Here is a 72,089-nt window from a genome sequence, read left to right on the forward strand (position 1 = left end):
AAGCGGGATCACACCACCGTCCTTACTAAACAATTTATCAATATGTGAGCGGGATACAACCACCATCTTCACTGCAGGCAAGATAAAACCACCATCCCAGCACAACGGTTTACGCACTGAACAAGCGGGATTATACCACCATCCTTGCCAAGCCAGAAACCCTCATCCTATTTTCAGTAATATCCATAATTAATCAGGCTCAAATTCTTATTTCATTAATCATTCTTGACCCACTTACTTTCAAATAATAAACGTATTAAAGAACCACTTTTTTTCAAATCAATTTCCTTTCTCAACAAAGTTACTTTTTGCAACATCTTTCCAAAACTCCCAAATGACATCAAAACCATGCCAAATTCAAAATCTCTTCTGAACAACTCAAAATCATTCATTTTTAAACCATTCGCTCAATTACTTTAAAAAAAAGTTATTAATTAAAATTCACGGCAAGGTCTCAAGACTTTAGGAGAAAAACAACTGAACTCATTTCCATAAATTCAATAAAGATTCTTAAAAGTCATTGTTTCCTTAATTTGAGTTATTCAATGAAGTTTCTAAACCAAATCAAAACCAAATCATGTGAATTCCAAACCAAGTTAAAATCCAAACCAATCTCATTTTCATTCTTAGAAACCAATTCTTTCAACCTTTTCCAAAAAATCACAAAACGACATTATTCCATCAAAGTCCGTTTTCCTGTAAATTCATTAATGCTCCTCTGAACGAATTCCTTAAGTCTAACTCAAAACATAAACTCTTTTTATAGATGAAATCAACCTTAAGACAATACTTTTCTTAAGTGATTTAAAATTGTAAGGTAATTCTTTTTCTGAATAAATTGAACTCAAGACATGTTTTTCTCAATTAAATTAAATTCAAAAGATACTATTTTCTTAATAAATCAAATAATACAATTTCTCAAATTCAAACTTTCTAAATAACATTTCAAACAAAGTTTCAAATTTTATAGAAAATTCGGTAACACCTCTGGTGCACGAAATTGTGATGTCCAGGCTCGAACAATCCCTGGCAACGTGAGCAACTTGGTACGCGTAATCGTGATTACACTTTAATTATGTAAAATTCATGGCTCTTTCTTTCCCTGGCAATGGCGCCAAGAACATGGTGCCAATACCATGGTTCACAACTTCGATACAACTAACCAGCAAGTGCACTGGGTCGTCCAAGTAATACCTTACGTGAGTAAGGGTCGAATCCCACGGAGATTGTTGGTATGAAGCAAGCTATGGTCACCTTGCAAATCTCAGTCAGGCAGATATAAATTGATAATGATGTTTTCGAATAATAAATAATAGAATAGGGATAGAGGTTCTTATGTAATTCATTGGTAGGAATTTCAGATAGGCGAATGGAGATGCTTTTCGTTCCTCTGAACCTCTGCTTTCCTGCTATCTTCATCCAATCATTCTTACTCCTTTCCATGGCTGGCTTTATGCAAGGGCATCACCATTGTCAGTGGCTACATCCCCTCCTCTCAGTGAAAAATATGCTCACATGCTCTGTCATAGCACGGCTAATCATCTGTCGGTTCTCGATCATGCTGGAATAGGATTCACCCTCCTTTTGCGTCTGTCACTAACGCCCAGCACTCGCGAGTTTGAAGCTCGTCACAGTCATCCAATCATTGAATCCTACTCGAAATACCACAGACAAGGTTTAGACTTTCCGGATTCTCTTGAATGCCGCCATCATTCTAGCTTACGCCACGAAGATTCTGGTTAGGAGATCTAAGAGATATTCATTCTAGCTTATTTCATGTAGAACGGAGGTGTTTGTCAGGCACGTGTTCATAGGGGAGAATGGTGATGAGCGTCACACATAATCATCACCTTCATCACGTTCTTGGGTGCGAATGGATATCTTAGAAGCGAAATAAGATGAATTGAATAGAAAACAGTAGTACTTTGCATTAATCTTTGAGGAACAGCAGAGCTCCACACCTTAATCTATGGAGTGTAGAAACTCTACCATTAAAATTACATAAGTGAAAGGTCCAGGCATGGCCGAGATGGCCAGCCCCCTAAAACATGATCTAAGATAGCATAACTGATCAAAGATCAAAAGCTGATCAAAAGATACCTAATACAATAGTAAAAGGTCCTATTTATAATAAACTAGCTACTAGGGTTTACATGAGTAAGTAATTGATGCATAAATCCACTTCCTGGGCCCACTTGGTGTGTGTTTGGGCTGAGCTTGAGTGTTGCACGTGTAGAGGTCTTTCTTGGAGTTGAACGCCAGCTTTTGTGCCAGTTTGGGCGTTCAACTCTGGTTTTGGCTCCTTTTCTGGCGGTGGACGCCAGATTTGGGTAGAAAGCTGGCGTTGAACGCCAGTTTACGTCATCTATTCTTGGCCAAAGTATAGACTATTATATATTGCTGGAAATCCCTGGATGTCTAATTTCCAACACAATTGGAAGCGCGCCATTTTGAGTGCTGTAGCTCCAAAAAATCCACTTTGAGTGCAGGGAGGTCAGAATCCAACAGCATCAGCAGTCCTTCTTCAACCTCTGAATCTGATTTTTGCTCAAGTCCCTTAATTTCAGCCAGAAAATACCTGAAATCACAGAAAAACACACAAACTCATAGTAAAGTCTAGAAATTTGAATTTAACATAAAAACTAATGAAAACATCCCTAAAAGTAACTAGATCCTACTAAAAACATACTAAAAACAATGTCAAAAAGCGTATAAATTATCCGCTCATCACAACACCAAACTTAAATTGTTGCTTGTCCCCAAGCAACTAAAAATCAAATAGGATAAAAAGAAGAGAATATACTATAAATTCCAAACTATCAATGAAACATAGCTCCAATCAAATGAGCGGGACTTGTAGCTTTTTGCCTCTTGAATAGTTTTGGCATCTCACTTTATCCATTGAGGTTCAGAATGATTGGCATCTATAGGAACTCAGAGTTCAGATAGTGTTATTGATACTCCTAGTTCAGTATAATGATTCTTGAACACAGCTTCTTTATGAGTCTTGGCTGTGGCCCTAAGCACTTTGTTTTCCAGTATTACCACCGGATACATAAATGCCACAGACACATAATTGGGTGAACATTTTCAGATTGTGACTCAGCTTTGCTAAAGTCCCCAATTAGAGGTGTCCAGGGTTCTTAAGCACACTCTTTTTTTTTTTTTTGCTTTGGACCTTGACTTTAACCGCTCAGTCTCAAGTTTTCACTTGACACCTACACGCCACAAGCACATGGTTAGGGACAGCTTGGTTTAGCCGCTTAGACCAGGATTTTATTCCTTTAGGCCCTCCTATCCACTGATGCTCAAAGCCTTAGGATCCTTTTTATTGCCCTTGCCTTTTGGTTTTAAGGGTTACTGGCTTTTTGCTCTTGCCTCTTGGTTTTAAGAGCTTTGGCTTTTTCTGCTTGCTTTTTCTTTTTCTTTTTATTTTTTTTTTTGCCTAATTTTTTTCTGCAAGCTTTGTTCTTTGCTGCTTTTTCTTGCTTCAAGAATCATTTTTATGATTTTTCAGATTATCAAATAACATGTCTCCTAGTCATCATTCTTTCAAGAGCCAACATATTTAACATTCTTAAACAACAACTTCAAAAGACATATGCACTGTTCAAGCATACATTCAGAAAACAAGAAGCATTGTCACCACATCAATATAATTAAACTAAGTTCAAGGATAAATTCGAAACTCATGTACTTCTTGTTCTTTTGAATTAAAACATTTTTTCATTTAAGAGAGGTGATGGATTCATAGGACATTCATAACTTTAAGACATAGTTACTAACTACTAATGATCATGTAATGAAGACACAAACATAGATAAGCACATAACATAGAAAACAAAAAGCAGAGAAAGTAAGAACAAGGAATGAATCCACCTTAGTGATGGTGGCGTTTCCTTCTTGAGGAACCAATGATGTCCTTGAGCTCTTCTATGTCTCTTCCTTGTCTTTGTTGCTCCTCCCTCATTGCTTTTTGATCTTCTCTTATTTCATGAAGGATGATGGAGTGCTCTTGATGTTCCACCCTTAGTTGTCCCATATTGGAACTTAATTCTCCTAGGGAGGTGTTGATTTGCTCCCAATAGTTTTGTGGAGGAAAGTGCATTTGAGGCATCTCCGGGGTCTCATGGTGATGAGCTTCATACGCCTCTTGAGCTCCATGAATGGGCTCTCTTGCTTGCTCCATCTTTTTCTTAGTGATGGGCTTGTCCTCTTTAATGAGGATATCTTCCTCTATGTCAATCCCAGCCGAATTGCATAGGTGGCAGATGAGGTGAGGAAAGGCTAACCTTGCCATAGTGGAGGACTTATCAGCCACCTTGTAGAGTTCTTGAGGTATAATCTCATGAACTTCCACCTCTTCTCCAATCATGATGCTATGGATCATGATGGCCCGGTCTATAGTAACTTCAGACCGGTTGCTAGTGGGAATGATTGAGCATTGAATGAACTCCAACCATCCTCTAGCTACAGGCTTGAGGTCCAATCTTCTTAGTTGAACCGGCTTGCCTTTGGAGTCAATCTTCCATTGAGCTCCTTCCACGCATATGTCCATAAGAACTTGGTCCAACCTTTGATCAAAGTTGACCCTTCTAGTGTAGGGGCGTTCATCTCCTTGCATCATGGGCAAGTTAAACGCCAACCTCACATTCTCCGGACTAAAATCTAAGTATTTCCCCCGAACCATTGTAACATAGTTCTTTGGATCCGGGTTCCTACTTTGATCATGGTTCTTAGTGATCCATGCATTAGCATAGAACTCTTGAACCATTAGGATGCCGACTTGTTGGATGGGATTTGTTAGAACTTCCCAACCTCTTCTTTGAATTTCATGTCGGATCTCCGGATACTCATTTCTTTTGAGTTTGAAAGGGACCTCGGGGATCACCTTCTTCTTGGCTACAACATCATAGAAGTGGTCTTGATGGGCTTTGGAGATGAACCTTTCCATCTCCCATGATTCGGATGTGGAAGCTTTTGTCTTCCCTTTCCCCTTTCTAGAGGATTCTCCGGTCTTAGGTGCCATCAATGGTAATGGAAAAACAAAAAGCTTATGCTTTTACCACACCAAACTTAGAATATTGCTCGCCCTCGAGCAATAAAAGAAAGAATAAATGAAGAAGAAGAAGAAGAAATATGGAGAGCGAGAGAGAGGGAGATGTGGTTTCGGCCAAGAGGAGTGTAGAGGGGTGTATTGTGTGAATTTGATGAAGAATGGAGGTCTTTATATAGGGAAGGGATGGGGGAAAGGTTTCGGCCATATGGGTGGGTTTGGGTGGGAAATTGGTTTTGAATTTTGAAGGTAGGTGGAGTTTATAAGGTAGGTTTATGGGGAAGAGTGGATGGATGTGAGTGGTGAAGAGGTGATGGGGAAGAGAGTTTGAGGTGATTGGTGAAGGGTTTTTGGGGAAGAGTGTTTATGGGGTTGTGTGAAAGAGAGTGGTAAGAAGAAGTGAGTGGAGGTAGGTGGGGATTCTGTGGGGTCCACAGATCCTGAGGTGTTCAAGGATTTACATCCCTGCACCCATTAGGCATGTAAAAATGCCTTTACACACAACTCTGGGCGTTTAGCGCCAGGTTGGTGGCCATTTTGGGCGTTCAACGCCCATTTGTGTGCCATTTCTGGCGTTGAACACCAGAACCATGCTTGTTCTGGGCGTTCAGCGCCAGGATGCTGCCCATTTTGGGCGTTCAGCGCCAGAACCATGCTCTGTTTTGGCGCTGAACGCCAGACAGATGCTCCTCCAGGGTGTGATTTTTCTTCTGCTGTTTTTGATTCCGTTTTCAATTTTTATATTTATTTTGTGACTCCACATGATCATGAACCTACAAAGACATATAACTAAGAGAAATATAGTTAGATAAATAAAAATTGGGTTGCCTCCCAACAAGCGCTTCTTTAATGTCAATAGCTTGACAGTGGGCTCTCATGGAGCCTCACAGATGTGCAGAGCTTTGTTGAGACTCTCCAACACCAAACTTAGAGTTTGGATATGGGAGTTCAACACCAAACTTAGAGTTTGGTTGTGGCCTCCCAACACCAAACTTAGAGTTTGACTGTGGGGGCTCTAGTTGACTCTGCTTTGAGAGAAGCTTTTCATGCTTCCTCTCCATGGTTGCAGAGGGAGATCCTTGAGTTTTAAACACAAGAGAGTCCTCATTCCATTGAAGGACTAATTCACCTCTGTCAACATCAATCACAGCTCTTGCTGTGGCTAGGAAAGGTCTTCCTAGGATGATGGATTCATCCTCTTCCTTTCCAGTATCCAGGACTATGAAATCAGCAGGGATGTAAAGGCCTTCAACCTTTACTAACACGTCCTCTACTTGTCCATAAGCCTGTTTTCTTGAACTGTCTGCCATCTCTAATGAGATTTTAGCAGCTTGCACCCCATAGATTCCCAGTTTCTCTATTACAGAGAGGGGCATGAGGTTTATTCCTGAACCAAGGTCACATAGAGCCTTAAAGATCATGGTGCCTATGGTACAAGGTATTATGAACTTTCTAGGATCCTGTCTCTTCTGAGGCAATGTCAGTTGATCCAGATCACTTAACAAGGGAGGCTCAACTTCCCAAGTATCAATGCCAAATAATTTGGCATTCAGCTTCATGATTGCACCAAGAAACTTGGCAGTTTGCTCTTCAGTAACATCCTCATTCTCTTCAGAAGAGGAATACTCATCTGAGCTCATGAAGGGCATAAGGAGGTTCAATGGAATCTCTATGGTCTCTAGATGAGCCTCAGAGTCCTTTGGTTCCTCAGAGGGAAGCTCTTTATTGACCACTGGACGTCCCAGGAGGTCTTCCTCCTTGGGATTCACGTCCTCCTCTCCCTCATTGGGTTCGGCCATTTTGCTTATGTCAATGGCCTTCCACTCTCCTTTTGGATTCTCTTCTGTATTGCTTGGGAGAGTACTGGGAGGGATTTCAGTGATCCTTTTACTCAGCTGGCCCACTTGTGCTTCCAAATTTCTAATGGAAGACCTTGTTTCATTCATGAAACTCACAGTGGCCTTGGACAGATCAGAGACTAGATTTGCTAAATTAGAAGCATTTTGTTCAGAGTTCTCTGTCTGTTGCTGAGTGGATGATGGAAAAGGCTTGCTATTGCTAAACCTGTTTCTTCCACCATTATTAAAGCCTTGTTGAGGCTTTTGATCCTTCCATGAGAAATTTGGATGATTTCTCCATGATGAGTTATAGGTGTTTCCATAAGGTTCACCTAAGTAATTTACCTCTGCTATTGCAGGGTTCTCAGGATCATAAGCTTCTTCTGCATAAGAAGCCTCTTGAGTACTGTTGGATGCAGCTTGCATTCCATGCAGACTCTGAGAGATCATATTGACTTGCTGAGTCAATATTTTATTCTGAGCCAATATGGCATTCAGAGTATCAACTTCAAGAACTCCCTTCTTCATAGGCGTCCCATTACTCATAGGATTCCTTTCAGAAGTGTACATGAACTGGTTATTAGCAACCATGTCAATGAGTTCTTGAGCTTCTGCAGGCGTTTTCTTTAGGTGAATGGATCCACCTGCAGAAGTGTCCAGTGACATCTTTGATAGCTCAGATAAACCATCATAGAATATATCCAGGATGGTCCATTCTGAAAGCATGTCAGAAGGACACTTTTTGGTCAACTGTTTGTATCTTTCCCAAGCTTCATAGAGGGATTCACCTTCTTTCTGTCTGAAGGTTTGAACATCAGCTCTAAGCTTGCTCAGCTTTTGAGGAGGAAAGTACTTGGCTAAGAAAGCCGTGACCAGCTTATCCCAAGAGTTCAGGCTGTCTTTGGGTTGAGAATTCAACCATAATCTAGCTCTGTCTCTTACAGCAAAAGGGAAAAGCATGAGCCTGTAGACTTCAGGATCTACTCCATTAGTCTTAACAGTATCACATATCTACAAGAATTCAGTTAAGAACTGAAAAGGATCTTTAGATGGAAGTCCATGAAACTTGCAGTTCTGCTGCATCAGAGAAACTAATTGAGGTTTCAGCTCAAAGTTGTTTGCTCCAATGGCAGGAATGGAGATGCTTCTTCCATGTAAATTGGAATTAGGTGCAGTAAAGTCACCAAGCATCTTTCTTGCATTATTATTATTTTCGGCTGCCATCTCCTCTTCCTGTTCGAAAATTTCTGAAAGGTTATCTCTGGATTGTTGTATTTTAGCTTCTCTTAATTTCCTTTTTAGAGTCCTTTCAGGTTCTGGATCTACTTCCACAAGAATGTTTTTATCCTTGCTCCTGCTCATATGACAAAGAAGAGGGCACAGAAAAATAATAATAATAGAGATCCTTTATACCACAGTATAGGGATCCCTGTGTGAGTAAAAGAAGAGGGGGAGACAAAGAATGTAATATAATGGAAGAAGCACAACTGTGAGGATGGCAGAGATGTGAGATGAGATGTTAGTAGATGAATAAATAAATAGAATAAGATGAGAGAGAAGGAATTTTCGAAAATAGTTTTTGAAAAAGAGTTAGTGATTTTTGAAAATAGTTTTTGAAAAATGTTAGTAATTTTCGAAAATTAAGATTTAAAAATAAAAAATTAAAATAATTAATAAATTAAAAAGAAATTTTGAAAAAAGGGGAAGATATTTTCGAAAATGAGAGAGAGAGAGTTAGTTAGGTAGTTTTGAAAAAGTTAAGAAACAAACAAAAAGTTAGTTAGTTGGTTGAAACAAATTTTGAAAACCAATTTTGAAAAGATAAGAAGTTAGGAAGTTAGAGAAGATATTTTGAAATCAAATTTTTGAAAAAGATAAGAAGATATTTTAGAAAAGATATGATAGAAATTAGTTTTGAAAAGATTTGATTTTTAAAATCACAATTAATGACTTGATTTACAAAAAATCACAAGATATGATTTTAGAACTTAAAGTTTGAATCTTTCTTAACAAGTAAGTAACAAACTTGAAATTTTTGAATCAAAACATTAATTGTTATTGTTATTTTCGAAAATTTTATGTAAAATTAAGAAAAAGATTTTTGAAAAATATTTTTGAAATTTTCGAAAATAACTAAGAAATTTGAAAAAGATTTGATTTTTGAAAAAGATTTTTGAAAAAGATAAGATTTTCAAATTGAAATTTTGATTTGACTCATAAGAAACAACTTGATTTTAAAAATTTTTGAAAAAGTCAACTCAAATTTTCGAATTTGATGAGAGAAAAAGGGGAAGATATTTTTTTGATTTTTGAATTTTTATGATGAGAGAGAGAAAAACACTAAAAAGATGCAATGCATGAAATTTTTAGATCAAAACATGTGATGCATGCAAGAATGCTATGAATGTCAAGATGAACACCAAGAACACTATGAATGTCATGATGAACATCAAGAACATATTTTTGAAAAAATTTTTAATGCAAAGAAAACATGCAAGACACCAAACTTAGAAATTTTTCATGTTTAGACTCTAAGAAACGAAAAATGCACATGTAAAACAAGAAAAGACACAAAACATGAAAACATCAAGATCAAACAAGAAGACTTACCAAGAACAACTTGAAGATCATGAAGAACACTATGAATGCATGATATTTTCGAAAAATGCAAGATGCATATGCAATTGACACCAAACTTATAATATGACTCAAGACTCAAACAAGAAACAGAAAAATATTTTTGATTTTTATGATTTTCTAATTTTTTTGGTTTTTTTTTCGAAAATTATTTAAAAAAGAAAAATAAGGATTCCAAAATTTTTAATATGAATTCCAGGAATCTTGCCATGTTAGTCTAAAGCTTCAGTCCAGGAATTAGACATGGCTCACTAGCCAGCCAAGCTTTCAATGAAAGCTCCAGTCCAAAACACTAGACATGGCCAATGGTCAGCCAAGCTTCAGCAGATATTGATACTTTTCATGTATAAAGCAACTAAGTGTGTGAGAATTTCTTCTTTTGTGATGGTAAGTTGAAATCCCCAGTCCAAAAGATTAGACATGGCTTACAGCCAGCCAGGATTCAACAAATCATCATGAAACACTAGAATTCATTCTTAAAAATTCTGAAGAAAAATATATTTTTGAAAACATTTTTATTTTTTTTTTTTTTTTCGAAAACAGATGAGAAATTTTTGAAATATTTTTGAAAAATTTTTGAAAAGAAAACGAAAAGAAAGTTACCTAATTTGAGCAACAAGATGAACCATCAGTTGTCCAAATTCGAACAATCCCCGGCAACGGCGCCAAAAACTTGGTGCCAATACCATGGTTCACAACTTCGATACAACTAACCAGCAAGTGCACTGGGTCGTCCAAGTAATACCTTACGTGAGTAAGGGTCGAATCCCACGGAGATTGTTGGTATGAAGCAAGCTATGGTCACCTTGCAAATCTCAGTCAGGCAAATATAAATTGATAATGATGTTTTCGAATAATAAATAATAGAATAGGGATAGAGGTACTTATGTAATTCATTGGTAGGAATTTCAGATAGGCGAATGGAGATGCTTTTCGTTCCTCTGAACCTCTGCTTTCCTGCTATCTTCATCCAATCAGTCTTACTCATTTCCATGGCTGGCTTTATGCAAGGGCATCACCGTTGTCAGTGGCTACATCCCCTCCTCTCAGTGAAAAAATGCTCACATGCTCTGTCACAGCACGGCTAATCATCTGTCGGTTCTCGATCATGCTGGAATAGGATTCACCCTCCTTTTGCGTCTGTCACTAACGCCCAGCACTCGCGAGTTTGAAGCTCGTCACAGTCATCCAATCATTGAATCCTACTCGGAATACCACAGACAAGGTTTATACTTTCCGGATTCTCTTGAATTCCGCCATCATTCTAGCTTACGCCACGAAGATTCTGGTTAGGAGATCTAAGAGATATTCATTCTAGCTTATTTCATGTAGAACAAAGGTGTTTGTCAGTCACGTGTTCATAGGGGAGAATGGTGATGAGCGTCACACATAATCATCACCTTCATCACGTTCTTGGGTGCGAATGGATATCTTAGAAGCGAAATAAGATGAATTGAATAGAAAACAGTAGTACTTTGCATTAATCTTTGAGGAACAGCAGAGCTCCACACCTTAATCTATGGAGTGTAGAAACTCTACCGTTAAAATTACATAAGTGAAAGGTCCAGGCATGGCCGAGATGGCCAGCCCCCTAAAACGTGATCTAAGATAGCATAACTGATCAAAGATCAAAAGCTGATCAAAAGATACCTAATACAATAGTAAAAGGTCCTATTTATAATAAACTAGCTACTAGGGTTTACATGAGTAAGTAATTGATGCATAAATCCACTTCCTGGGCCCACTTGGTGTGTGTTTGGGCTGAGCTTGAGTGTTGCACGTGTAGAGGTCCTTCTTGGAGTTGAACGCCAGCTTTTGTGCCAGTTTGGGCGTTCAACTCTGGTTTTGGCTCCTTTTCTGGCGGTGGATGCCAGATTTGGGTAGAAATCTGGCGTTGAACGCCTGTTTACGTCATCTATTCTTGGCCAAAGTATGGACTATTATATATTTCTGGAAAGCCCTGGATGTCTAATTTCCAACGCAATTGGAAGCGCGCCATTTTGAGTTCTGTAGCTCCAGAAACTCCACTTTGAGTGCAGAGAGGTCAGAATCCAACAGCATCAGCAGTCCTTCTTCAACCTCTGAATCTGATTTTTGCTCAAGTCCCTTAATTTCAGCCAGAAAATACCTGAAATCACAGAAAAACACACAAACTCATAGTAAAGTCCAGAAATGTGAATTTAACATAAAAACTAATGAAAACATCCCTAAAAGTAACTAGATCCTACTAAAAACATACTAAAAACAATGTCAAAAAGCGTATAAATTATCCGCTCATCAACCTCCCCTAAAACTTGGACTTTGCCACCCTTTCCTAGTCCTAACCGAACCATTCTGCAACCCTCTTTAATGGGTTCAAAGCCAAATCAATTCAAAATGAGGCTGAATCCAAAAGTGTATACCATTTTCATATTTCCAGAAAACCAACTCAAACTCAAATCAATCTCCAACGGATTAAACTCGATTTCAAAACTTTAGAATAAATATCTTTAAAGAAACACTTCAAAAACATTCCATTTCATAAAACCCAACAACAACCAGTCAAACAAGCATTCATATCCATCAAAAACAACCAAAAAACACATAAGACTTATACAATCACTAAAAGCACAATTCTCACGTCAATATCCATATATAGCAACTCCGAAATATAAAGTTTAGTTTCTAAAAAAGGCCCCTACCTTGATAGGTCGAAATCATAAACCAAATGCGCAAACGGAACTCTTTTCTCTCAGCCTGAAACCAATGGCAACTGAGACCTCAGCCCCCGATCTCATCCGCAGCAACACAGCAACTTAAAAGTCACATGCAACGCTGAGAACACGACCCTATGTTCCCAAAACCTCAGAGTTTATAACCAAACATAACACAATACTAACGCAGGAGTTTTCGAAACATAAACACTTACTCTAATAAGAACGAAACAGCGGTGGCCGCTGAACCGGTTTGGCAGCAGCCCCGACAGCCATCCCAAGCGACAGCGGCGACCAGAACTCCGTCGATTGTAACAAACAAGCAGCGATGAAAAAGCTTCCAGAAACTCAAAAGGAACAAAAACCAAATTAAAACCCTTACCGGCAGTGGCTATTGGTGACAACAGCTTCGTTCACTGGCAACAGGGGCATGCCCGGCGGCCAAAGGCTCCAGCAGCAACGGATCCAGCGGCAACGGGTCCTTCAGCGGCGGCAGAACGCAACAACTCTTCTTCTCTCTCACATTCTAGCTCCTGACGGCGATGCACTCCATGGAGGCATAGCAAACATCAACGGCGACGACGTGGGCTGGAGGTGACAACGCGAACAGTGGCGACGCAGGCTAGAGATGACGCGCGAACGGCAACGACGCCTTCCTCTTCTCCTTGTCGCTCTCCTTCTCCTCCTTTTGTGTGCGACGACGACGCGGTTGTGACGGCTTCTCCTCCCCGCGCGTGTCTGCTCCCTGACGACGGCCAAGGCAATGCAACGGTGCGGCCCACCAGCTCCGGCGCTCCTTCACCCTCGGATCTCCCTCTCTTCCTCCCCCTTTCCTTCTTTCCCTCTTCCTTTCTTTTCTTTTGTGTTTCTTTTCTTTTGTCTGAAACTAATGAGTCATGAGTGTTAAGGTTTAGGGAAGGGGCTGCGGCGCTGAGAGAAGAGTGAAGGTGGATTAGGGTAGAAAATTAGGGTTTGTGTATAAAATTGGGGTTTTCTGGGTTTAATTTGAGTACGATAATTTTAATAAAATTGGAGCATAGAGTATTAATTTGAAAAACTAATTTAATCTCTAAAATTACTTCAAAATATTATTTGTGGTATAAAAATACTAATTGATACTTAATCAATTTCTCTAATTGAAAATACATAGTAATATAATTAATTTTCTTTATCCCTAAAACTTAAAGTATTGAATTATGAAAATATAAAGTATTTAAATTAAGTCATATAAAATTCTCATTATTTAACAACTACTAACTTTATAACTTAAATATAGAGAATAACTCAATAATTATAAAATTAGATAAAATCCTAATTTAAATAGCCAAACTTCATTATTTTTGGATTTCTAAAACTTTAAATTATAAATAGGAAAATAATCCATAATTATAGAGTTTGGATAAAAACCTTAATTTATTTCAAATCCAATTAATCAAAACTGCCTTTAATTATTCTCAATAAAATAGTTTCCGAAATTAAAACTATAATTAAATATATAATTTGAAATTAGTTTAAAATAGGATTTTTTTTTTCAAAAGTTCTGGGTCTTACAGTAAGTAATGCCACTAACCACCGACAGAGAGCAGAGTGACGAATAGATGACGTCGAACGGCGAGATGACGACGAGCGGGGAGAAGATGACAACGAACATACGGCAAGAAGCTCTAACCCTCAACCAGACGACATGCTGAGCTACAAGAGAGTGGCTGAGTTTGAGACAGGGGGAAGGAGGAGGCTGCGGAGGCACCGACAACAACAGACGGTGGTGGCAGAACCCTAATTTTTTGTTAGAACTTAGAACCCTAATTTTTGAACTTTCAAGCTTTGCTTTTCAATTCTGAATGTCACAAAAGGGGGGTGTTGGGGGAAGGGTGGTGAGGGTGATGCGTTTACGCGTTGTTTTCTTCTTTTTAAAAAAAAGGCTCAAAACCACGGCGTTTATAAGAACCAGTCGGTTCTTGGTCATCAGTGACACTCATCCTTCCCTTACTCACCCATGCTCCTTCACTCCTCACCATTCATTCTTCTATATAATTCCCTTCTTGCTTCTTACTGAATTTCATAACAATAACAACACATATTAGTCTAATTCGATTGTACTTATTCTAATTCGATTTTAGTCTCTACTCTATCTTAAATTTTCAGAGCCGTTTCTGCTTCTGATTCCATTGAATTTGAATTCTTTATTTTACTGCAACCATGGTCACTACTGTGGGAACTAATGCTACTGCTGTCCCGATTGTTTTGGGGTGCAATGTTGCTACTATCTTGGTTGAAACTGCTGTGGTATTAGTAGTGGTCCAACCAGCCGTCACGCTTTAATTCCACCTCCGGTTCCTTTTAATTTTGGCTAATTGAGGTAGGGAATTTATTTTTAAAAGTAAAAGTTTTAAATTATAAATGCCAATAAAATCAAATGAGTAACTACAAATAGTTTATGGTTGCTTTGTGTGAATAATTGATGGAATTGAGTTTATTTATAGCTGTAATTGGTGATTGGTTTGACGATTTAACGTTGTAATTGTTGACGGTGACATTATTGAAACTTCATTGGGTAAACCAAAAGTATGAACTTGTGTTACTAATGATAGAATATGTATTTACTTGTTGATGATGCTACTGAATTTTCTATTTTATTGATGCAAAAGTTATGCATATATATATACACTTGTTTTTAAGTGAAAGATATGCCTTAATGATAAAGATGTGCTGCTGTTTGAATAATACGCGTGCACGGGGAGCCAGTGGGGGGTGCTTCCATGATTTCTATTGATGGTACAACACTGAGACGTGAGAGTTGGTGGAGCTACTACTTGGTGCCAGGCCTCTAGTGGCTCAGCAGCAGGGGACGTAGAGGAAGGAGTCTTTCTCGTTGAAGTTGACATGGCTTCGGGACCGAGTCCGACATATGCCCAGCACCGCTGATCTAGAGACACTCCAACAGTATACGAAGTGTTACATCATGTTACTGACTGGGGTTATCTGATGACGGACAAGTCAAACAACCTCGTCTATCTCCGGTGGCTGCCACTACTTGCCAACTTTCAACCGTGTCGTGGTCTGTCTTGGGGTTCGACGGTGCTTGCATGGACATACTATTCGTTGTGCTTTGCAGCACACCGAGGCATGACAAACATAACTGGTTATATTCCGCTATTGATGTCTTGGATATACTAGAGATTTTTGCAGTGGTGTCTACCTGACCGACAGGTTTTCATGTATCCTATGGCAGCGAGGTAACCATCCTTTATGGTTTGCTTGTGTTTCTGAATTTGTAGTTCGTTATGATGTTCTGTAAATTGAATTCATGTTATTCTTGCAACTGTTAACAAATTGATAGGGTTGACACAGCAGAGCAGGGACCAACACGAGCAGAGGGTCCTCCGATGGCGTCTGTCACTAGATCAACCACTATCATCGGCCCTTAGTGCATCCTTGATCACCTAAAATCTATCAGAAATAATCAACAGGCCTTCCTGTGGGGTGACATGTTGTCTCAAATTAGTCAGGAAGAAAGACCATGAGTCCATACTATTAGACTCCACAATTTCAAAAGCAATAGGAAGGATATTGCTATTGTCGTCTTGTGCCACTGCAATAAGCAACACACCACCGTATTTGCCATACAAATACATGCCATCGACAAAAACAAACGGCTTGCAATGCTTGAAAGTCTCAATACAGGACGGGAAGGCCTAGAATACTTTGTCGAGCATGCAACAGTCACAGACCATAAGGTGCCCATCATAGTAAAGTAAGGCCTTGAGCTCACTTATTGTTCCGGGATAACAACTCTGCAGTGCTTGTAGCAGCTTCGACACCTTGTTGTATGACTTCTCCCAGTCCCCGTATGTCTACGTAATTGCCTTTTTCTTTGCCATCCAAACCTTTATATACGAGAGTTTGAAGTGATAGCTTTGCCAAACTACACCCTACAAGACAGGGATGCTGACGGATGGGTTGGACTGTATCAATGGTAGGATGACATTACAGATGAAGCTGCTGTCCAACTGTCCATGGTCTTAGAACATGGTAGGTGCTAAACATGTATGCGCTACACCAACCCTATGAACCTCCCTAACAAAATAAAACATTCATCATTGAAAACAATACCAGATATAGCAATCATAAATTAGTAAATACGTCACAATTAAACTTGACCTCACCAGTATCCAAAGTTCTATCGGAGGGCCACACGGAGACTCCAAGGACATCCAGTTGCAGCTTGGCGGCAATGCACATGGTACTTGAATCGGTCTAATTCGACCACTCGGTACTCAACACTTTTGCGAATGCTGTAATTCTTTAGAACCTGTGATGCAGGCAGAAATTGACCAGTTAAGAAATTAATAAAAGAAATGCGTTGCAAGTACAGTTCTTAACCAGCTAAAATCCGCTTATCAATTTAAAAGGGTTGTCACAAAATTAGAATTAAAAATACTGGGAGTATGAATCCCAGGTCGTCTCCCAACGAGTTGACAAAAGAGTGCAGCTTATTGGTTAGAGGTTTTCCCAGAAATTTTGAGTTTGAGAAGCAGGAAAATAAATGATTATAAAAGTAAGCAGTGGAAATTAACTAGAGAATTTATTTAATTCAATTAAAAGCCTTGACCGGGAGATGATTAATTGGAATTTCTATCCTTGTTGGATTTTCTCAAGTACAATCCTAAAACGTTGTTGATCTACCTGGTCATTCCTTAATGAATAAGGAAAAGTCAAGTAACTAACTAATAAGCTATATCCTCAGGTCTTAATCCTCTCCTTAGGAAGGATTAAAGTTAGAGATTAGAGTTGTCAGTCATCAACTATGCGCGAGGATTAATACTTGAGTATTCCAACTCAAGGTTCTCCTTTTAATCAACTCCCAATCAAGTTGGGGAACTACTCCATTATCATGATTGTAAACTTCACAGAATTAAAAAGGGAATATAAGGAAGACATGATAAACAATAATTAAAAAGCAATTAAAAATAAAATAGGTTCTTATATTAATAAATCCCAAAATGCAACATACTTATCCAAATAGGGTTAATGGCAATAAAATGTAGAAGAGTAAGAAAACAAACTAGAAAAATGAAACTTCCACGGAGGTAATGAGTCTTCTCAGTATCCAAAAACAAAAGCATGAAACTCTAAACTATGAATGCAAAGGAAACCTAGAGGAAGGAGTAGTATTCTCTCTAAGATTCCAAAACTAAACTAAAACTATGCGTAATGAGAATGTTTGAATGTCCCCTCAGTCTCTGCATGTTTCCTGGCACTAATCTGTGTTTCTGGGCCGAAAATTGGCTCAAAACACGGCCCGAAATCGCCCCAGCATTTTCTGAATTTTCTGCAGATCGCACATGTCACGCGTACGCGTCAATCACGCGTGCGCGTCGCTGGCCGAATTTCCTTTCCACGCGTGCGCGTCAGGCACGCGCTCGCGTCGTTGTGCAGATTCGCTTCCACGCGTACACGTCCTTGCTTCCACGCGTACGCGTCAGGCACGCGCACGCGTCGCTGTGATTTTCTCTGTTTCGCGCGCACGCGTGAGCCATGCGTGCGCGTCACTTCTCGCTGGTTGTCTCCTTTATTTCTTGTGCTCCTTCCATTTTTGCAAGCTTCCTCTCCATTCTCTAAGTCATTCCTGCCCTATAAAGCCTGAAACACTTAACACACAGATCACGGCATCGACTGGTATAAAGGAGAAATTAATATACACAAATTAAAGGCTTAGGAAGCAGGTTTTCAATCATAGCATAAAACTAGGAAGAAATTGTAAAACCATGCAAATAGTATGAATAACTGAGTGAAGAGTTTATAAAAACCATTCAAATTAGCACAAGATAAACCACAAAATAGTGGTTTATCAACCTACATTACTGCATCTCTGCTTTTGTAATCGTCTTTCCCAGTGTTGGAAAACAGAGATTTATCATGCATCGTGTCCAGATCTAACGCATGATAGTGACTTGGTACATCTGATAGCACTGGAATCAGGTGGGGGGAGGCAAAACATAGTGCACTGCTGCCTCAGTCGGCGTCTCGGGTACAAACTCCTCATCATCATCATCTTCAGAAGAACCACTATTGTTGCTATCCGCAACGTACTCTTTGTCGGAGTCTTCATCATCCACGTCCATGTCTTCCACTGGACTAGCAACATGAATCGGTGGTGGTGCGAGAGGTGGGTCATCTATCCTGCAGACGGATCCACCGCCACCAACATCACCAACCTCGACAAAAAGCTCCATTACTTGTTCCGCCATGATTCTCCCATGGATGTCAAATATGAGTCGCACATGCTCGTCGTCCTGGAGTCAAAATAGACGAAACTGAAAAATTCCGTTTTCCAATTGTGCTAGTAACCTATACCCAACCCTTTCTATCTCTTTTCTCCCTAAACTACCAAGTTTACTCAATATCAGAGTCTTTAACTCGGACATGGAACTTATTCGTTGAGTGCGCAATAGTAACGGAATATTACACTCAAATATCACCACATTGTCACTGTTTCTCATATGACATTTGGGATACACATAGACAACTATATATCCGCTACTACTGGACATTTTTTCTTATTTTTGGAAGAAAAACGGAAGAGTAGAAGATATGAAATGTATTTGGAGAATGTCAAAGATTGCACATCCTTTTATAATTGTTGAAAATTTGTCTTATTGTATCTTGTTTTCATTGTAAACGTTATAATTTAACATGTATCTCGTTTACACTATAAACGAGATATACACATGTCACTCACACTGTCTAATCTTATTTATACTGTAAACAATATAACACATACTATGTATTTTTATAATTATTTTTAAAATTATTTATTTTAATAAATAAAATATTTTTTTAAATTTATTTAAGTAAAAAATCCGACTTCTATGCACATGTTTGTTAGTCGGAGGAAATTTTGTTTTAATAGAATGAAATTTCAAGTTGATTTTTTTATGATTTTTAAGTCTTAACTTTTGTTGAAAATTGAAGTATTTATCAAGATTCAGAACGTTTAAAAATTTATAAATTTTATTAAAACTTAGTTAGAGTTGAATCAGATATAATAAAATAATGTATTTATATATAAAAAAAATAAGTTTTTTTAAAAAAATAATTTTTTATAATTTATTATTTTAAACTAATTTACTGCTAAACAAATTAAACAGATTTTATTGATTTTTTTTATTGGTTTATTGGCAAACGTTTTTTATTTTAAATCAAACGGCTTTGTAGCTGATTTTCGATTAATAGGGTTGAATTGACAAATTTGATTCGGTTCTCATAATCACAATTTAATAAAAAAAAATTAGATACTAATTAAGATAATATTTAACTATGAAGTATGGACATTTTGCTGAGTTATCGTATCTGCGTGTCGAGTACATTTTGAATACGATACTCATCGACACTTGTCTGGCACGATGTCTGCTGTGTCCAAGTGTGTCTTAATAAAAAATAAAAAATTTTTCTCTGGACGCGTTTGGACATACCTAAATATCATCACGTGTCAGCGTGTTTAATTTTATTCTTATCATGTCTTCTTAAAATAAATTTAGAAATAATATATATTATTATTTGTTAAAAAAATAAATATTCCTTTATATAATTAAAATAAAGCATTAAAAATAATTAAAAATTTTGTATGTTTTAATATCAAGAAGAATATAAAATCTCACTGCAATTTATGTTTTAAAATTCACGTGTCAGCGTGTTCTGTGTCATGTCGTATTCTGTGTCTGTGTCAATTGCATCATAGATATTTAAGAAGAGTTAACTACTAATTCAGCATGAAAAAGATTTAGTCATTGATAAAAAAGTCCCTAAAAGATATTATCGACAAAATAATTTTTGAATGATTTAAAAATGTAACAAGAATAACTAGTAAATATTATATTTTTATAAGTGACAAAAAAATTTTATGTTTAACAAACGACTTATTTATTTGGTTTGAATTTTTGTGATAATATTTAAATAAAAATTTAGAAGATACACAAAAGAAATTGATGTCTAGAATTTTTTTTTAAATAAAGTGGTCATTTACAATAATTTTTTTAAATATTTATTTGATCTAAAATTACCAAAATTTAAAGATGGAAAAATTTTAATTTTAAATAATGTTTGCAAATATTTGTATCTAAATCTAATTTCTAAAATTATTTTAAAAATATATATTTAATATTTAATTTTTTTAATCATAATTTTAAATCCTTTCAAAACTTATTTTTTATTAATATATTTTGAAGTTATTTTTGTTAGCAACGTCAACTTTTTAATATTATTTTAATAATTTCTTCTATTTAATAATTTAAGAAAGATATGATGAAAAATAGAGATCCAACGGTGTAGGAACACCCATGCGCGGAAACACGGAGCCGCTCACACCCAAGACCTTGGAATCTCACCCTCCCATACATACAACACTGTCAACACACCCCCAAAAAGAAGTATGAGTGCATGTGATGACACACAAAAAAAAAAATCAGCAGTGCTCTCAGACACACACTAGACATACACACACTCACGCACTACCTCTCACTAACTTGCACACACTACCCACTAACCCAACCACAGTTAAATCTAACTCAACCACCCCCAAACCTCACTCCTCTTCCTTCTCTTTATTTATATCCCAGCTGCACCTCAATTCGCATTCTCTCATTCCCTCTCTTTCTTTATTTTACCCCTCTCCTCCCTCTGTTTCCCAAACCTCCACCAGTCCACCATCATTCCTTGTAGCCAAAGAAAAAAGAAAGAAACCCATCCTGGTTCCTCGTCTGCCCTCACCCTCCTTTCCTAATTCGTGTTCATGTAAGGGCAATTCGGTAACTTAGCTGTCAACATAGAACCACAAAATTAAAATTAAAATTAAAAAAAGAGAAAGAACCGAAAAAAAAAAAAAGAAACCCGGAGGCATGAGTTGCAACGGTTGCCGAGTTCTCCGAAAGGGTTGCAGCGAGACATGCATGTTGCGCCCTTGCTTGCAGTGGATCGAGACACCCGAGGCCCAAGGCCACGCCACCGTCTTCGTCGCCAAGTTCTTCGGCCGCGCCGGCCTCATGTCTTTCATTTCCAATGTACCGGAGGCCCAAAGACCCGGTAATTATACCACCTTTCTATAAAACACACCATCTTCAAACGCTTCTATCATTTTTATTTGTTGCGTACTTCTCTTGGTAGTCAACTCCATTGAGACTTCTGTATCTGTTATTCAAATTAAAAAAAAAAAAAAGAAACTAACGCTTCTGTGTTTTCTTTTCTCTTATTCAGCTCTGTTTCAGTCACTGCTGTTTGAAGCATGTGGAAGAACCGTGAATCCGGTTAATGGTGCTGTGGGGCTTTTGTGGACAGGGAACTGGCACGTGTGCCAGGCTGCAGTGGAGACGGTGCTCCGCGGAGGCACGTTGAGGCCCTCGCCGGAGTTTATGGGGATGGAATCGGCGGGTCCGGTGGTGGCCACCGACGAAGCATCGGAGGCAGAGGTCACGTGCGGTGACATATGGAAGAAGGTTCGAGATCCAAACCCGAGTTGCAGGTTCACAAGCTCACGGTCTACACGTGTTGCTGCCGGCGCCGCCGGGAAGCGTAAGCGGCTGGAGGAGGTGACGAGGGTCCAGACGGCGGCTGATCTTGATCTTCGTCTGACGCCGATCTTCCTTCAGAAGATCGCCGATTACCGGCGCCGTCCGGGATCGCCGTCGATGACGTCGGAGGAGTCCGTGACGACCACGGCGGAGATTGGAGGAGATCAGTGGGGTCACAGCGGTGAACGGAAAGTTCTCAACCTTTTCATTTGAGAACTCTCTCTCCCTCCCTCTCTTATAAATGATTCATGTTTTTATGAATCAAATTAAAGGAGCAGAGGTCTCTTTTGTGGTTTACTTTTCTTTTGTTTTCTCTCTGTGTTTTGTTTTGGGGAAGAGGGTTTTTGCTGGGTTTGAGAACTCAGCGAGATTTTGCGAGATACCGGCACAGGATTTCTCTCTCTACGGAAAAGAGAAAGATGATGGTTCGTCGGTTATCCTTTCTCCGTTTGTTTTTTTTTTTTTTTTTTATCCTGCCAAAAATGAAACATGTAATCAGTCTTGTGATGACCGTGGAACATGAATTTTTAATAAATATAATTAATATTTTGTTCTTTAAATTGTTACGAACTTGTGTTAGAATTCACTTGTATATTTTTAACTCTTTACGGATGGATCTGCAAGTTGAATGATTATAATGAACCCAATTCATGGAAGAATTTACAGCTTTTTACTTTTCTAGCTTAGAACTTGATATAAATTAACATTATTCATTTTATATAAAAATTCACATGCAGTAGAAGTTGATAATGAATTGATAATTGACAATCAGTAAATAATAATTTAATTAAATTTATTAAATTATTAAACTATTTTTTAATATCAAATTTCACATAAAAATAATTGTTTATTTTATTTTTTACTAGGGTAGCATGTGAGGAAATTCCAATGTTGTAAATTTAAAAATTAATTATTAAAAAGAATTACTATAAAATAAAATATTTTGGCGGTCCATTCAATTTGTGTGTGACGAATTTCTGCTTTAAAATAGAAACAAGATGAAATGATTCGGTGGTAGTTAGGTTTCCTTCATGTAGTTTTGGCCGTGGTCCAATTTCAACTGCATATTTGACTGAAGTACTGAACTAATGGCAAATGAACCACCAATAACATAACATTCAGTGGAATTTTTATATAATAATATACACGGTGGTTCCTCACCGTAGACCTTGCATTCGAAGCAGTTAGGAAGATTGAGCTATTCCAAACCATGTTTGACCGTAAATAAAACCCATATAAATGAAGTAGTACACTAGTACTAGTGGAAAAAGAAGTGAGTTGGAATCTTGGAGTTGAATAACTAAATCAAATTAAAAAAATACTAATATGTTTGAATTTTGACGTCACTGAAGGAGAAAACAAGTTGGTTGGAACTTGGAACACACAACTACACAAGTAGACAACCTTTGTGGGTAAAGTTGTCGAGTTCCCACAATACCAGCAATTTCTCTGAGAATGTGAAATCACTCCAATGTATGCTGGGCGTTAATATTAATGTTGGAAATGGAACGAGGATCTCTGTGGAGACAGCACAGAGATTTTGTTGGATAGTTTGTCCGAGTAAATGAGCATTGGCCATAGTTGCAGTAGTGGTAGGAAGATAGTGACAGATAATTGAGGGAAAAGAAAAGCATTGAAGAAGCTAAAATCGCAAGCGTCTTTTGGAGGATGCTAAGAGGCATGTTATTATGTTACTACAACGATGGAGAAGGAATCATCAAAGGATAGGATTAAATATTTTTTGGACTGTATATAATTTGATTTACCATGGCTAAGCCAAAGACTCAAAGTGTACAGCTATGCGAGCTTCCAGTTTTGTTTCTCTTTTCTTGTGCTGTCCAAATCTTATTATATATTTTATTATAATTTTAGAAAAATAAAAAAACAGTCAAAATTTATTTTATTTATTATTTATTAATTATTATAATAATTAATAAATATTAAATAAAATAAGTTATGATTATTTTTTATTAATTTTTTTATTATCAAATATTTCTGATATTTTATATACACAAATTTTGTAGATCCGTATATTTTCAATTAAGTTTTTGTTTTTAAATATTTACTTGAATTAAAAAATAATTAAAATATACTGAAATATTAAAATTTAAAAGAAAATTATAAATGATAAAAATAAATAAATTTATTGAATTATTTTTATTAATAATTATTTTTTTAATTATTTTAACTGTTTATTTTTGGGAGAATTATGAAAAATAAAAACCGTTAAAAAAAGGCCAAATATGCTAAAATTGTTAATAAAGATCATAATAAATTTTATTTAAAAAGAATATAATGTTATTAGGTCATCCATTTATAATAATTTAGTTTAGCTGAACCTTTTTTATTAATTAATATATGCTAATGGTTCCTTACGATAATTTTTTTTTTTTTACTCTTTTATTCATTTAGTGATGGGTATAAGTAAAAAATAAAATTGTTATAAAGATTTGTTAAATGAATAATTATTTTTAAAAAAATTAAAAATAGAAACTTTACTACTATACAAATAGATAGAGACAAAATATTATATTATATATTTTATAAATAATAAGTTTTTTAGTTAGATATGTTTTAAGGATATATTTTAAAAATATTATAAAAAAGTATTTTACTAAAAATTATTAAAAAATAAACTTTTTATATTAAAAAAGGTTCAGAGAACAATAATTTTTATATATGTTGGCCAACATTTTTAACAAACATTGTATTTATATAATGAATCTCGCTAGCGAGTCGATGGAGTATTTGTATAATGTGTATAATGGGTTATTTATTTGACTCAATATAAATTAAAAAATAAACATCCAAGATAAAATACTACTAATTTTTCAAATACAATACACTCATATTATCCAGAATAACCATCCAAGTACTAGGATAACAAACATCTGATATTCTACTAAATCGAACATCCCTATATTCCCATTATACACATTGTATAGATACTCTATTAGCTTCCTATACTCCCTCTTATATAATAACACTTTATTATACATTTGGACTTTCTTTCTACATCGTTAGTTTGTTAACTAACTATTGGCCAAAAAATAATAAATTATTTAATATTTTAAGACGATTGTTTTATATTTTTAATATATTAAAAATTTAAAAATATTTTTATATTTTGCTCTTAACATGTATTTTAAGACACAAGTTAGTTATATGTATATAACAAATCAACAATGTTAGGAACTAAGAGGGTACTAGCCAAAAAGTTAAATGTTTTTGAATGAATCTAAAATCTCTATGTAAATGGTATTTATACTAGGCATTAGGATGTTTCTTCTACTAAGTATATCAGAATGTTTTTTTTCATACTAAATAGATGTTCTTTTATATATTTTATAAATTTTTTTATATACTAAGAATCGAAATTGTTGGAAATTCCATAATCCTCGCCCCTATTTCTCCAACGTATCATTCAAAATTTTAATTTAGAGTGAAAAATAATTAATATCAAATATTATAAATTAAAAACAAATAAAATTAATTAAATATAATTATAAATTAAGTAAATTATTTACTTTTTAGCTAATCACCTCTTAATTCCATATACTTTTCCATAACAAATACCTAATTCAATCATTAATACTCTTTGGACAAATCGAATTATAAGCAGAACAAAAGACAGCTCGGTGCCTCGGTCTCTAAACATAAAAACCTGCTGGTACCCGGTATACATTTTTTCATATTTTTTTAATTTACGTGTGTATATTCATTTAGTACAATAATTATGTAATTTATTCATTGGGTAAACTCTTATATATTCTAACATAAACATTATTAGAGTTTTACGTACTTTTAAAATCATAATATTAAAATATTCACACCTATTAAAAGAGGAGATTGTTTAATTAATAATGTTTTCAGTATACATGCACAGATGCACTAACCATGTTATGCATTTCTCTCATATTTATTGGTGCGACAACGCTAAGTAGTCGATTTGAAATTTTTTGAAACAAAAATAGAATATTTTAAACATTAAAAACAAATTTAAAACTTGATCTAAGCATTAAATGTAACCAAAAGTTTATATTATTTAATTTGATTTTGATAAATGACAATCATAAAATAATATACACAATAATAATAAAAGCAACATATGAAAACAAGAAATTCAGGTCCAAGGTTGTGAAGAAGTTTACTGATCTATGATTTAAATAATTTCGATTAAGAATTTATATATATATATACTAACAATTATTTAAAATATGAAACATGATAAAATTGGTTTATTAATAACCAAGTAATTCGATTGGTTGAGTAAAAAATTCTAATATTTCATACCATGACTTATATGAATATTATCATCAAAGATATATGAATATTATCATCAAGTTCCCCTTATATGTAAATATATTTCGAGAATATATAGTTCTTTTTAATTTTTCATTTAATTATTTGTAATTATAATTTTTTATTATTTAATATTTTTTCATATATTTTCTTTTAATTTTATTTGAAAAGTATATAATAAAAAAATATACTTAATAAAATAATTAAAGAAAAAATTTAGAAGATGCATGTTCATATTTCTCTCCCATCGATATCTCCTATATAGTTTCTTTGGTTCCTCCTCCAAATCTCACAATAGGGTGAAGCGAGTGGGATCCACTTCATCACCAAAAAGCCAAAGACAGTACAATATTTAGGGAATCTCGGATGGTGATAAATTAATAATAAATAAGCATGAATAATCCAAATAAAAATGCGGAGAAAAGAAAGGGGTGGAAGAAAGAAAAGAAAAGAAAAGAAGAGGCAATTGTGGTTGAGTTGAATGGGAAAGGAGAAACGCAAACGCAAGTGCAAAGGAGAAGATGAGAACTGAGATGATGGCTTTCTCTTTCTTTCTTTCTTTCTTTTGTTTCTGCGATGCTGCGTCTCGCCGCATTTATCGTGGACCCCACGGAACCTTCCCCATTCTGTTGTGTGGGACCCACATACACCTCAGCTTCCACTACTTCCTCAGAGTCTTTGATATTCTCACCTTTGGTTATTAATAAACTTATTAATTATATCCACTACACTACTCTCTCTTTCTTGTTGCCCCTCGTTTTCCTCCTTAGTTGGAATAAAAATGATGAACCTGCGCAATAATAACACTCAAGAGTCAAGACTCATCAGTCATCACCCTTTTTTTTTTTTTTTGCCTTTTTATTTCTGTAAGCAAGAATTCATTAATAAAAGGTTAATTTTTTTTATATGAAAAAGATATTAATACTTTTATTAAAAATGAGATTATTTAGTATAATTAGGGATCTTTGAATTTTGCAGGTGAAAAATTACCATATAAGATGCGTATTGCAGGGTGTATGTTGGACACGTGTCGTCCTTCGTATTAGATACATGTCATCATTATGATGCATATTGTCTGTTGGACACGAGTCAATATTTTAACCAACACACAAGATATATGTTGAACACATTTTTTATACATCTATAATACTATAATACGCTTCAAATATTAATATTCAACTAAAACATTATCTTCATCTCCATATTAAAAATAATTTCCATTAATAAAAGATGTCAAATTATTTAAATAGCATAAATATATTAAATTTAGATAAAAAGTTAGACATATTTTTTAGTTGACTAAAGTATATAAATTTTTATTGTAGAAAATATTTAACCATAAATCATAGATAAATTTTATATTTTTTTAGTTTTCAAATACATAGAAAAATACTGCAATATAATAAAATGTTCTTTGATGTATAAAATGTGTTGATAATATATTAAAAAAATTAAAATTTATCATTCTTGTTTGTCTATCTAATACTTTTAGAGCACTTATCAGCAAATTTCTTTATTTTATTTTCTCCATTTTAGTTACTACTTTTCTTGTTTATTTAAAGGAAATTTTATCATATCTATAATGTTTTGATATTGTTTAGTTATTCTGTTATAGTTTCATCATTTTTTTTAATTTAGTATTTATAATTTAAAATTTTTAATTGAATTCTTAAAAATTTAATGAAATTATAAAGACTAATACAATAATAAAATTATTTAATAGTAGTTAAGAGAATGAGTCTAATAATATTTTAAAAGATATTAATTTGTTTTTTTATTATATTTTATTTCGAATATGATAATTTTTCTAATTATATTTTAAAATATAAATTCAATCCATTACTCCTTTTTACATGTGTATTTTTATTAAAACTGAGAAAGTAATACTTAGTACTGATAAAGGATGACTAAAGTTAAGTGCATGCTTGGAAGGTCACTACTGCTATTAGTAGGAAGCTTCATCCTATTAAATATGAGGGACAACAATTATGTGCATTTTTGAGGATGGTTATTGGTTTTCTAATGAGTTAGAGTTTCATAATGCGTCAATCAATTATGGGTTACTTAAAGAAAATTATGAAACATTTATTTTACATTTGCTATTAAAGGATAGAATTATTTCTAATACAATTTTTTTTATTAATATCATTCTGAACGTTAAAAATCATTTTAAAACTAATTTTTTCACATAAAATATTAATTACATGATGATTTTGTCCCCTAATAAAATATCCTCTTCCTTTCACTAATCACTCCATGGTCATTTGATCATCACCATTACTATTATCACCACTTCTCTCTTTCCACAATGCAATTCAAGCTAAACTTGTGTAGTAGTTGTTGGATTCAAATTTTGACTTTCTTTAAGACGATGTTATTGAAATTGTCACAAAAACTACGATTTCCGATGACGACAACGAAAACGACGAAGTTGACGGGCCTGATGTCCATAAGGGGATGACGATGTTGTCATCTTGGAGACGACAGTTGATGTCATGCAAGACTTTGACAAGCATTTTGAGAGAGAGAGAGAGAGAGAGAGAGAGAGAGAGAGAGAGAGAGAGAGAGAGAGAGAGAGAGAGAGAGAGAGAGAGAGAGAGAGAGAGAGAGAGAGAGAGATGGTTAGTGGGTAGAAGGTGGTGTTTTATTAAGGACAAAATAGTCATAAAATTAACATTTCATGTGAAAAAAAAATTAAAACGATTTTTAATATTAAAAATGATGTTAATAAAAAATATCAAAAATAATTTTAATTTGTCCCAAAATATTAGAAACAAAAAAAAAGTACTTAACTCACTATTAAATTGCAAATAAAAAAATATTATGGTTAAAATCTTTTGATAATTAAATCAAATTAAGTCTTACTATATTTTTTTTAAAAGAATTTATGCACTCTTATTTGTATTGTCATCTTCTGCTTCTTTATTATATATATATATATATATATATATATATATATATTTTCTATATATATTTTTTTAATTTATTTTTCATCTTTTTTTATTTTTTTAATTTGTTGTTTCTTATCCATAAGAAATAAATTATAGAATTTTTTTATGCTAAACATAGATTTTCTTTTAAAGTAAATTCACAAATTTTAAACAATAAACATAAAAAAAGAAATTACAATAAAATCACAATTTATCATAAAATTTATTAGGCTAATTTAATTTAGAGTAAACTACTATTTTTACTCATGAAAGTTTTAAACACTGATAAATCTATTCACAAAAAAGAATTATTGTACCATGAAAGATGGGTTCTGCAAAATTATCCAAACGCTCAAAAATTACCTAAAATTTTTAAATTACCTTTTTCCTAATCCTAATCTCAACACCCCTCTTCCAAATTTCAACCCTCCTTTTATTCTTTTCATGAATTTCACCACCTCCTTCACCAACACTACAACCACAGCCACAACCACCGCCACCAACCGTCAGCCTCATATTTCTCCTTTTTCACTGTCACAATAACAACAACAACAATAATGATGATCATTTGCTTCCTACAACTTTTGCTTCTTGCAACTGCTCCTTTACTCTACGTCTTGCGTTCTTTTCTTCTGCCAACTTCAATGTGAGACGACACACCTCTTTGCGGCTTCTTTCAATCTCGAATTTCATGAAATCAACTCCCTCCCAATCTGAAAGGCATTGGCCTTCACAAACTGGGTAATGGAGGAGTTGCCGACACGATGAAATTGGTCCTAGTCGCTGTAAAAGAATAAGTGTTGGCGCAGGTGATTGTCGAAATTGAATCGCTCATCCCACAGTAAAGTAATTGTTCTCCTGCCTTGAAAACTATGCAATCTTTCTATTTCGTTCTTCTCCTCCCTCTCCATCTCCAAATCCACTATACTCCTTTTCCGGCGAGGAGAAGCACCACTACTCTCCGGCGAAATCTTTTGCTTCTTCTTTTCCACTTCCACGTCCCTATCAGCACCAACTCCGAATAACGCTTTCCTCTTTAGTTTTATCTTTCCAGAAGAAGATACCTCCTCCTCCTCCTCCTCCTCCTCTATTTCTCATTCTTCCTGAATGAATCATCAATAATCAGTTCTAACTAACAACATCAAACGCCATGGCAGATGACTGTGCATTAAACTACAGCACACTATTGCTGCAAACCAAATATGCGAAATCGGAACCGAAAAGAATAGGGACATTGTGGACAGCAGTGGCGCAACTTGGATGGATTGGAGGCCCTCTCGCAATGCTTCTCTTCGCTTTTATAACTTTTTTTTTTTGAAAAACAAAATTTAAATGCTTTTGTGGTTTGATTGCTTGCAGTTGTTTATGATTGTGACAGTAAAAAAGGAGGAAGGTGAGACTGATGGTTGGTAGCAATGGGATTGGTGATGTTACTGAAGGAGGTGGTGAAATTCTTGAAAAAAATAAACAGATGATTAAAATTTAGAAAAAAGGTATTGAAATTAAGGTTAGGAGATAAATAACTTAGATTTTTTAGACAATTTTTCAACGTTTAAATAATTTTATCGTACAAAATTTATTTTTTATAGATATAATTATATTTTTTTCGTAGATAAATTTATCGGCGTTTAAAATTTTTGTAAATAAAAATAATAATTTATTCTTTAATTACAGTTAATTATTACAATTTTTTGTTCATATAACCAGACAACTGACTCTTTTAAATTATAGTACGCATCGTATTTCAAAATCAATTTTAACCTAATTAATTCTGTAAATGTTTTTGCAACTATACACTGATTCATGTAATCGGATAATATGTTTAATTATGTGCGTGCTTAAATAAATGTCTATAGTAAATAGTTTTAAAATTTTATAATATTTAAAAGTTATTTTATTAATTTAAAACGAATATACAATTATACTTGTTCATAAAATAAGCAAAATAATGCCGAAACAAGTAACAATTTCTCATAATAATATGGTCCACTTACTATACAATATTTTAAAGACATCTTGGACCTTTATCCCATAATGGAGAGGATTCTTCCCCCATTCCTTTTGCTTACGTTTCTCTATTATATAATAAATTACTCTGATCTCTAAACTTTATTTGTCTTAGCTTGCAGGGTTGGAATCAGTTAGGAACATTTGTTGCCAGGTTACGCCATTATACACTCGAACAATAATTGTCGCCAGAGAAAAACAAAATCACAATCAAGATGCACGTTATCTTCGGTAACTTTTGGTGATATAAATACGTTAGTATATGTCAATTATTTAAAATTTGAATCCTCTAAGTTTTAAATTTTTATTTTAAAAAATAAAATAAAATTTTTTATTATTAAATATTTTATTTTTTATTTTTTAGTCTCATCTATAAAATAAATTATAATAGATTATATTTTATTTTTTAAAATAAAATTTAAAATTTAAAAAATTCAAATTTAATATTTGTTTATTAAACCATAAATTTAAAAAAATACATTAATACATAAATATATATAAAATACATATATTTAATATTTTTTTAAAATATTAAGATATAAAAATACAATTGCAAGTTCTTATAATTTATTTTTTATTAATTTTTACACAATTAATATTTACATTTTTATTCTTTATCAATTTTTTATACATTTAATTTTTATAATTTTTTATATTTTTATCTCTTATTATTTTTTATAAATTATAAATTTTTTTAATTTTATTGTATCTTATTTAATATTTTATTAAATACAATATATATATATATACACACTAATAATTTATATTTATGTCTTTAATATTTATAGTTTTGTGTCTCTACCTGAAGATAAAAAAACATAAATCAAATGCTATCTTATGTCACCTTTAGAGTATGTAAAATAATTATTATTCCTTTTTAATTGAAAAAGTAGATTTGATAAAATGAAGAGAAGAGGCTGATTTCTATAGAGTTTTAGCAAAACGAAAAAAAAAGTTACATTCACAATTCATATAGACAACTACACTAACAAGTAACATTTATAATATTTTTGTTCTTTTGTTCTTTTGGTTTTTATTTTATCTTTTGTTCCACTTGTTGTGTTGTGTTGAGTTTTTTGTTAAAAAAAGAAAAACAATTATAGCAAACCAAAAGCAACAACATATTATTTTGTGTCTTCGAACAAAAAAGGAGTAAATTAGGTGTGTATATTTATACGTACAAAGATCAATACTGATATAGATAATATAAAATTATAAAATTATATTTAACAAATAAGATATGAATTTAGATGTTATATTTTGAAATATTAAAATAATATATTTTATATTTTTGTAAAAATATAAAAATACTAGTAAAAGACATAATTTATTTTTTTTATTTTTATTTTTTTATAATCATATTATTATATTTTTTTACTAATTTTTGTATGAAAAAAAATGAGAATAAATTAGATTTTTATAATTTATTTGTTTTTATATTTCGATCGATCATTTATGTCTTTTTAAGTATATTGTCTTATTCTATTCTCAAAATTAAATACAGTCTTATATAAATAATTTATTACTCGTCTAAAATAATTATTTATTTAAATTATTATAAGTCTCACATCTCTTAAAAATATAACCTTAAAATAATTTATAAAAAAAATATTATTTACATATTGAGTTCATTTTAAAAATGAAGTTTAGTGTATATACTACATTTTAAGATGAGTTGTTAACATAATATTATTAGCTAGACAGAAAAATATAAGCTTATGGTAATTGAGACCATAAATGGCAACATAATTATTTATTTTTAAATTTAAAAAAATTTTAAGTTTGAACTCCTGGCTGTTATCTTCTAATATGCATAATTTTTTTTAATTTTAAAATACAAATTAAACCCAATAATTTGATCATTTGAAATAAAATCGAGTGGTTTGATTTTTGTGATTTAAAAATGCTTTCTAAGGATAACTAAATCGGATCCAACAATTTGTGATAGTCAAATTTTTTTAAGTTCTAGAAATATAAATTGGACTGTCCGATTTGAGAGTTACAAAAGATTTTTAAATTAAGATGCTAATCGACACCCGATTACATTATTTCATATTTAATTTTAATAAAAAAATAGAAGTCGGACTAGGAAGAGGCAAGTAGTGGCCTTGTCCCCCAATAAATTTTAAATTCGTATACTATTATAATAGACGTATTGTATAGAGTAAAATTTAATAGTGTATTGACAATAAAAAGAGTTGGTATTTTTTATGTATTAGGGTTCAAATCTCTCTACATGAATTTATATTATTTATATTTTTTTATTTGATTTAGATTTTTTTATATTTTTTTAAAGTTAATTTTAACATTCATAATCATATAAAAAATATTTAATATTATTTATAATAATATTCTTTTTCTAATTTTATTTAGTTATTTTTTTATTATTTTTTACCTCTATTATTATATAAAAATACTTTAATATATTTTAAATTCACATAACAAAATTGTTAGTGCAACTAATTTATATTATTTTATGTCATATTTTTTAATGATATAAAATATAAAAATATAACTCACCATCACATAAATACTTAATAAAGTTAATTAATTAACAAAATATTTAAAAATAGATATTTTATATTTTGTTAGATATAAAACCAAAAAAAAATTACGATAAAATTATAAAGACTGAGATAATTCTTTTATTTTTGACAAGTATTTATTAATTTTTTAATTAAAAACTAATTATAATTATATCTATTATCAAATTATATGACATTATATTTGATTATACAAGATTTTAACTTTCGACCCTTACACTTTTAGATTCCTGAATCCGTCCTTGGCATGGCGGGAAATATTCAGCTTAATTATTTTGACAGCTGTAATGAGGTATTTAAGGTACGTGAGATACCTAGTGGAGTGGAGTATACAGTGAATCTACGTCAGCGATGTTGTGATTGTGATGAATTCCAAGTATATTAAATTCTCTGTCACCATGTTTTTACTTGTTGCGCGAATCAGCGCTAGGATTGGCAAGTGTACATTCATAAGATCTACAAGATGGATCAAGTATGAAGGATATATAGAGCTAAGGTTAGACCACTGAAAATTTCATAATATGACCTGTGTATCACGGACCTCAGTTGATACCAAGTCCATTTCTTAAGCGAATGACTAAAGATCGGCCAATGATAACCCGCTTCTTAAATGAAATAGACATGTGATGATGCATGATCCAAGGTGATGTAGGCAATGTTGTGCGGAGGGCTACAAACGTAGTAGATGCTGACAACGTGAGAGTTCAAGTGCAGCAGGTGCTGCTCAAAATTCCTGAGGTCTATGATGTTTATATTTTTTAAATTGTATCCAAGTATTTATCATGTTCTACAACGAGAATATGTGAGATATATTCCATGATGCCAACTTGGAATTAAAATAATTTATCAAACAACATAGCAAACCATTTGTAATATTTAAGAAACTACATCAACAAACAAATTCAAATTGTTATCAAAGTACAACATACAATTACAAATACTTAACCAACACATGGCATTCTAAATACCACTTCTACTTTCTCATGCCAACTTTACGTCTTTGCAAAAATTTTTGCATTTTTTGACGACCTTGTTAAATTGCGAACAAGTGAATCAGCTTGCACTATGACTTAGAGGATCAACTCTAAGATTGTAACATTTGCCTCCATCAGTTGGAGTTGAGGTGCCATTAGTCACTAGAAGAAAGTCATCGAATACGGTCGAATTTAGTGTCGGATTTGTCTAAAAAATCCATCGATAACCTGTTTATCATCGAATTTAGCGGCAGAATAAATGCGATGGTATAAACCTCGTCAGTAAATAATTATCGGCAGAGTTTTAATGTCCAACGCTAATTTCCGTGGGAATTAGCGACGAAATATAGGCGATAAGATAATGAAATATTATGAAAGTTATTATCGGATTAATCCGAATGTAATGTTGGCGCCATTCTGTAAGTATCCACGCCATTTTACTGTCGGATTAACGGAATTGTTTTTGGAGATTTAAAAAAATGGGCTGTTGCCATTGGTAAATTTCGTCAGTAAATTTTGACGGGAATGCCGATGGTAGTAGTTTTTAATTTTTTTACATAATCATTTTCCGTCCATTTATTGTGTACCCTGATAATAGCATAATTGAAAGAGTGCTTTACATAATCCTTTAAACCTAATGTGAAATATCAAACGTACAAAGTAAAAATACAGAATGATGGTAATTGATATATCTGAAATAATGTTAATTATATTACATTCTTCTCAAAATTTGGTAAGGAATTATACATATCATTGAACTATATTTACATTAACCATATTCAGATTCATTATTTTCTTCCTCTGGTTCACCATCCTCTTCCTCTGAGATAGTTTCCTGATCATCGAACTCATCTTCCTTTTCTTCGTCACTATCGACCCCGTCTTCTTGAAGATCATCGTCCTATTGTGGTAGTGCGTCATCATGTATTCCAAGGTCAATGATATCATCATCCGTAACAGCCGAGCTAAGAGTAATTGGCTCACCGGTATCAACCACCATTTTCGAAGGAGTTAGGTCATCAATTTGGTAAGGTTCTTGATCCTCTGTCCTATCATCAGACTCGATGCGGCCTCTTGACTTAGTCCTAACTACAACTACCCAAGTAGACTTACATGAACTCTGATAAGGCAAAGGGTACATACACTTGTCGTGCATTTTGAGGTAGAATAAAGGATCGTAGTGCCTATATTTTCTAGTTACATTAACTTCCATGATATCGTAATCCTTGTGCTTTCGTGTTCCTTGTCGCGAACTTGGATCATGCCATTCACATTTAAAAACGCACACCCTGTACGTAGTGCGACAGAAATATTCTAATTCAATTATATTGTGAAACGCACCAAACCAATCAGAATGACCACCACCTGAAACTCCATAAACCCAAACTCTGGTGTTATACGTTTTCTTTCCAATCGACCACTGTAATGTATGGAACCGATATCCATTAACAATGTACATTGGGTAGCTAATTCCCTTATTCATTGGGCTCCAACTAAGTGTAACTAGTTCCAAATTTGTTAGGTCAGATAGATGTACGCTGACATATTCTCGAAACCAACGTGGAAAGTTGTTCGATGAGGTATCAGGATTTGCCTCTTAGAATAACCTATATGATAGAATAGGATAAAGAAGTCTTGATTAGATTAAGAAGTTATAATGTTACTAATTGCAATATTTACGATGACTTAAAAAACTCACATGAGGTATGGTGAAATCTGGTCACAGTTAAGCAACATATGCAGATGTGCGGCATCGATTTCCTTCTGCTCTAACCAGTAGTCATGCCTGCACCCATTGTAGCTCCTTCTGAAGCAAAGATTGGGCATGTTGTTCCACCCGACGATGATTCTCCCTTCTCATCGTTCCTTGCAATTCTTGTTCTATGTGACTCAACATGAGGTTGAAAATAGAATGAGCAAAATGCAGATATTTTCTTAGCTAGGAATGCTTTGCATATGCTGCCCTCAATCCGAGCCCTGTTATTCACGATGCGCTTAAATGAACTAATCATCCTCTCGAATAGGTACATCCACCAAAATTGGTCTAGCCCACATAGTAGTGCTTCAAACGGTAGGTGCACTGCTAAGTGTTCCATAACGTCAAAAAAGGATGGAGGAAATATCCTCTCTAGCTTACAAAGTATGATGGGAATGTTCTTGTCCATGACTGTGAGATCATTAATGCTAAGTTTGGTAGCACATAACTCTCTAAAGAACTTACTTATTTTTGTGAGAGGTTTTCAGATGTTGGTTGGAAGTTTTCTGAACGCGATCGGAAGCAAAGACTCCATGAATATGTGACAATTATGACTCTTCAACCCAGTAAACCTACCTTATGACACGTTTGTACACCTACTCAAGTTAGAGGCATAACCATAAAAAAATCTCAATCCCCTAATCCACCTACAAATATTTTGCCTATCTTCCTTCATTAGAGCGAACACTGCCTTTGGTTTAGCCCACCTCCCGTTATCAAGTTTTTTTAAGTTTAGATCTGGATGCCTGCAAATGTCCATCAAGTCTAACCGTGCCTTATCGTTATCCTTTGTTTGCTCGTCGTGTGTTACTGTGCGCATGATATTATCGAACACGTTTTTCTCAATATGTATCACATCAAGACAATGTCGAACCAAGTTGTCTCTCCAATAAGGCAACTCCTAAAATATATTCTATTTAGTCCAATTATGCTCCTTGCCACATCTCGGAGGTCTCAAACCTGTCCTATTTTTTACGATCCTTGGAATTCTACTGACATGATGCCAAACTTGCCTACCATTCAAATTTATGGGTGTCTCTTCGTGTTCAGTTGTATTCTTTTTAAATGAGTCCCTATTGTGCCGAAAAGGATGATCAAAGTTGAGAAATCTTTGATGGCAATCAAACCATAAATTTTTATCGCCATTCGACAACGAAAATGCCTTCGTATCCTCCATACAAATAGGGCATGCCATTATGCCCTGAGTGGAGCAACCTGACAACATGCCATATGCAGGAAAATCGTTAATGGTCTACATCAACGCAACCTGTAGTTGAAAGTTTGTCTTCATCGAAATATCATACGTTTCTACACCATCAATCCACAACTCCTTTAACTCATTCCCCAAGAACTACAAGAAGACATCTATTTTGGCCTTTGAATTTTTGGGACTAGGTATGATGCAAGTTAGGAACACATATAGGTCCTTCATGCACATTTTGGGACTCATGTTATACGGTGTCACGACTACAGCCCAACAAGAGTACGCGTTATCGAAATTAGAATTCGGTGCAAACCCGTTAGAGCACAAAGCTAGTCTAACATTTCTCGGCCCCCTCGCAAATGTAGGATGTACTCGATCAAAATGCTTCCAGGATTTTTAGTGTGACGGGTGTGTCATAATTACATCATCCCGCTTATTGTTACTATGCCAGGTCATGTGAGGGGCCGAACTCATCGATGGATACAATCATTTTAGCCTAGGGATCAAAGGCAAGCAGTGCATCCATTTCATCGAAACTCTCTTTAACTCACGTTTACCATTTTGTTCTCTCTCAACTTGGAACCTCGATGATTTACAGAATCTGCATTCAGCTAGGTCTGCATCCCTCTTGTAATACAGCATACACCCGTTCAAACAAGAATCAATTTTTAACGAATTTAGACCCAATTTCAAAAGTAGCTTCTTTGTTTCGTAGTGGTTTGGGGGATGCCAGTGGTCCTGACAGGTACCAGTTCGTTGTAAACGATGGCCCACTTATCAAAAGACTCTTGGGTATGATTTGACTCCGACTTAATAGTCATCATTCTAACACATGCAAACAACTCTGAATGAACGCAACCCTCAAACAATGGTCTCGCAGCACATTCTAACTGATGATAAAATATCTTTGCCTCGGGGTTACGCTCTTGTTCAACCTGTTCCAATTTCTTAACACCTATTGTATCAAACACCATCTCGTTGTATCTCTCTTAGTTACCCTCCCAAGTCATGTCTTCCATGTTTAGTTTTCTTTCCACCCGAATCCTCGTTGATTGATAGCCTGGCCTATTCAAATTTGGGGCAGGCCTATTAACTCCCTGTTGGTCCACTTCTCCATGCTCCATCCACATTCAATATCCATCCTTGAACCCACTACGATAAAGGTGGAGCATTATATCTATGTGTCTTAACCATTTAGTGAGCTGACACTTTTCACACAGACACCTAGATACCCCTTCAAACCTAAACAGTTCCATGATGAACACATGCACAACAAACGCACTAACCCCATCAAAGAATTCAGGTTTTAATTCCCCCATCCACCGTTATCCCTATCATACATCCATCGACGATGACTTGAAATCATATTGAAATACACACCCTAGAATTCAACGAATAAGACAAAATTATTAAATTTTTTACAAAATCCAGTAGAGCATACCCTATAATTAGAATCTTCCACTAAATACAGTTATCATTTTCTACAAGCCAAACAAGTTTTAAAACAAATTACACAAAATTTCGGCAGAACTTTTCCTTAATTTAGAGGCATCCATCAAATAAATATAGCAATTTTTACAGCGAAAATTGCTGCAAGCATAAATTAGAACAAACATAAATTCAATAACACATAAATCCTAACCGTTCTAGTGCGCAACCCCTTATAACTCCACAATTTTCTAGCAAATAAGAATTTTGATAAGGCGCCTCTATGCGACCTTCTTCTACTTTCGTCCTAAAATGCTATCCTAGAAAAAGTAAGTCCAACATAAAACTTAAATAATTGATTATAGTTAGAGATAGAAAATCTACCTGAAACACGGATGCACAAAATACGAAAAAAGCAAAATCCAATTAGTCTCAGAGAAATAACACTCTCCTGATAAAAAAAAACTTATTAAACTCATAACGTAAAACAAATTAATTCAACAACCTACACAAAGTCATCCAATAAAAAGTCAAACACTCTTAATCTCACCCTACTTAACCTACCTTAATTATAATTTCTATTTATGTTAAATTAACATAAGAAATCTTAATCACTAACTTTGTTACCCTATTTTAATAAATAATTTGGTAATAAAATACATAACAAAACCTTACCACAAACCAAACCCTAACCACAAACACCATTACCATAATTTAATCAATAATTTGGTAAACTACCTAACAAAACTCTAAAGTCACTATAAAATCTGAAAATAGTACAAAAACCATACCAAATCCTAATCACAAACTTCATTACACTTTTAATCAATAATTTTATAAATTATTTAACAAAAAACCTAAACTCATAAAAATCTTAATAAAATTAAAACACTACACTAAAGTTACCTTTGATGGTGGTTGCAGGATGCTAAAGGCATGGTGGTACTAGTCGTGACGGCGTTTCCAAACTTTCTGGCGGTAATCGACAGCTCCAATGGGGAGGCAATAGAGGCTCTGGCAAGTGGCAGTGACACCAGCAGCACCTCCTCCGAAGAGAGAACATGAGAAGAGAGAGAGAGAGAAAGAGAGTGAGAGGAGAGAGAGCAAGAGAAAGAGAGAGAGAAAGAGAGAGAGAAGAGAGAGAGAGTGATCTCGAACAACTGAGGGAGGACGGGTTTGTGTTTGAATTTTAAACCAACTTTACCATCGAATTTGGTAAATTGGCTAAACGCAGCGTTTTACCGTCAGTAAAACTCGACGGTAAAACCGCCGGTAAAGTTGGTGCCAGCGAAATCATATTTCGCACCACTAATCACCGTAAGATTCAGAGTCGGAATATAAAATCCGACGGTAAACATTTTGGGAATTCCAAGCTACCTTGTATCTGACGCAAAAACTAACGCTAAATCCAACGGTAATCAACGTCGGTAAATCCAACGGTACTTAGCATTTTTTTTTGTAATGAGTTGCTGTACCTGCACGACCTACATAAAAATTAAATTCAACAAATGCATCAACTAACAAATAAAATACTAAATAATAGTTTACAATACGATTCAATTACTAACAACAGATACATCAACTAACTAACAAACTACAATACAAGTAATATTATACTTTTAAATAAATAGAAAAACATTACCTATACTAGGCCTAGGATTATCACTAGGGTCCCCATCATCACTACCATAATCATGACTATCATCCTCAACATCGTCTTTATCATCATTCTCATCTTCATCATCACGTTCTAGAGTATGCACTAGGTAGTCATCATCATCATTGCCTATCCTCCTGATGCTCTCCTTAATTAGACCCATTATGAAACGATGAAGGTTTTTGCTGTTTACAACCCCTCAACATTCGTCACTCCTGCTCGAATCAATAGATATTCGACCTCTAGAGTTTTTTGATGGAGTGTGGCACTAGAATATCGAATCCAATGACCTTATTCCCAGTGTCAGTGCACTCGGGTGCGCTTGCTCAGGTGGGGAAATGTCGCACTAGTTGCACGATTGTGATTGACCTAGATCCGGAGTCATGAATCCAAGCAGGTGGTATTACGATCTTGGGTCCCCTACCTCAATCTGTTGCACATCCAAATACTATTGATGCAATGGGTATATCTATGTAAAATACGGTGTAGATGGGGTCTAAGGAATATAAAGGGTCGAAGACTACTGAAGATGATCTTGTAATGGTGGTGGCAGTAGGGGTGGTTGCAGCTCCAGCACCAGTGGTTGATCCATCACAACATTGTCGTCTTGATTTTCTACAACACAATTTCAGACAAGTTCAAATGATTGCCATATTTCGTGCAATACAATACATGTAAATATCTAGTTGATATTGCAAAGGAATAGGATGCCCAGCAAGAATTCAATTGTATTAGTTGGTCTATTACATTATCCAAAAAGTGATTGGTAGACCAATCAAAATTTTTAGGATTAGTCAAGACTTCTCCATGTGCACCATCCAGATTCCTTTCTTGATGTGGAACACCTGGATTAAATCGTATTGTCTTCTGAATCTGTTAGATGCATGCTACTTAATACATTAGAATAATAACAACCGTACGGTTGCACTCCACATTACTAAATACTAATGAATGTCCGCTGGAATCACATCCGGCTCAATGCGATCAACACCGTAGGTATCTCAAATGAACTGGACACAATATAAACAATAAAGACTTACTCATGGAAGATTGACAACATTTATCATATATACATATGGAAACAATTATTTTATATAATTTTCTTAGAGCGTACTTGGCCTTCCTACATCTTATTTAACGACCTCCTGAAGTGAGCAACAGAGTAATATTGGTACAGTCGATTAGCACGCTCCTAGTTACACTACCTGATATTTTTTTTTTGTTAGTTAAATTTTTGGCTAAACATTAAAATACAATATGCAATACTTAGTATAGTTGATAATGATTAATACTACCTATTAGCAAGCGGGAAATTTCAGGGGACATTAGGAATCGGAGCAAAATCTGGTAGACAGATCCAAGCCTAGATTAGCAACAACATCAATAGACTGTCGATCTCTTTATAGTCAAAACAGGATGCCTTACATAGCGCTCTGTTTAGGTGCGCTAGCTAATCTCCCTAATCTCAGCGAAATTATAGAGTAATAACAGAAATTTTCAATGCACCGCTACCCCAAACATATCTCCAAATAAGATTGTCCATAATAACAACATGCTGTGGCACTTCAAGTACCTCTCAATGCTAAGTTGATCGTTCAACTGTAATCGATCTTTAAAGTTTCAAAGCTAAGTAAACTTGATGAAATTTTTCTTACAATTCGCCTTCCTAGGTGCAATCCCAAATTGGTGTATGTATTCAACTTCTAGTGCATCATGACTACTCATAGTTACACCGATCACCGAAAGACCATCTATTGAAAGGCCAAAAATTATGGTCACATCTTTCAATGTGACGACGCACTCACCAACTGGAGGATGTAAGATATGTGTGTCTGGGTGGCATTTTTCAACCAGAACTATTACCAACGCATGGTGATATTGGATCACTCCAATTTAAACACCATAATAAAATTAGTGTCACGTATAGACATTCTACAATAAAATTATATTGATCCGATAAAATTTAGTAGACATGCATCAACAATCATCAACCCTACAAATAATTAACATTTGTTAATAAATAAAATCTATTCAATAAAAAGATTTTGACTTAATTGCCATAATATCTATTTTTGTTATTAACAATACCCAAAAGAAAGTTAATTCTAATTCCTCACAATATATACTAACAAATTATATTTATTCAATAAATATACATACATACAAACTAAGATAATTCATTAAGTTATTCATAAACCCTAAATAATTATAATTAACGTGAATTTAATTATTTAAATTATGGACATAATAAGTTTTAATTTCTAAAAAAAAATAATTATTATTCGTAAGCCCTAAATAACAAACTAGTGTTATCATTTACATTTAACCCCAAAAGGATTCGAATTTGTAATTTTTAAAATTATGCATGCATAAACCCTAAATAATTAATTTGTATTCATTTAATTATTATAATTATCAAAATAACTAGTTCTAATATCGAGCAAAGACACTAATAACATTGTAATTAATATTGTAATGAATTATAATATTCTAATTTCTATCCACATCTTCATGGAAAAATAAAAAAATTTCCGCCAAAAACCTTTTTTAACACATTTAACTACTGTGATTACTATATGTAAATATATAACTACCTTATATTATTGCTAATATGTATTGTCTAATATATATATATATACTATTAATATCTTAACTGCTTATATTATAACTACTTATATAACTACTGTGATTACTACTAATATTATTACTAACTCATATCTAAAACATTATCTAAAAGTTACAACAAAGAAAAAATTAACTCTTACTAATACTAATGCATGTACACAGTATGTATCTAATAATTTCATTCAATCAACATAAATATGAGCATAATATTATCACCTTTTTATTATCAAAATATTAAATTTAAATGTTTTTTTATATAATTAAGATGACAGAAATAATAAACAATGTGTTTTTGAAGCTGATCAACATCCTTAATTTTCGAGCACCTGCAAGAGGCTATGTTTGTTTAAAAAAAATAGAAGAAAAAAAAATAAAAAAAAATAAATATTTTTCATTGTTAGTTGAGGAGAAAAATTAAAAAAAAATGACACCAATTTTTTTTAGAATTAAAAAAAAATTGGTAGAACCCACCAATTTTTTTTCTTTCCAACATTGGAAAGAAAATAGAAAAAAAACTAATTTTTTTCTCTACTTCTAATATTACTCTTTTATTTTTTTTAATATATTTTATAATACAAAGGTAAAATGATCTTTTTATAACATTTCTATCCTTAGCTTCTTATTTTCCTTCACTACAAAAAAAAAGGCCTATGGTCACGGTAAAAAACCGTGACCATAGCTAGTAAAAAGGGTGACCATAGATCTATGGTAACGGTTTTAGACCTATGGTCACGGTTTTTTACCGTGGTCTATTCTCTCGTGGCCATAGGTCTATGGTCACGGTTTTTTGATCTATGATCACGGTTTCAATTTTCAAAATCTGACACTTTAGGCCACGTTTTTTTACCGTGACCATAGCCTCTATGGTCACCCCTCCTTGAAACCGTGACCATAGATAAGGCTATGGTTACGGTTTTTACCGTGGCCATAGTCTCTATGGTCACCCTTCCTTAAAACCGTGACCATAGCCCAACCTATGGTCACGGTTTTCACCGTGGCCATAGACTCTATGGTCACCCCACCTAAAACCGTGACCATAGCCTATCTATGGTCACGGTTTTCACCGTGGCCATAGCCTCTATGGTCACCCCACCTAAAACCGTGACCATAGCCCTATCTATGGTCACCGTTTTTCACCGTGGCCATAGTCTCTATGGTCACCCCCTCCTTAAAATCGTGACCATAGCCTATCTATGGTCACCGTTTTTTACCGTGGCCATAGACTCTATGGTCACCCCCTCCTTAAAACCATGACCATAGCCCTATCTATGGTCACCCTCCTTAAAAATGTGACCATAGACCATCTATGGTCACGGTTTTTCACCGTGGCCATAGCCTCTTTGTCCTATCTATGGTCACGGTTTTTTAAAACGGTGACTATAGCCTGTTGTTGTTTATGAGATTCAATTTTTTTAAATTATAATCACATCCCAAAATGATAATAATCACAAAATAAATCTAAAAATAAGAAATTAAAGAAATCTAAATTATAAAAGTTTCATTATAAGATAGCTATGTTTAATCTTTAGTCTAAACAACACAAATCCAAATAGAGTGAAATTTTTCCAATTACATGTACTACCTCAAAAAGTACATAACACATCAAAATATTACATTTACATAACTAATTAAGGTCATTGTAAGACCCATCCCATGTGATATTTGTATGGAACATATTTTCTTCATCACATCATGTTTTCCTGCACGTAAAAGAAATAAACATGTTAAATATCTTGCAAAAATGGTTTTGATGATGCAATACATATGCAGCAAAAGAAGGGAAACATTCATCCACAGTAACACTCAAGAATTATTCACAACCATCATTCACTTCAAACAGCAACTATTGCAAGAATGCAGCAGTAGTGATAGCTTAGACTCAGAAATTCATCAAAGTTATCACTACTGCACAAATAACTCAGAATTTGTTCATTCCAGCAGCAGCCAACACAAGAATAAGGCAGCAATAATACTATGCAGCAGCATCATATAAACCAGTTTAGCACAAAAATAAAACAATGAAGTAGCAACATAGGATCAATAACAGTTTAAACCTAATCAACAGCACCAAGCAAACTAATTTAGCACAGGACAGATCAATGAAACAGCAGCAGGAAACTAAATTAGAACAGGGCAAGTCATTACCAGCACAGGAAAACCAATTTCAGATAGAATAAACATCAGAGTTCAAACCTAAATCCACTACAAAATCAATTGACTACCTAACCACCTAATTCAACTAAGCTAACCTAATCAAACAATAATTAGTTTCTATCAAACAATAATTAGTTTATATCAAACAATAATTAGTTTCTATTATATACTAACTATAATTACAATAATATGACATTATTATTTCTGAACTGAGATTTCAACTTTGGGCAAAGTCATTGCTTCAAGGTACAAATTAAGTAGCAGCAGCCAACACAAGAACAAGGTAGCAATAATACTATGCAGCAGCATCATATAAACCAGTTTAGCACAAAAGTAAATCAATGAAACAACAACATAGGATCAATAACAGTTTAAACCTAATCAACAGCACCAAACAAACTAATTTAGCACAGAACAGATCAATAAACCAGCAACATGAAACTAAATTAGAACAGGGCAAGTCATTACCAGCACAGAAAAATCAATTTCAGATAGAATAAACATCAAAGTTCAAACCTAAATCCACTACAAAATCAATTGACTACCTAACCACCTAATTCAACTAAGCTAACCTAAGCAAACAGCAACCTAATATATCAAGATATTTGTTTCCATTAGGTGCTCTGCTTTATTAAAGCATTACTATGCCACTCTAAGGATTAAGTACATCTCAGTAAAAATCTTGTGATGTGCAGCTACCAATATCTTCTTCAAACCTTCCTGCCCAGTACTCTGAAGAAACAAAAAATGTGTCAAACTTCACCTCAATAAAGTTGATACAAAATTCTCATCATAAGCTTTAAAATTTAAATTGCAATATTAACAAACTTGACTCATTGTTCACTGGTTACATCATACAACAATATAAAAAAATTATATTTATGTCTTTCTTGAAATTTTGGGAAGGGGGGGGGGAATGTTCTTAAAATTGAAACGATAACATTAAAAACTTGTTTCACTAATTAGAATAAAGTATTAAATTAGCAAATTAGAAAACTTAGCTAATTGAAATTATGAGATCAAATGCTCATTAGAATTGAAATTATGAGATCAAATTGAAAAAACTTAGCTAATTGTAAAAACTAAACTAATTAAATTGAAAAGAAAAGAAAGAAACTTACTTGGAATACTCAATGGTATGAATGAGCGCTGACACGAAGAGCTTTGAGGGCTATGCACACCAGCGGGGCTGATGCCCAGCTTCACGGGTTGGAGCAAGACTTCGACGGACGGTGGCCTTCGAAGCTGGTGACCGGCGGCTGGGTTTTGCCTGTAACATACAACAAAAATTCTCAGGCCTCAGCAACCAATAAACTCAGCAACCAATGACAAAATAAATTAAGCTCAGCAACAAAAAAGCTCACCAAACAAATCATGAATAGAATAACAATAAGCTCAGCAAGCAAATAATAACCTAAAAAAAAAAAAATCATGAACAGAAAATCAGAAATAACAACCAAATCACAAATAGAGTAACAATAAGCTCAACAAACAATAAGCTCAGCAAGCAAATAATAACCTGGGAAAAAAAATCATGAAGAGAAAATAAGAAAAAACAAATAAATCTATTCCAGCAAACAATAACCTCAGAAAATCCAGCTACTCAGCAAATGAATTACTAACAAATTACTAACAATAACCTAAGCTAATCCAGCTAATCCAGCTAATCAGAAAATCAACTTCTAAACCCTAAACCAGCAAGCAGACGCCGAGGAAATGGCTGCAAAGTTTGTGAACAAAGTATTACTTACCGGCGGCGAGGAGGAAGGCGAGCAACGGTGATGGTAGAGGAGGCGACACCGGCGAACATAGAGAAGGCGAGCTCGGCGACGACAACGGCGCGGTGGGGCTGTGTTGGTCGAACCCGTCGCTGTGGTGGCTACAGGACGCAGCAGCTGCTCGATTCGTGGTTTCTATGGACTATGGTCCTCAGAGAAGAAGAGAGGAGCGGTGGGGGCTGTGGTGGTCGAACCCATCGCTGCGGTGGCTACAGGACGCAACAGCTGCTCGATTCGTGGCTTCTATGGACTATGGTCCTCAGAGAAGAAGAGAGGAGCGATGGGGGCTGTGGTGGTCGAACCCATCGCGCGGTGGTTACAGGACGCATGCAGCAGCTACTCGATTTGTGGCTCGATTTGAGAAGAAGAGAGGAGTGATGGATTTGTGTGTTTGTGAAGAGAGGAGCGACGACTTCTAGTGGACGTGCATTGAAACGGCTTCTATGATTCTCTTATTTCTTTTAACCCTAACTTAGGAACTTAGAAGATGATGAGGAGGGAATGGGGAAATTTGGGGAGGGAATGGGTAAATTTGGGGGGGGGGGGGACACTCTTTAGATGCACTCACTTTTCCAATTCGATAATAAAATTATAAGACAATACAAACATATCAGTATAAGTTAAAATGATATTGTACAGCTATATACATTTTTTTTATTGGTTTTTCTAAAATTAATCATCACATTATTAATAAGAAAAATCCACAACAAAGATGAAGATTTCATATTTTATATATAGTAACAATATAAGGGAAATGCACACAAACAGACACACACGAAAGTGTTGATTACAAAAAAAAACTTAATTGGCTATCTAATTTTACTTTATGTATGTGAATGGAATTTATTAAAATTTATAAAAATAATAATTACTTAAGAGTTAAGAATGTAACTGCCATGCTATTTAATAAAAATACTTGTATTTATTCAATTTTTGTGATGAATGCTGAATGGTTTGAGTAGTTTTTAAGGTGTGGCAATACAAAAAATTGAACGTCGATGTAATCTTTTTTTTGCACCGTATGTATATACATTAAATTAATTATATTCTTAAAAATGGATTTGCTAAATATAAATTAAATAATAATAATAAAGATAATTTATTTAAATAAAATAATTAGCTTTCATATTTAAGCAAATAGAACATAGATACCTTTAGGTCACTCTCACAAACCGTGACCATAGACCCTTTTAGGTCACCCTTTCAAAAAATCGTGACCATAGACTCTTTTAGGCCACTCACCAAAACCGTGACCATAAACCCCTTTAGGCCACTCCCCAAAACCGTGACCATAGAATCTTTTAGGCCACCCTCAAAACCGTGACCATAGACCACTTTAGGTCACCCCTCAAAACCGTGACCATAGACCCTTTTTGGTCACTGTAAAAAATCGTGACCATAGATCCCTTTAGGTCACCCCCAAAACCGTGACCATAGACCCTTTTAGGTCACCCCAAAACCGTGATCATAGACCACTTTAGGTCACCCCCCAAAACTGTGACCATAGACCCTTTTAGGTCACCCTTTTTTAAAAAACCATGACCATAGACCTTTTTTGGTCACTGTAAAAAACCGTGACCATAGACCCCTTTAGGTCACCCCCAAAACCGTGACCATAGACCCTTTTAGGCCACCTCCAAAACCGTGACCATAGACCACTTTAGGTCACCCCCCAAAACCGTGACCATAGACCCTTTTAGGTCACTATTTTTCGAAAAACCGTGACCATAGACTCCTTTAGGTCACCCCCCAAAACCGTGACCATAGACCCTTTTAGGCCACCCTTTTTTAAAAAACCGTGACCATAGGTACTCTATGGTCACCCTTTTTCTTAAAACCGTGACCATAGCTTTTCTTTTTGTCACGGTAAAAAACCGTGACCATAGACCCTCTATGGTCACGGTTTTTTACCGTGACCAAAAAAACCGTGGCCATAGACCCAAAATGTTGTAGTGCTTCCATCCAAACACGTCTTTAAGAAAATAAAAATTCGCTTAACTTTTTTTCTTTCTTTTCTTTCCTTTCTGTTTTCTTTCTCTCTATTTCTTTCCTTCCAACCAAACATAGCCTGAGATTATGATTTCTCTCAATAATGATGCATAATACACGTTTTTTCAATTTTAAAATTAAAAATGTGGAACTCTCATCTTTGTAAAACTAATTTTAAAAGACAATTTTTTTTTAAAAAAAAGTAAAAATAAAAAAAAAATAACCTATCATTAAGGTCAACATTTTTGTTGACAGAGAAGATTGATGTGAAAAATAAAAATGCTTATGCGACAATTTTACATGGTGTTATGTTAGCTTCTTTTATTAGCAGAAACTAATTATTTGAGTATTGATATTTTTGTAATTTTTTAATTTTTTAAAATTCTTTTTTTATTTTTATCTTTTAAAATTATTTTATTAGTGTATGCATTTTTCTAATACATTTTTAATAGTTTCCTGTTAATAGATTTTATCATGACTAGCAAATTATTGATCAGCAATAATATAATGTTTCATTCACCTGATAGAAAATGTAACGATGTCTCATAATAGTACAAATTAATAAGCGTGGATTCAAGTCTTTTGATTCGTAATAGTCAAGTATGCAGTCTGAGAAAGGACGTATTATGGGTGATAAATAACACGATTGGTAAATATGAAAATAGAATGTATATATGTTAAATCAATCAAGGGGAAAAATGGAAAATTAGAAAATGGACCTTGGACAAAAATGGAATTATGAAAATTAGAGGTGGCCAGGCCAGCAAAATTATTACAAAGGGAGACAAAGGTGTGACGCGGACTTCACCACCTCTCACTCTCAATGAATTTAGGCAGCCACGACAAATTCCAAGCTTCTTGGTGCAGATGCAGCCTCACTATTTGACAAAATAAATACACAATTAAATTAAATTGGAGCTAAAAAATGTTGTATCGCGTCCATCCTTGTTTGTTTTTTTAAGAAGATAACATTTCATTCAAACAAAAAATAATATAATATTTACGGATAATAAAAAAAAATTAGATGCTAATCTAAAAAAAAAACACATTTTTTATGTTGAACCAAAACCTATGAGAGTGAGTCTAATATTCAATTATAAAAAATTTTAAAAGATAAAAATAAGAACATATCTGAGTCTATTTAATTCCAAGATCTACACAGAAAGTTCTTTAATATTGTGAGATTTCTCTTTTTTTCTTTTGAGAGAGTCTGGATTTGCTTTTGATATGAAGATGTTTTCTTGAAGAAAAGATAATCCTCGAATATCTTCTTAGACTTGATAAATTTGTACCACCATACTCAAATTATCCATTAAAAGAGAAACAAAACACCAGATAAACAAGAACTATCTACAAAAAGAGAAGTTAGACACCACAAAAAGAGAGAACCATCGGAGTTATTGAAGCCTAAAGATTTGAAAAAGAAGTAAATCCAGAAAATAGCAAAATTAAAGAAGTAAAGTAAGACAGAAAACAAGACAAAAAAATGAACTATCCTTCGACCCCATTTGAGTTGGAGGTAGAGTACCAAACACCGAAGAAAAAGAGATTTTTGACACCGCCATAACAGGTTTCGTTCTCAATAGTCACCAATGCGAAGGAAATAGGGAGTAATCAGGTTGAGAGCGTTGAACTCATAGATCTTGATGAGGAACGAAGTAAAAAGGTGGGAAGGGAAGGAAATATAGGGGGAAGAAAAAAGAAACAGATAAAGAAAGGGAGGATGTAGAAAGAAAGAGAAAGGGAGAGTAAGTTAACGGTAGGAGAAGAAGATAGAAAGGGAGGAGAGAGGCTCCTCATTGCCTTAACAGGTTGTTAGCGATAGTCACCTTCCAAACTAAATCAAGGTGTTCTAATCACAGAGCAAAACAATGGGGAATGATTTTCTCACTGTTTCTTTACATATGAATTTAGCAAGACCATTTTATGATATACAAAGATGCAACCTATTTGAACAGTCTCTTGACTACCCGAACTTACGATGCAAATGGTTAACCTTTCTCTAAGTCGATCTCGAACTAGGATTCATAAGACAACATGCAAAGACACTTCTATGCCTAAGTTAGTAAAATGTTTGAGTAAGGTGTAAATTCGAGAAAATATAGTTACCTCTGACATTGGTTACCCTTCCTCTTTATATGACTTTCGATGTAGCTGTTATCTCATGACTTAGTGAGCAACGTTTCTTTGTCATGGTCTTCTAATAATATATGTTGAATGAATATTAATGCAAAATTATTGATATCCAAGTTATCACCTTCCATTGTAATTATATTATGCTTTGTCATTTATTACGTCATTAAGTTGCACTACAAGAAAAATATTGAATACCTTTGGATTTACTGACAGATTTAGCAAAGAACGTTACTGGGTGATTTAGCGATGGATTACAAGTGAATATTCATCCCTAAGAAAACATACCACCGGATTCCATAATCTATCCCTAATTTCGACGGTAATAAGGGGCACGAAAATTTATTTTATAAGCGCTAATTTTACCATCAGCAATTTCCGATAGTAATATGAATTAGTGAAACGCGGTATTTTGGACATCGACCAGCACCTTATCGTCGGATTTATCTGCTAGTAAATTCGATGCTAAAATTGAATGAAATTCAAATTCAGAAATCCTTTCCCCTCACATATGTAGCTTCGCCCTCTTCTCTCTCCTTCTCTCTCACCTTGGTTCTCCCTTTCCTGTCCTATGTAACATCATCGTCGCTGCTAGGGGTTCCATCACCGTCGCTTCTGCCTCGTGGGTTGCCGTCATTGTCTTGAGTTCCATCGCTATCGCTGCTGCCTTGGGTTCCATCGCAGGCGTTGCTACCTCGTGGGTCACTATCACTGCTGTCTCCTACTAGTCCTTCTTCCAAGTACCGCATCCCCTATGTTTGTATTCTCCGTTGCAGGTTCTTGAACCAAATTTTCTTTTAATTATATTTATTTTAGTTTTATTTAGTTTAGATTTGATTAGAATTTCAGTTTTAAATCTTGAATCAGTTTTATGGTTGGTTCAATTTAGTTTTCTAAGTTTTATGATTTAGATTGTTAAGATATATTAGATTTAGGGTATTAGGTTTTATGTTGTTGAAAAGTATTTGGAATTGTGAATTGCTTGATTGATTAAAATTGTTTGTTTGGATATTTTGCTAGAAATGTTACGAATTGCTGCTGCTAGTGTACTGTATTTGTTTATTGATATTGAAAAAATACTTGATTGTGCTATTTGATGTGTTTCATGATTTTGCATACCAAGTATTTGTAAAAATGCTTCAAAAAGCTCTTAATAAAAGTTTGGTTCAATTCTTAAAAATCTATTCTTACTTCCACATTATTCTTGTTATTATGCATTGATGATTGAATGTGATGTATTTTTAATTGACCAAAATTTTTAATTGTTGAATGATTGAGGCTTTGTCCAATAGTACATGATTAATAAAGTTGGTCTTATGTAACTTAGTTATGTCAACTTTGTATGTTTAATTGGTTTTGGTTTATATTAAGAATAAATTAATCTTGTAATATTTGTTATAGGAATTACATTGGTGTTTGAACTTGTTCCTTTTACTTTGATTAAACATTGTTCTTGTTTATTTACATTAATTGATCATGCTAGACATATTGAATAGTTGTGATGGTGGAGATTGCTTGAGATATTAATGTTTAATTTGTAAAATTGAGTTTTTAGTGTATATATCATGATATAATACCATATTGGTTTATTTTTTAATAATTGTTTTTGTAAGAATTATGTGTTTGCTGGTATGCTCTTTGTAAACATGACCACAGGTAGAGGTGTCACGAATTGGCCTCGTGGTTAGGGTAGAGGGAGGTGTCTACTGGTTACCCTAAGACTTCTCAGTCGTCGCCCTCTACTACTCATGAGATGTCATAGGCAATGAGTGCACAAAATCAGCCGTTCATCATGGTCCCTAACCCCAACTACGTGGCTCTTTCTGCTGCACCACTCTTGCCACTAGGAAATTGTTTGGCTGCTTCATCAGAGTGGACTCCTCCACCACATCCATTCACTCAGCAGCCCACTATTTCGACAACGACGCCTCTTCCAGTGATAGACATTAAGGTGCCGGAATCCTCTCACAGATCCCAGCCAGATGTCCTTCCACCACCTCCCATCGTACGGATGACGATTTGGCCTGATGCTTTGGCAACGTGAGTACTATTTTATGTCTTTTGAATACAAACTATTTTGATATTCTTATTCAATATATGTGGTTTCTAATATTGATTTTTCCATTTTAATTAGTTAGTTTAATTTAGTTAGATTCAATTTTCTGGTTTGAGTGTATTTAGGTTGTTAAGATAAGTTTGATTTAGGTTAATAGGTTTGAACGGCTAAAAGTGTTTGAGAATTCCTGATTGTTGATGGATATTACTGCTAATTTTGTGTTGTATATGATGATTTGTGAAGTGTTTAAATGGATTGTTGGTGAATAGAGTTTTAGGTGCCTTCTAATTATAGATGAAACTTTACCAAAATTTTTAAAAATTTAAATATAATTGAAGTTTATACATTACTTTAAATTTGATTTAAACTACTAATCTTAAGTTTGCCATTGATAGATTTGCGCAAAATAACAATGCATCTACACAGGAATGTACTAAGGTCATCAAGCTGATGTACGATCACCTATGACTGAGTTACAAGAAGGTCCCTGCCTAGACCAAAGGGCGATGGTTTCAAAAGTAGGCGGTAAAAAATCAACATATTTAATCCTTAGCTAGTTTATATATTCTATTTTGCTTAATTATGTATTTAATTTCGATTAACTAGTGCTAAATGTTCTTTGTGCAGGAAAAATTTATATGGGACAAGAGTCACAATGCCATGATATGAAAGATCTTCGACCATCGGATAGCTAGGCGGCTTCAGTAGATGATGATATGCGTGAGAGGCACGACCATCTCACTATTTGGCTCCGCTCAGACATTAAGAAGACACTATACGTACATTGGAAGACTGATGAGGGATTCAGGTGTCGCCGTCTCACAAACAGAGCTAACAGGGCATCGGCTAGGCCGTCAAAGTATACCGACGGGTCAGTGATTTTAATGAAGACAAAGGTCAGGCTGGTATGTAACTTGTTTCATTTTGTTATTAAGTTCGTTTTGTCTTTGACATTTAATGTCATTATTACTTGATTTAGCATATTGTTTCAACATGTGTAGTCTAAGTTGTTGCATCGTGATGCGACGATGACGAAGACTTTCAAGTGCACTCACACTTGGAAGGAGAACAAGGAGAAATTTGCTGATCGGCGGTCTGCAGATCATCATGAGAGTAAACATCATTTGACATAAAGTTTTCAGTTAACCGTCATCTTAATCATAACATATATCTGTTATGCAGGAGTCCTACACACAGAGACTGGAGGCCACGCCCCAGCAATCCCAGCCTACTTGAGAGGATGGCAGCAATTCCGCTGATGCAGTCGTTGATCCTAACACGTTTTGGCGGGAGACCGCATCTAAGCCTACAAGAATCGTTCTTCGCCAACAACCTCTATATCTCCACATTGAAGGCTTCATCTGCCTCTGCTACCAGTTGCACTGTCAATCCTGAGGACCACGTCGTCGGTTTAAGGGAGCAGGTGCTGAATCTCACATGCGTTTGAGGATAGGTATAACGAGATCCTCGCACACGTGTCAGACACAGATTCCCTCATGCTAGAGTTTAGGCAAGAGCTGGAGCGACTTCAGCGAATAGAGCAGCAGATGGCGGGGTACCAGGACCAGATGTGCGCTAGTGGCAGCGGCGCTGCTGGAGGGACACAAACATCACCTCTTACTACGCCGCCTCAGCAGGACTAGGGGGTTGACAACGACGACGACTAGCATGATATTGTAGTGATTAGGGTGTTGTTCTAGGCTATTTGATTGTATTTTATTTATTTGACTTTTTATTCTATTTGTACACTTGATATTTAATAAAATCGTTATTTGGTTTCTGTTATTTAGAATTTGACTACTAATAGGATACAAAATAAATTTTAAAAAAATAAAAAAATAGAATTTAACTATTAATTGTGTTTAAAAAATAAAAAATTAAAAGAGTTTAGTTACCGTTGAATTTACCGGAGAATAAATTCGACGGTAATTAGGTGAAAAACAAAATAGTGTGGCGCTAACATTACTGGCGGATTGAAAAATCCGGCAATAACTGATTATCGGCAAGGATTATACCGTCGAATTGTGTCCGATGATAAATTTGTCAATAAATTATTTATTGACAGATTATTTTTATTATGCTGTCAATAAATCTAACGATATTAAGTGTTTTTTTTTTTTTTTGTAGTATTGCGTATTTGAGAACATTATATATCAAGCCCAAATTGGATGCTTGGTCTTTGTCCCTAATATAACCAAAAAAAAGTTTCAAATATGCAATTTTAAATGCCAACAAGATATAAGAAATTTAACAACTAAATTTTGAATTTAGTTACTAATTAATAATGTTCTTTCTGCTTGAAATATTTTTATACGACAACCAAGGGCATAAAATGCCTCAATAAAGAACGAATTTTTCATTTTTAATATTTCGTAAATTACAAAAAAGTTGATTTTTTTGGTCACATCTAACAGGTTTTGCAAAATGAGTTTAACCATTTTTATAAGTTTTTTGCTGAAAATTGATTTGTTTCCATGACTGTAGATTTGGTGTTTAACCAAAAAAGGGTGCATTTTGGAGTTTTACGAGTGTGTAGTGATGCGATTTCTGATTTCAACCAAAAAAAAAAAAAAAAACTCACTCAATATTTTCTTGTTTTAATTTATTTAAAAAAAAAAACTCAACGAATAATTTTTTATTTTGTTTTATCTTTATAAGAATAGAAATTTCACTCAAGGATTTTTAATTTTAAATTAAAAAAAATAGAAATAGTTGTGATTTCTGAATTTTATTTAAAAAATCAAAATATCACTTAGCAATTTTTTATTTTAATTTTTTTTAGAAAAAACAAAAATCTCACCAGTGATTTATGATTTTATAATTTGTCCCTCATATTTTGGTAAAACCACAAAAAATCCAATAATTTTTATATTTCACAAAAAGCGTCACATTGTTTTTTCACTTTTTCACACGTAGAGAATTGGGTTTAATTTTATTTTTATGCATTTTTGAAGGATGAAAAAATCTTTTAAAAAAATAAAATTGAGCTGTTGGATAAAAAAATGAATTAAAAACACGAAATTGGCTTTAAAAACATCTTAAAGGCTCATTCTCCTTTGACAAAAAAAATTTAGCATGTAAAGTTAGATAAATTTTCTTAAGGTAAAAAAGAAAGGAATCATGTGTTTGTTAAAATGACCAAAAAGTTCAAGAGAAAAGGGGGTTGAATTATGATTAAACATATTTTTCTGGAAGTACAAACTTCAAAAAACTTATAAAGTCCTTAATCTTGTGAGTAGCATAAGATGTTAGTTAGATTCCAGAAAAACTTTAAATAAAACATGTTAAACAACCTCTGGGATATATAACATTCTTAGAACAGTTTTAAAAGCAGTTGTTGTGATATACACTTTACTAAAAGTAAATAGAATTTGGATCTCTTAAATTTTAAATTCTTATTTTAAAGGATAAAGTATGATTTTTTACTTTTAAATAATTTTTTTATATATATATTTTTTTAATTTTACTTATAAAATAAATAATAAAAATTATATTTTATTTATTAAAATAAAATTTAAAATTTAGAAGATTCAAATCTATGTAAATAAATAAAAGGAGATGAAGTTGAAAGACGTAGAAAAGGTGGTGTACAGGGTTCCACTAAGAATGACTATATGTTTAGTCATCAATTAAGGTAAGAGTTTTATTATCTAAATAAGTGTTTATAATAAAATCAAATTTCTTACGATTTTAAAAATATTTGACTATATTTTAAAAAAATAAGATATAAATCTGTAAATATACTCAATTTAAATTTAGCATAATTATATGACCACACAAGTTCTATTCAAATTTTAATAAATTAAAAATATCCAAATTTATCAACACAATGAGCATAAGCTTACAACTTTTGTTATTTAAATTTTAAAGAAATCCGCAAACTATATTATTTGACAAATAAGATATTATTATGAATAATAATAACTTTTTTTTTTTGTAAGAATAAATTCACTAATTAATAAGCCTAACAATCTCTAACTAATTCAAGCGACAAAATATTTTAAATTTCAACTTTTACCATTTGAGTAATGTGAGGATGAATTAATCCTTAACTTGATCCAATCAAAATTTATGTACCTCAAAAAATCTTTAATTTGATCCAATCAAAACTTATATACCTCAGAATAAATTAACAGATTAATTATTTGTTGATGCACGAACTTTTAATTAAATCCAATACAAAATATATATTTTTTTAATTTTATCTTTTGTAATATCAATTAATGAGTTAATTCACGCCAATTTTTATCGATTAATCTAAATATGATTCATGTCACGTTAAAATTAAATACTAAAAAGATATTTAAGAATGGACTCAAGAAGGATAAGTAGTGGTCTTGACTCTCCCAATAAATTTTAAATTTATATATTATTATAATAGATGCATCATATAAAGTAAAACTTAATAGTATATTGATAATAAAAAAAATTAGTGTTTTTTATGTATTAAAATTTAAATTTCTCTACATACATTTATATTATTTGTATTTTTTATTTGATATAGAATTTTTTTATATATTTTTTTTAAAATTAATTTTAAAATCTATAATTGTATAAAAAATACTTTAATATTATTTATAATAATATTATTCTTTTTCTAATTTTATTTAGTTGTTTTTTTTATTATTTTCTATTAATTTTTATCCTTATTATTATACAAAAATACCTTAATATATTTTAATGTCACATAACAAAAGTGTTATTAGTGCAATTAATTTATATTATTTTATGTCATATTTTTAATAATATAAAATATAAAAATATAACTCACTGTTAGATAAATATTTAATAAAGTAAATTAATTAACAAAATATTTAAAATAGATAGTTTTATATTTTATTAGATGTAAAACTATAAAAAAATTATAAAAAAATTATAAAGACTGCGATAATTTTTTTATTTGATAAGTATTTATTAATTTTTAATTAAAAATTAATTATAATTATATCTATTATAAAATATATGATATTATATTTAATTATACAAGATTTTAATTTTCGACCTCTCTACTCTTAGATTTCTGGATCCGTCCCTGCTCAGAAGTACTCAAATTTAATTCAACTCCAAGATACATTCATATATAGTTTTACCGTTAAAGTTTTATTTTATGTTATTATTATTAGAAACAGACTACTCATAAAAACATAAAACATGAAGCACACTAGTAATATGCAATAGGTTCCTCAAGATTTGCCGATTTAAGCATTCAGATTAGAATAAAAAAAATTTTTAAGTAGGAATCACTTGTTAAACAATAATCAAAATTCTTTGATTATTCAATGAGTTTAAATAGATAGAAAAGACAAAAATTATTGATATTGTTGTGATAAATATGATGTTATGGATGTCCATTCATTATATGGACAATTGATTTTTTCTATAAAAGAATGGAGCTCCCAAGTCAAATTGAACTTAAATGAAGTTTGAAAAAGTCAATATTTTACCTCTATAAATAGCGAGGTCTCAGAGAATTGATGTACAACAATAATCAATAAAATTCTCTCTCTCTCTCTCTTATATTCTTCTCTCTTTCTTTTACATACGATACTACTTATATATATATATATCACTTCTATTATATCAAGATAATTATATTGGTGAAAATTAATACTAGAGTTTTATATTTATATTTTTCTATTTAATATTTATTATATATTCCTTATTTATTTATTTTACAACATGTTATCAGTACGAGACTCTAATCAAATTTTTATTATGTCGAAACTATCTCATCTTGAATTTAATACTCTTGATATATCTGAAAACAACTATTTATCATGGATACTAGATGCTGAAATCTATCTTGATTCAATGGATCTTGGAGATATCATTAAGGCGGAGAATAATACATCCCAGAAGGATAAAGCCAAAGCCATGATTTTTCTTCGTCGTCATCTTGATGAAGGATTGAAAAATGAATATCTCACATTAAAAGATCATGCAGATTTGTGGAAAGATCTTGAAGAAAGGTATAATCATCAAAAGATGGTGATACTTCCTCAAGACTGATATGAATGCACGCATTTGTGTCTACAGGATTTTAAATCCATAAATGAATATAATTCAGTAATGTTTCGAATCACCTCACGAATGAAATTATGTAGAAAAAAGATAATTGATAATGATATGTTAGAGAAAACTTTCTCAACCTTCCATGCCTCGAATGTGCTCCTTGGTGCACGAATTGAGAATCACACTTTTCACAACTCGTACCACTAACCAGCAAGTGCACTGGGTCGTCCAAGTAATACCTTACGTGAGTAAGGGTCGAATCCCACGGAGATTGTTGGTTTGAAGCAATCTATAGTTATCTTGCAATTCTTAGTCAGGAAGTCAATTGTATTTATCAGTTGAATTGCGAATAAACAAGAGAGCATGGGTTAAAGGTTACTTGTTATGCAATAATGGAGAATATGTTGGAGTTTTGGAGATGCTTTGTCTTCTGAATCTCTGCTTTCCTTTGTCCTCTGATTCACGCACGCACGTCCTTCTATGGCAAGCTGTGTGTTAGGGCATCACCGTTGTCAATGGTTACATCCCCTCCTCTTGTGAAAATGGTCCAAATGCTCTGTCATAGCACGGCTAATCATCTGAGGTTCCCGATCATGCTGGAATAGGATTCACCCTCCTTTTGCGTCTGTCACTACGCCCAGCACTCGCGAGTTTGAAGCTCGTCACAGTCATTCAATCCCTGAATCCTACTCGGAATACCACAGACAAGGTTTAGACTTTCTGGATTCTCATGAATGCCGCCATCAGTCTAGCTTATACCACGGAGATTCTGATTAAGGAATCTTAGAGATATTCATTCAATCTGATGTAGAATGGAGGTGATTGTCAGACGCACGTTCATGGATTGAGGAAGGTGATGAGTGTCACTGATCATCACCTTCTCCATAGTTAGGCGCGAATGGATATCTTAGATAGGAACACGCATGTTTGAATGGAAAACAGAAATACTTGCATTAATTCATCGAGACACAGCAGAGCTCCTCACCCCCAACAATGGAGTTTAGAGACTCATGCCGTCAAAGAGTACAAAGTTCAGATCTAAAATGTCATGAGATCCAAAATAAGTTTCTAAAAGTTGTTTAAATACTAAACTAGTAGCCTAGGTTTACAAAAAGTGAGTAGACTATGACAGATGGTGCAGAGATCCACTTCTGGGGCCCACTTGGTGTGTGCTGGGGCTGAGACTTAAACAATTCACGTGCATAAGGCTGTTTTGGGCGTTCAACGCCAGGTTTGGATCCATTTCTGGCATTGAACTCCAACTTTTAATCCTTTTCTGGCGCTGGACGCCAGAATTGGGTAGAGAACTGGCGTTGAATGCCAGTTTACGTCATCTATCCTTGAGCAAAGTATAGACTATTATATATTGATGGAAAGCTCTGGATATCTACTTTCCAACGCAATTGGAAGCGCGCCATTTCGAGTTCTGTAGCTCCAGAAAATCTACTTTGAGTGCATGAAGGTCAGAATCCAACAGCATCAGCAGTCCTTTTTCAGCCTGAATCAGATTTTTGCTCAGCTCCCTCAATTTCAGCCAGAAAAATACCTGAAATTACAGAAAAACACACAACTCATAGTAAAGTCCAGAAATATGAATATTTCCTAAAATCTAATGGAAATAAACTAAAAACTAACTAGAATATACTAAAAACTATATGAAATTAACCCCAAAAAGCGTATAAAATATCCGCTCATCACAACACCAAACTTAAACTGTTGCTTGTCCTCAAGCAACTAGACAAATAAAATAGGAGACTAATAGATTGAGAAGCAATAATATCTCAGAATTTTTGAGTGAAGCTCAGATTCTAATTAGATGAGCGGGACTAGTAGCTTTTTGCTTCCGAACAGTTCTGGCATCTCACTTTATCCATTGAAGCTCAGAGTGATTGGCATCTATAGGAAATTAGAATTCAGATAGTGTTATTGATTCTCCTATTTCAGTATGATGATTCTTGAACACAGCTATTTCATGAGTCTTGGCCGTGGCCCTAAGCACTTTGTTTTCCAGTATTACCACCGGATACATAAATGCCACAGACACATAATTGGGTGAACCTTTTAGATTGTGACTCAGCTTTGCTAAAGTCCCCAATTAGAGGTGTCCAGAGTTCTTAAGCACACTCTTCTTTCTGCTTTGGACCTTGACTTTAACCGCTCAGTCTCAAGTTTTCACTTGACACCTTCACGCCACAAGCACATGATTAGGGACAGCTCGGTTTAGCCGCTTAGGCCAGGATTTTATTCCCTTAGGCCCTCCTATCCATTGATGCTCAAAGCCTTGGGATCCTTTTTATTACCCTTGCCTTTTGGTTTTAAGGGCTATTGGCTTTTTTTTTTTTTTTGCTGCTTTTTCTTGCTTCAAGAATCATTTTTATGATTTTTCAGATTATCAATAACATGTCTCATGTTCATCATTCTTTCAAGAGCCAACATATTTAACAGTCTTAAACAACAAATTCAAAAGACATATGCACTGTTCAAGCATTCATTCAGAAGACAGAAAGTATTGCCACCACATGTAACTAATTAGAATTTCTCTTATTAAAACTCAAAATTTTATTACCTCTTATTCAAAAGATCTACTATTTTATTCATGTTTGCTGATGATGAGAAAAATAAACTATGGGTTAATTGGAGATAAAATCAAAATAGATACTAATTACTACTATATGACTCCTAAGGTGAACTTCTCTAATGACACTATCACAGAGTTAAAGCAGGAATTGGAATTTAACAACCTTTGTTCTGGGAAATGGGTGTTCCTCTGATCCGTGGGGTGCTTGGGGTGCTTGGTCCTTCAAGAGATAACTTCTGGCGCTTCAATTCCCTTAAGTCACGCCCTTGCTCCTCTTGTTCTTTAAACATATAGGTAAGAATTTGACTGTGTTCCTTCTGTTCTTTTATTATTTGTTCCATAGCTTCCCGTATCTTGGTAACAGACGTCTCAAGATACTTCCAGTATTCAGATTGAGGGATTTCTGGGAGAAATTCCTGTGTTTTCTTCTTGGTGGGGTCATCCTGTGCTTGTTGTTTTTCCATTGATGCTTTGGTGATTGGTTTCTCAACTGGGATATACTCAGTTATTCCCATCCTTACTCCGGCGTCCTTGCAGAGCAGAGAAATCACGCTTGGATAAGCCAACCTGGTCTCTTTAGAATTTTTGTTAGCAATTTTGTAGAGTTCAGCTGAGATTAGCTGATGAACTTCCACTTCTTTTTCCATCATGATGCAATGGATCATCACTGCTCTTTTAATAGTGACTTCAGAACGGTTGCTAGTAGGCAACAGAGAATGCCCAATGAAGTCCAGCCATCCTCTGGCGACTGGTTTGAGATCTTCTCTCTTGGGTTGTTTTTGACCCAGTTTTTGGCCCAGAAAACACATATTAGAGGCTATAAAATTGGGAAATTCATTAATTCATGGAGACAACTTTCATATTCATAATTTTAGGTTTTAGATGTAGTTCTTAGAGAGAGAGGCTCTCTCCTCTCTCTTAGGTTTTAGGATTTCTCTTAGTTTAGGTTTATTTTGTCTCAATTCCAGGTTCAATGTTCCTTTAATTTAATTTCTCTTATACTTTTATTTATTCTAATGCTTTGGTTTATCTATTTCACTTGTTAATTACTTATTTTCCCAATTTGGGTTATGAACCTTCCAATGTTAGATTTGATTTTATATTTAATGCAATTTGAGGTATTTCAGATTTATGATTTTAATTTAGCTTTTTATGTTCTTAGCTTGAATTGATTAATTGGTGATACTTGAGTTATCAAACTCCTTTGTTGATTGATAATTGGAATTTACTGGTTGATTTGGATCCCTCTAAAGCTAGTCTTTCCTTAGGAGTTGACTAAGACTTGAGGAATCAATTTGATTAGTCCACTTGACTTTTCTTTATTTAGTAAGGGTTAACTAAGTGGGAGTAATGAACAATTCTCATCACAATTGATAAGGATAACTAGGATAGGATTTCCAGTTTTCATACCTTGCTAAGAGCTTTATTAGTTATTACTTTAATTCTTGCAATTTACTTTTCCTGTTCATTATTCAAAAACCCCAAAAAGATAATCTTCCATAACCAATAATTAATCACACCTCCCTGCAATTTCTTGAGAGACGACCCGAGGTTTAAATACTTTGGTTATCAATTTTATTAGGGGTTTGTTACTTGTGACAACCAAACTTCTGTACGAAAGGATTCTTTGTTGGTTTAGAAACTATACTTTCAACGAGAACTTATTTGTGAAATTCTTTACCGACAGAAAATCCGTTCGTCAATTGTCTACAAACTTCAATCGACCATCCTCAATGGCCTTTTGTATCAAATCCCTAAAACGAACACAATTATTAGTATAATGGCCAAAAGATTAATGAAACTTACAAAATTTATTATTTCTAATTTTAGAAACAGATGATATTTTGTTCCCTTCAAGAAATATGATTTCTTTATCTTTTAGAAGCATGTCAAATATTTGTTCTACTTTTCAAGTCAAAAGAATAACTTCTTTCTCCTGACAAAGGAGTTTTGTCTTTTGCTGGATTAAGAGATCGACACACATAAGGAAGTCTATCCTTTAATTTGCAGCAAAGCCAGACTCATTATTCAACTCTTCCTTACTCATACAATCAATATAATTTACTTTTTTATTAAAGAAAGTTTTCTTTTTTACTTGACTCATGTTCTTTTTTTTTATTTAATTTTTCAATCTATTGAATCTTGTTAACTAGCTGAGCCAATCGCCATCTTGACTACCTCAGCTTCATGAATAGGAGAGAAATATTTATTTCTCATATTCTTTAATTGTATTAAGTAGTTATCGATTGATTATGCTTTTTTCCTTTTTACTGTAAATAAATTAGATAAAGTTACTTTCATTTAAAAAATTAATCATGAAAACTTCTCTCTAACTGAACACAACTATGGATAGGGTTCGGTTGCAAATTTGAAAACCAGGAAAATACATTTTTTGTGAGAGAAGAGAAAAAAGATCTCATTTTCAAATATTCAGTACCAACTAGTTCACCAATTTCACCTGTATAGCAAGCTACATGCTCGACAGTCGGTTCTTCACTCTCACCTACAAATTTAGTGAGGGACTTTGGGTTGACTCCTCTGGGGAGTTCATCTTACAAAATATAATCTGAAAAAAGAAGAGATAAAATAGGGTTGATTAGTCACCCCTATGTTAAATCCTGCCCTATTCAAGATTTGTTCAACAACTTTGGTTATATTTTGACCATAAGCTTGGACAGCATTGCTCGCTCTTACCTTGTTTAAAATCCTATTTGGATAATCTCCCTATTCAAAATTAATGGGGGATTATTTGCATGCATTCCACCTACCGTGGTGCAAATTGTAAGAACCTGATTTTTGATAAACCGACTTTTCTGCCTATTTTGTAAATTATTCCGCAAAACCTTGAATCACAACCTAATAACTCTTAGGTAAGTAGGCCCAATGACAAAAAAAAATGAAACAAACTAGAAAATGGTAATTAATAGGTCAAACTTGATATTACGAGGGTAATTAATTCTTCTAAGTCAAATTTGACTAGTAAAAAGTAAACATTTGCTTGCCATTAGTTTATTTTTCTCATTAGAGACCTTTGGAGCTGGGAATTCACTGTTAGTGACGGTTTTACGTGTGTCGGGAAAAACTACAGGAAAAATATTGAGTACCGTCAGATTTATCGTCTCGAGTTATCGTTGATTTTACAGATAGATTTATGTAGGGTTTCGTTGTGAAATTTGTTACGTCAAATTGTTACAGGAAGATTCACTTATCCGATGGTAAATTCGTGGGTAAAATTTGGAGGGAAAAGGTATGGAATAGGCGCGAACTTTTTTGTCGAATTTACCATCGAATTATTTCGATGGTAACACATTTTGGTTAAACGTTGGGGGTTTTCATGACTCGCAGTGGGTTACCGCCATATTTATCTGATAGTAATCAGGTCTAAAATTGAGAGCGCAAACCCTCTCCCCCCTTCATTTTAAAAACCCTCTCACTCTCTCTCTCAAACCTTCTCTCTCCCTCAAATCCTCTTCTCAGTTTCTCTCTCTACCTAGCCCAGCCCCCTTCGCCGCCGCTCCAGCACTGCTGCTAGTCCAGATACCATTGCTGCTCTAGCACTGCCATTGCCGGCTTTGCTCTCTTGCCACTTCTCCATTTCTTTTTCTACCCAATCCCTTCGCCGCCGCTCCAGATTCAGGTACTTCCTCACTTTCCATCCCCATGACATCTATTTCAAAATTAGAAATAGAATTTCTTTAATTGTTAGTGTGTTACCTGTTTGTTTGTTATTTTATTAGTGTTAGGAATTTGATTAGTGAAGGTTGTGGCTGTTGAATGATTCAAAGTTAGTTAGAGTGTTATGTATTTTTTTAAGAATCAGGATGTCTGAGAATATTGATTCAGGAATCATGCTTGGTTTTTATGTTTGTATGTGTTAATTATTATATTAGAATATCAGAACATACAGTGCTTAATTGCAATTTAGGATTTAGGATCATGTTAATTTTTTGTCATGTTAATTCAGGGTTAAATTAATTTAGGATTTATTCTTACTTGTTGATTATTATTTGTGTTTTGTGATTACTTGTTTTTGTTAGATTGGAAAATCATGGGCTATAAATTTTTTTTAAATTTAATTTTTGACGTAAATTCCATTACGTTTTCACTAATTCTTGCGTTTTTATCGAAATTTCAACAAGGTATGCTCTTGCTCCTTCTCCATTCTTTTCAATTTTTCCAAAAGTTCAAAAGTGACTATGATGAATTCTTGCTCTTTTCCATGTCTAAAAAACCCCTCTTGAAGCCAATATGGAGCATGCCTAAAAAGCTAGAGAAATTCAAGCCCAAAGTGGTTAATTTCATCACTTTTTGTGACACTTTTTGGCCAAAAAAAATACTGTACCACCACCACATGTGTATCTGTCTTTGTATGAGTGTTTTTTGGTGTGTAAAAGGTCTAAGAACTAAATTAAATAAGAGGTAAGAGTTAAAATTAGATAGAATGTATTTGTGCTTGTTTCGGTGTTCATATAATTTATTTTGTGGTGATTATGTGTTCAATTTTATGATTTGAAAATTTAGTGATGCTTTTCTATTTTTGGACTATTATTTGAGTAATATATGAAGCTTATTTATATCTGAAAAATGTATGGAACAATCAAAAATTAATAGAGCATTTTGAGTGTAAGTTTCAAGCCTTAAAAGTCGCTAAAAGTGGATAAAACTGCAAAAGTGTGTTTCTGAAAATTCTAGCCCCTGTAAACTTGAAACTTAATGTGTCAAGGAGTTAAAAAAGGTTAGAAAATAGTTTTAATCCTATGGAATAAGTGGGTAAAAATAAAGAGTGTTATGGTCATTTTCGGATAAAAAGAAGGTTAAAAATATAGTATAATTGAAAGATTCATACAATTCTAAACTTAATGTTATCAGGGATAAAATTGTAATTATATAAATTAATTGGGTCAAAATTATAATTAAAATAAATTTTTAGATCTAAATAAAAGCTTTACTAAAAGTTAGAAGTAAAACAATAAAAAGTGGTAACTAAAATAAGTAAATAAATTAATAAATGGTAAAAATAGTCTTTTAGGTTTCCAAGGGTAAAATTGGAATTAATTAAAATTCTTAGGGGCAATTTGGTCGTAGAAAAATATTAGGATTAATTCGGTAAAGTTTTGACGCTAAATAAAATTAAACGAAAAAACTAGAGCACTTAGGGGTACAATGATAATTTTGGACATAAAGTAAATGTAAAAATGGTTAATTAACTTAATAAAGGGTAAAAAGGTATTAAAGGAAGGATATAATGATAAAATGGTAAAGTAATAACAATAGTGATGAAAGCATCACTAAAAGCCTAAAGAAAACAGTAAAAAGGGCAAAACTTGAAAATATATGAAAGTCCCAAGGACGAAATAGAAAAGGTGACAAAGGCCGAGAGATTTAAAGAGAAGAGACCAGATACAAGTTATTATAAAAGCGAAGGACAAAGAAGTCCCTTAGAGATAAATTTATTTGAAAAGTGTCGTGGAAAATGAAAACTGTAAATCTTAAGGTGCTAATTGATTATCAGGGGAGGATGAGTGTCTATTCCGACGGAACCAGAACTATGCTAAGAGATTATCTAGGAAGGAGGAGTTTCTGCTCCAACGAAACTAAAACCATACGTTGTGGGGACTCCCACTTTATGTTGAAACCTGTTCCTCCAACTGTTAGCATATTATGGTGCCAAGCTATGCGATGATTGCCAGTTGCCAGAATGCACGTGGCTTTGTCCATTAGGCATGTATGCAAACCGTACGCAGTTGGGGAAACCATATTTAGGATTAGTTCCTAAGTAACGTCAGGTTGCGAGTAGTCAACCGACATATGAGCTTATGACCTGCATAGGACCAGCGCTACAAGAAAAACACTGAGTACCGTCGAATTTAGTGCCAGATTCATTTGATGAATCCGACGGTAATCGGTTTACCATCGGAAAATATTAGCTGGTATAAATTTCGTCAGTAAATGTTTACCGTCGGATTTTTCTCGTCCGATGGTAATTACCGTCGAATTTTCTGACAGAATTTAAGAAATACAAAAATAGATCGTGGTCGACGTTACCGTCAGAATAATTTGACGGTAACATTTTGGCGCCACTTCGTTCGTTTTCCCGCCATATTAATCCACCGGTAATACCACGGGAAATGTTATATAAAACTTTTTAAAAAATAATTCCGATGGTAATTCCGATGGTAGCATTTTTTATTTTTATTTTTTTTAAATTATCGTTTTCCGTCCATTTCTAGAGTACCTTGTTAATTAACAATTGAAACAGTGCTTCAAAGCTAATGTGAAGTACGAAAAATTTAAATTACAAATACCAAATGATGGTAAATGAAATATCTGAAACAATGCTACCTATATTACATTCACAGAACTATGTTTACATTCACTGAAACATATATTACAATGCTCATAATTTCTTAAAGAAATATGTATCACAAAACTATGTTTACATTAACCCTAATCAGATTCGTCATCTTCTTCCTTTGGTTCACCATCCTCCTCTTCAAATGTAGTTTCCTGATTATCATCGAACTCATCTTCCTCTTCTTCGTGCCATTGACCCCATCTTCTTTTTGAAGATCGTTGTCCTCTGGTAGAAGTGCGTCGGCATCTAGTCCAAGATCAACAATGTCATCATCCATATCAGCAGACCTAAGGGAAATTGGCTCACCAATATCAAGCATCATTTTCAAAGGAGTTGGGTCGTCAGTCTGGTAAGGTTTCTGACCCTCTATCGTATCATCAGACTCAATTCGATCTTTTCGATTAGTCTTAACCACAACCACCCAACTAGACTTGCATGACCACGGATAAGGCAAATAGTATACCTTTCGTGCATTTTGAGGTAGAAAAAAGGATCGTAGTGCCTATATTTCTAGGTTACATTAACTTTAGTGATATCGTAGCCCTTGTGCTTTCGTGTTTCTTGTCGCGAACTTCATTAGAGAGAACACCGCCTTTGGTTTAGCCCACCACCCGTTATCAAGTCTCTTTAAGTTTAAATCTGGTCACCTGCAAATGTCTATCAAGTCTAACCTAGCCTTATCGTTGTCATTCGTTCACTCATCATCCATTACGGTATGTGCAATGTTATCAATCACATTTTTTCAATATGCATCACATCAAGACAATGTTGAATCAAGTTGTCTTTCAAATAAGGCAACTCTCAAAATATATTCTGTTTCGTCCAATTATGGTCCCTGCCATATCCCAGATGTCTCAGACCTATCCCTTTATTGACGATCTTTAGGATTCTTCTGGCACGCTACCAAACTTGCCTACCAACCAACCTCACGACGGGTGCCTCATTGTGTTCAACCTTATTCTTTTTGAACAAGTCCTTATTGCGCCAAAAAGATGATCTATGTCGAGGAATCTTCGATGGCAATCAAAACAAAAATCCTTACCCCCATTCGTCAGGAAAAATGTCTTTGTATCCTCCATACAAATGGGACATGCCATTCTGCACGAGGTGGACCAACCTGATAACATGCCATATGCAGAAAAGTAGTTAATTGTCCACATTAACATAGCCCGCAGTTGGAAGTTTGTCTTCGTCGAAACATCATACGTTTGTACACCATGTATCCACAACTCCTGTACTCGTCCACCAAGGGCTGCAAGGAGACATCTATTTAGGCTTTTGGATTGCTGGGACTAGGTATGATGCAAGTTAGGAACATGTACGGGTCCTTCATGCACATTTCGAGTCTCAGATTATAAGGTGTCATGACCACAGGCCAACAAGAGTATCAGTTACCAAAATTAGAATTGGGTGCGAACCCGTCAGAGCACAATGCTAGTCTAACGTTTCTGGGCTTGCTCGCAAATGTAGGATAGATCTAGTCAAAGTGCTTCCAAGCTTCTCCGTATGACGGATGTGTCATGATCCCAACATCTCTCTTGTTGCTACTATGCCAGGTCATGTGAGGGGCCAAACTTATCGATGCATACAATCTTTTCAACCTCAGGATTAAGGGCATGTAGTGTATCCATTTCACAGGAATTCTCTTTAACCGACATTTTTCAATCTGTTCTTTCTCGACTTGGTACCTCAGTTATATAAAAAATATACATTAGTTAAGGTCTGCATCTGTCTTGTAGTACATCATACAACCATTCAAACAACAATCAATTTTGACTACATTTAGACCCAATTTCGAAACTAGCTTCTTTGCTTCGTAATGGTTTCGGGGGATGCTAGATGACCTTATAGGTACCAGTTCATTGCAAAGGGTGGCCCATTTATCAAAAGACTCTTCAATATAATTTGACTCTAACTTAATACTCATCATTCTAACACAAGCAGACAACTCTAAATGAGCGGACCCATCGTACAAAGGTTTCGCAGCAACTTCTAGCAGATGATAAAACCTCTTTGCTACTAGGTTAGGCTCTTCTTCAGAATCTTCTAATTCCCTCTCACCTGTTGCATCACACACTATCTCGTGGTATCTCTCCTGGTTAGCCTCCCAAGTCATTTCATCCATGTTTAGGTCTCTCACCACCTAAACTCTCATTGATTGACATTTGGACCTATTCAAATTAAAGGCAGACTGGTTAATTCCCTGCTCATCTACTTCTCCATATTTTGTCCACATCCAATACACATCCTTGAACCCGTCACAATAAAGGTGAAGCATTATATCCACAAATCCTAACCACTTAGTCAGCCGACACTTTTGACACGGACACCTAAAAACCCCTTCAGACATAAACGGTTCTATGCTAAAAACATGTGTGACAAATGCGTCAACCCCTCAAAGAATTCGTGTTTTAGATGATGATTTGGAATTATATCGAAACACACATCCTAGAATCTAACAAACAACAGAAATATAATTTAAGTTTTTGGAAAATTTGGCAATGTCCCCTATAATTAGAAGCTCCCACCGCATACAATTATCATTTTCTAACAAACCAAACACGTTTTAAACAATTTAAACGATAATTCGGCAGAATATCTCCTTAATCCAGTGTCATCCATGATATAAATACAACGGTCTTCATAGACGAAACAACTGCAGGCATAAATCATTTACATACAGGAATTTAATAAGATATTAAATCCTAACCGTTCTAGAGCGCAATCCCTTATAACTCCACAACTTTCCAACAAACAAGGGTTTCGAGAAGGTGCCACTACGTGACCTTCTCCCACTTCTGTCCTAAAACTCAATCCTAGAAAAAGTAAGTCTAACATAAAATTTAAACAATGCATTTTATTCAGATATAGAAAACCAATCTAGAATATTACTGCACAGACAACAAAAGAAGGAAAGTCCAATTGAGCTCAGAAGAAATAGCACCATCCTAATACAAAGGATTACTTATTAAATTCACAAGTTGAAACTAATTCAAAAACTAACTTAAAAGAATAAGTAAAACTCATTACTCTAATTAGTTAAAACCTAATTCTTAATTCAACCAAACTAACAAAAGGCATCACAAATTTAATTTTACCTTAAATTAAAGCAACACAACAACTCCTAATATCATACTTCATTAAGCAAATTTAACCACTGATTTAACAATAACTCAAACAAAATGTTAAACACACAAGAAAAACTAATTTAAAAGAATAGGTAAAACTCATCACTCTAATTAATTAAAATCTAATTCTTAATTGAACCAAACCAATAAGAAACATCACAAATTTAATTTTTACTTACATTAAGTTAACACAACAACTCCTAATAACATACTTCATTAAGAAAATTTTACCACTGATTTAGCAACAACTCCAACAAAATCTTAAACTCAAAAAATATATGAAAAAGTATAATAACCATAACATCAAACCAATCTGATGATAGTGGTGGCAGTCTCTCTTTAATATCGTGGTGATAGAGGCGGCAGTAACAGCGACGTGAACAGCAACTGTGGCGGAAGATGCGACGGGCACTATAGCAGCAGATTTGGCGAGTTGCCATCTGAGGAGTGAGCAAACAAAGAGAGAGATAAGAGAGAGAGAGACAGAGAGAGAGAGAGAGAGATAGAGAGAGAAGAGAGAACCGCGATGTTAATATGAGGGGGAAGGGTTTCACGTTTGAATTTAGCCCCAAATCTACCGTCAGATTTACCATCGGATTCATCCGACGGTAACATTTTCGCGTGCCCTAAACGCAATGTTTCACTAAACAACGTTACCGTCGTATTAATCCGATGGTACGGAGGGCACCA

General features: G+C 34.0%; 1 protein-coding gene, 1 long non-coding RNA gene and 1 other non-coding gene across 3 annotated transcripts; 2 read left to right on the plus strand and 1 right to left on the minus strand.

Annotated features, from left to right (window-relative positions):
- Positions 1–7,614: 7,614 nt before the first annotated feature.
- Positions 7,615–7,722, plus strand: LOC112724545 (small nucleolar RNA R71). Its single transcript, XR_003163702.1, has one exon. It is a non-coding gene; the product is annotated as a small nucleolar RNA R71 (small nucleolar RNA).
- A 12,901-nt stretch (positions 7,723–20,623) lies between these two features.
- Positions 20,624–22,350, plus strand: LOC112720641 (LOB domain-containing protein 38). The gene is made up of 2 exons (XM_025771657.3): positions 20,624–21,305; positions 21,477–22,350. Exons 1-2 carry the CDS (start codon positions 21,122–21,124, stop codon positions 22,001–22,003), a joined length of 711 nt encoding a protein of 236 aa, XP_025627442.1. The 5' UTR covers positions 20,624–21,121; the 3' UTR covers positions 22,004–22,350.
- Positions 22,351–49,857: 27,507 nt separating this feature from the next.
- LOC140176340 (uncharacterized) lies at positions 49,858–51,318 on the minus strand. The gene is made up of 2 exons (XR_011867474.1): positions 51,247–51,318; positions 49,858–50,015 (listed from the first exon to the last, which is right to left on the minus strand). It is a non-coding gene; the product is annotated as an uncharacterized lncRNA (long non-coding RNA).
- Between the last annotated feature and the right edge of the window lie 20,771 nt (positions 51,319–72,089).

The sequence above is a fragment of the Arachis hypogaea genome, chromosome 11 (assembly GCF_003086295.3).
Source record: "Arachis hypogaea cultivar Tifrunner chromosome 11, arahy.Tifrunner.gnm2.J5K5, whole genome shotgun sequence".
Taxonomy (NCBI): Eukaryota; Viridiplantae; Streptophyta; class Magnoliopsida; order Fabales; family Fabaceae; genus Arachis; species Arachis hypogaea.

Coding starts and splice junctions, on each gene's coding strand:
- LOC112720641 (XM_025771657.3), top strand. CDS start 21,122: ATGAGTTGCAACGGTTGCCGAGTTCTCCGAAAGGGTTGCAGCGAGACA. Junction 21,306..21,476: donor ACCGGAGGCCCAAAGACCCG/GTAATTATACCA, acceptor TCTCTTATTCAG/CTCTGTTTCAGTCACTGCTG.